At 39.0% G+C, this 60421-nt stretch overlaps 1 protein-coding gene and 1 pseudogene across 2 annotated transcripts; both read left to right on the forward strand.

The window, feature by feature from the left end:
• The first annotated feature begins 7810 nt into the window (after positions 1-7810).
• Positions 7811-50882, forward strand: ERAP2 (endoplasmic reticulum aminopeptidase 2). Of its 2 annotated transcripts, XM_076008202.1 has the most exons (19): positions 7811-8008; positions 10329-11026; positions 14569-14707; positions 18588-18722; positions 20426-20546; positions 23183-23337; positions 26212-26325; positions 27320-27451; positions 28081-28212; positions 31132-31200; positions 32784-32959; positions 35075-35154; positions 36178-36361; positions 41250-41406; positions 41897-42081; positions 44528-44689; positions 45214-45354; positions 47517-47598; positions 48669-50882. In XM_076008202.1, exons 2-19 carry the CDS (start codon positions 10470-10472, stop codon positions 48810-48812), a joined length of 2865 nt encoding a protein of 954 aa, XP_075864317.1. In that variant the 5' UTR covers positions 7811-8008; positions 10329-10469; the 3' UTR covers positions 48813-50882. The 2 variants fall into 2 exon arrangements, with proteins under 2 accessions (XP_075864317.1, XP_075864318.1); XM_076008203.1 differs by lacking the exon at positions 27320-27451 and having other exon boundaries at positions 7813-8008.
• LOC142874204 (uncharacterized) lies at positions 36423-36544 on the forward strand (annotated as a pseudogene).
• Positions 50883-60421: the final 9539 nt, after the last annotated feature.

Raw genomic sequence — 60421 nt, forward strand, 5'->3', positions numbered from 1 at the left:
GGAGTAAGGCCTTGTCTAAAACTTAGAGAAGACAGAAAGGAATGTTCAAGTTAAGATAAGGATATTATGTCGGAGTCAGTTTGCCATAATAAACTGGGTCAAAATGACCTGTTTAGCAAGATTGATGGCCTGCAGCTGTGACTTAACTCTTGCCTTGCATGGCCTTAGGTCCTGTTTATAATGTGGTATATTACTGCCATAAGCAGTCTGCTTTATCAATCTCATGATCTCTATTTTAACGTTAATGCTGGTCACTTGTTGTATCTAACTCCAAAAAGAGGGTGGCATAATGAGGTGTGTCCAACCTCCCATCCCATCATGACTCAGAACTTGGTTTTTAAGTTTTTCTCTGGGATCTTCTTGGCCAAGAGCAGGTGTACAGTCAGTGGAGGGGCTTAGGACTTTACTTTTAATTTACACACTGAAGACAACTATAAGCACTGACAAAAATATGAAAACATGTTTCAAACATCGAAGACAAAAAAGATAGTGAAGAATTACTGAGCTAATATTCTAGAGAATCTTAGATTCTAGAGATTCTAGAATCTTTAGATTCTAGAATCTTAAATTCTAGAAATTCTAGAGAATGAATATTGGAAGAGATGAGCAAGGGATTCCAGGATATCCCACGGGTGTTTGCAGATTTGAAAGAGGAAACTGAGAAGCTGCTTCAGATTTTGACAGACTTGCTGGAGCAGAGGTGCAAAAACTGAGCCCAAGACCAATGGAGAGTAATGAGAAAAGAAGTCCCTGACATCTAGGAGCTGACCTGGCACTCAGAGGCCAGCCTTGGTGTTCTCCTATTGAACATAAACAATTTCATGGAATATCAGCATCAGAAACAAAACCACTCAGTGATTCTGCTGGGTCAAGACAACACAAGCCCAAAGCATAATCATGTCTGAACACAGCAAATGTGAACACTGTCCAACCCACAAAAATGACCAAACGTATCCCTAGCCTGACTAATGTGAGTGATTGCTGTTCCTTTACTAAATCTGGCCTAAGCCTTAGTCTAGTCTTTCCTCCTTATTAAGACACCCAATCATAGAATTAACCCCACGGCTTGAGAACATCTAAAAGCACTGCTGCATCAAGCCCTCGACCAAACTCCCTAACACATCCTGTAATGATCCCTTTTTGACACTGTCTTGAGCTGCCCCCAGGGTTCTTCTTATATGTGCTCTCCCTTGCTTTGATGAGTAAGAAACTCAATTTATTCAAAAGTCAACCACCCACCTTTTTACTTAGTTGGGTGGTGGATTTTTTTTAATTATTATTATCAATATTCTTGAACATTGTGCTGGGACACAGTTAAGTTACTTGGGAACAGTTTGATCCATATGGATCTTGCTTTTAAAAAGATTTGATAGGCAGGTCAGAGCAGGGATTTATCTAGGACTAATTGCTCCCCACTAATTGCAAGACCTGTCAGTGTGCCCTACCCATCGGCCCATTCATCTTGAGGTTTTCCAGTTTGACAGGTGGGCACAAGTGCTATTTCTGTCTCTGCATGAGCACCAGGCATTGTTATTTCCAATCCTTTCCTGTGCTTCAGTCTCTGGGTCTGGAATTTTCTGCACATGGGTGTGTTGATCTTTGTGATCAGCTGAATACTCAAGGAGAATCCTTAGCAGTTTCCAAAACCACCTCCCTCTTTGGTGTTCATCCTATGAACTCTAGCTCCCCTGCTCTCCCAGCCTCTCAGCTCCATCTCCTCAACTCAAAGGTCTGCTGGGCTCTGTCTCAGTTCTCCCTTCAGAGCAGCCTGGAATCTCTTCGAAGACAGTAAGCTGGGAAAATTGCAAAGCTTGCCTTAGTAGTTTCTTTCTCTTCAGGGATCATTGTCTTTGGCTGCTTGATAGTCATTGTCTTGTAAACTGTCTTTTGTCCATTTTTTTTTTTTTTTTTTTTTGGCTGTTTTAGGCAAGAGGATAAATCAGATACCCTACTCTATTTTGGCCAGAAGTGGAAGTTCTTATAGATTTTGGTGGGTTTTTTTTGAGACTGAGTCTCACTCTGTTGCCCAGGCTAGAGTGCCATGGTGTCAGGTTAGCTCACAGCAACCTCAAACTTTTGGGCTCAAGCAATCTTCCTGCCTCAGCCTCCCAAGTAGCTGGGACTACAGGCATGTCCCACCATGCCCAGCTAATTTTTTCTATATATATTTTTAGTTGTCCGGTTAATTTCTTTCTATATACTTTTTTAGTAGAAACGGGGTCTCACTCTTGCTCAGGCTGGTCTCAAACTCCTGAGCTCAAATGATCTGTCTGCCTCGGCCTCACAGAGTGCTAGAATTACAGGTGTAAGCCACCATGCCCGGCCTCTTATAGATTTTTTTTTTTAGTTAAATCTTTAAATAGTAGGACATCAAAACAATACTGATTTCGTTTCATCAGTTGCTTTCTATCAGTTGGCTGGAAGCATAAAAATTTACTTTCAAAATAAAGTATTTAACAAGCTCAGAATCACTCTAGTATATTTTGCAACTGTATTTCCTGTTTGAAAACATGCCATCAGTAATTTAGGTAATCTTTAGTTGGAAAATGACAGAGACACCTGAATCTTTCATTTAGCTATTAAATAAAAGTTTTAATTGTGGTACAATTTCAGCTGTCTAATGTCAGATTTGTTTAATATTCTGTTCTACTTCAACAATGTAAGATTTTTATTGTAGCATTCTTCTGTTTTCGTTTCTAACAAATGCTTTGTGGAAGGCATGCTAAAGATAACAGTTTTAGAAAAATCATCTTTCTGTCAGTTACTGATTTAAAATTCTGAGAATATGCTGTTTTAATTTTCTACTGAAGCTTCATGCGCTTCTGTAGCTTTAACAGAAGCTACAGAATGCATTTGCAAGGCGAATTCTTCCTCCCATCCCTCATATTTCGCAGAGGGCCCTGAGTCTTTGTACTAGCATAAACTTTCATTTTTTTCTTTAAATAAAAATTTTAAAAAACCATATTATAGACTCTGCCTCTATTTTATTTGAAAATGAACAGGAGCATAGCAATAATTCTGTGAAATACTTTTAGAGATCCTTTTGGAAAGAAATGAAAGACAAAGAACAGGAAGCTGTTTCTAAAACTCTAAGTTGGCTTTCTTGAGAGTGAGGAGCATCTAGCATTGACCAAGGCCAAGGTGTGACTAGTCAAGGGGAGGAATTGGATAGCCACACTAGCAAGAATGGAGAAGGAGAGTTGGTGACATTTTATTTGTTAGGACATATTTGTCACTTCATTTATCTTGAAATGTGCCCACCTGCAACACAAGCAGCATTAGGAAATTATTTTTGAGGCATCTGAGTGCCTGAAAAAATGTCCAACTGGCTTCATTTGTGAATATTTCAGCTTTCAACACATTAGAAGAAAAAACTTTGAAACAAGTCTAGGGTGGAGATTGAGGATAGCTAAAGAGGATAGCTGGCAACAGAAGGCAAATAAAATTTTGATAATAATGGGGTGGCTGAAATAAACTTTCTAGGGTACCCACAAGGATTCAAAAAGACGTAGCAACTTGGAGTCATTTATTTATTACATCTCCTTTGCCTCAAGGATAGCACTTTATTACTATATAACACAATCACTGATTATTATTATTATAAAGGTAACTGACACAAGTCAACAACTTTAAAGTTTATAGAACATTTATAAACTAGTTTTCACGTATTATCTTGAATCGATTCTGAGATTGACAAGAATCCTCTGTAGGAAAGTTTCCTTGTGTCTAATTTGGAGATAAGAAGTGAATTATTTTATGAAGATGATTCAATTCTCCTGATTCTAGGTTCAGCTCATAATTTAAAAAAAAAAACTGAAGTCATTAAGATTTAGATCTGTGGGGAAACACTCTAAGGGGATGGAAACATTTGTAATATATTTTGAAAAGATTTTAATTAAAAATTAATAAAATCTTTAAAACATTTTGACAATTAAATTTCATCTCTTTGGAAAATTCACTTTAACTCATTCATTCTAACCTGTTTGGACAGTCTATAATGTACACAACACTCTGATAGGTGCTGGAAAGAGTTGGAGTCCTGGTGTTTGGCCCATAGGCTGAAGGAATTGATAATTTAAGGAGGAATAGGAAGCACAAAAATGTCAGCCTAGGGCAAGGGCCTGTAGAACTACTAAACAAATGCCTATAGTTAGGGACTGGAAAGGAAGCATGTCTCACTTCTAGGGTGGCTTCTTGGCGGGGACATTTACTTTGTGATAAAGGGACCCTGGGGTGTTAAATAGATACTCTATGTCACATGGAATGGCAACTTCAGTAAAAATGAGAAAACACTGGCTCATCCGGAAGTGGAAAGTACCCTGATGTGCAGGAAGCATGGGGCAGGTGCTGGGCAATCTAAATGCAGCCACCTATTCAGCTGATATTGATTGAGAGTCTCCTATATGCCAGGCTCTGCTCTATGCTCTGGACATTCAGCAGCGAGCAAGCAAAGTTGCTGCCTACAGAAAGCTATGTTCTAATGGGGACGTGGATAAAAAAAAAAATAAAGAGAGAGAGAAATAAGCAGGAATTGAGAGATGCTAAGAAAAACATGAAGCAGACCCTGGGTGGCGGTGGGATGGATTTAGGGAGGAGGCTACCGTGTTAGATAGAGCCAACAAGGAGGGTCTCTCAGAGTGACAGTTCAGAGAAAAAATGAGGCGTGAATTCCCTAAGCAACAAACATCCCAAAGCTTATCTTCTTATCAGGGAAAAGAAAAGTTAGGAATCCCTTTGGGTGAGCAACTGTTTCAATAAGCTGTGAAGTATTCAGATCTACTCAACTTTCTCTTCCAGGATTCTGTAGCTCAACCTGATTAGTTCCTCATTCTCAATCACCACTTCAGGGGAGAGCTCTGAGAACACGAGTACATGCACCCTTCATCCCCCACACATTCTCAACTGGGCTGGATCCTGTCACCAAGGAATGTCACAAAACTACCCCCAGTTTCCTATACCTCCCCTACCTCCCTCTACCCCGTGCAAAATTAGATTTCCATGAATAGGCCCCTGGGGGCTCTTCTCTTTCTCCCCTTTTCCTGTTCCCCTGGAAGCTCACCTGCTTCCAGCCATCCCCCCACACCCTGAGGTGCCCCTGTAACTACACGAAATGCCACTCTGAAGCACAAGGTGAATGCCACTCTCATTCAGCCTTGTGCCTCTGGCCCTAGTTGTAGGTTACTGCCTTGCTTTTGTCCCTTCTACTCGATCAAAGGGTTCATCTGTGTTGAAATAATAAAATATAGAAAGAGGGGGAAAAGTTAAGCTTGAGAGTCAACTAGGATCTAATCATGGCAACAAGTGGCGTTGGGCCAAAGCCCAGGTTGCAAACACAAGAGCACCACAGGACCAGGCATGTCATACAAGCGTGTGAAGAGAGTCTGTAAGACAGTAAGAGCCAAGCTCACTCTGTTTCACTCAGGAATAAAACTGAGCGGGCGTGTTGCCTTTTAACAGACTGTGATCTAAACAAACAAAACAACTGTGGGCTGGCACACAGCCTGCCAGTTGGCCGCCCGTGGTCTCTGCCCTGGGACCTGCCTCTCTGTGTAAACGGAAGAACCATGGAAGGGTCTGGAACAGTGGGAGGCATGGTCAAGCAGTAGTAGAAAGGATCAATCACAGATCACAGTGGAATAAAAGTAGAAATCAACCCTAACAGAAACTCACATTTCTACACAAAAACATGGAAATTAAACAACCTCCTACTAAATGATTACTTCATAAATGAAGAAATCAAGATGGAAATAAAAAAATTCTATACTCCTACACTGCTGGTGGGACTGCAAACTAGTTCAACCTCTGTGGAAAGCAATATGGAGATACCTTAAGTGATACAAGTGAATCTACCATTTGATCCAGCAATCCCATTGCTGGGCATCTACCCAAAAGATCCAATGACACTCTACAGAAAAGACACCTGCACTCGAATGTTTATAGCAGCACAATTCATAATTGCAAGGCTGTGGAAACAGCCCAAGTGCCCATCAATCCAAGAATGGATTAATAAAATGTGGTATATGTATAAAAAAAAAAAAGGTTATCATGAGAGAGCAACTGGTGGCTGTATAAGAAGAGGTAGATGGATCTGAACCCAGCACATTAGCACGCTTAGCCCCCTGGCCTGTGCTGCCTCGAGACTCTGTGGAGTCCCCACCACCAAGAAGGACCTCACCAGACACAGTCCCTAGACCTTGGGCCTCTCAGCCTCCATAACTGTAAGAAATAAATTCCTTTTCTTTATAAATGCCCAGTTTCAGGTATTCTGTTATAAGTAACAGAAAGTGGACTAAGATAGGGAGCAGCCAATAGGACATGGCATTGAAAAGATAAGAAAATGATCAGTCATGGAGAGGCCAAGTGCAACGTACTTTGCCGTGAGTAAGAAGAGAGGTCGTGACAACCTGATTGGGTAAGCAAACACTCCATGGACAACGTATTATAAATAGAACTTTTGCTCTGGAGGAGAGGTTGTATTTGTTTCCCAGGGCTGCCGTAACAATCACACACTGGCTTGAAGCAACAGAAATTTATTCTCTCACAGTTCTGGCTAGAGGTTTGAAATCAAGGTGTCAGCAGGGCCATTCTCCCTCTCAAGGATCTAGGGAAGAATCCTTCCTTGCCTCTTCCAAGCATCTGTTGGAATCCTGGGTTGCTGGCAGTCCTTGGCATTTCTTGATTTGTGACTGCTTCACTCCAGACTCTGCTCCACCTTCATGTGGCTGTCTTTCCTCTGGGGGTGTTCATTCCTACGCATAGCTTTCTTGTAAGGACTCCAGTCTGGATTTAGGGCACACCCTGATCCAGTGTGACCTCATCTTAACTAATTACTTCTGCAAAGTCCTTACTTTGCATAAGGACTGCACATAATGTCGCATTCTGAGGTTCTGGGTGGACATGAATTTGGGGGGACACTGTTCCACCCGGTACAGAGGTGAAATTAAAGTGTTGTGAAATATCCAAAGAAAAAAAAGAAAGGATCAATCAGGTGACACTATGCAAGCAGACTGCAGGGGACAGGGCTTAAGGAGTCCAGAAGACCTGCTCGCAAGCCATTGTGAGGAGTGATGAGGGCCTGGACTACTTTAATCGCTGTGGGATTCTTTTTTCTTTCCAAGTTGGCTAGAAAGAGACTGAAAAGGAAGAATCAATAGGACTTGCTAGCAAATCGGAGATGGGTAGAATCAAAATAACCACAGGGTCCAATCCCAGCTGGTGGAGGAAGGCTTAAAGCAGATGAGGTTAATGCAAAGGGCGCTGATCTGGGACAGATCAGCCGAAGGACAGATCAGAACAGGAGAAACGGGTGGTGGATGAGGAGAAATGCTAAACCTGTGTGGTGGAAAGGGTAAAGAGAGGGAAGAACCAAGGGAAGAGGTTTCACCTTTGCAGAAGGCCCATATTCAGGCGAGAGGGGAAGTAGAGGCCTTTCTGAACAAGGCAGATATAGACAGATCAAGGAGATGAGGGTGAGATGCAGTCCCCTTGGGCCCAAAGGCAAGAGGTTACAGACATGGAAAAGCCAAGGATACTCACCTTCGATAAAGGCCACAGGAGCTGACTAGGAGGCCACTGGTAACCTTGGAGTTACCTTTGGGCAATGGATGGACAAAAGTCAGCTTTCATAGTGCTAAGAACACAGCACAGTGAGAAAGTCAAGGTTGAGTCTTCCAATAACTTGGCAGGAAGAAACACGAACTGGGTTACACTGGGGATAAGAGGAAGGGAGAGAGAAAACAGCAGGACCCACAGCTGCTGGGGAGACTAGCGTCAGATCCTACCCTGCAGTGTGGTTTTTGGCTTCTACTCTGAAGCCACTTATTGGTACTTTCTACAGAAAGTTTTCTTGTGCTTTTTGGAATAAAGCTTTTTTCTTAAGCCCCATTTACACCTACATGGTAATGAACCAGCTAGCACTGTAATCAGGAAGTATGTAAAGTTCTAAATCTTAGAATAGAAAGCGAAAGCAAAAATAAACTCCTTAAAATCTGCAACAGCGTGGACTAAGGTAACAAATCAACCTCTCTCTTGGGTTTGTCTTAAAATCAGAGTTTTTCGGTGAGAATAATGGCCTAAACTGAAGTTATAGAACTGCCGTATTGAGGAGGTTTTGTAATCTTAGGCGAAGCTCTGAGAAAAGGGGGTGAATCTGTCACTGCTGTATAGGAAAGTGTGTGAGGCTGAGGATAGGACTTGATTTAAGACTCTTTCTGCTTAACTGACTCACTCCCTTTTGGAGATCTTTCCCAAATGTTTGTTACCATTCTTGCCTCTTCAATTCTGGGATATTTCTTTAAGGTGCAGGGTGGTATAATGGAAAGTCCCCTAGACTAAGGGCCAAAGCGCTGTGTATCAGTCCAGATTCCACTTTCCTGTGCTAATTTCCTGTGCTAATCTGGGAAAGTCGTTCACCTTCAGTTTCTTTATCTGAATACTAAGGACTTGTGCTAACTGGCCTTTAAAATCCTTACCAGTTTTAAAGCTAAGGACTATGCAAATAAAAATCAAAGCCTTTCTCTCTACTGTTATCAATAAAATACACCCTGGGAGTGTCTGCTATAAGTAGGGGCAGAACTACCTCTTCATTTAGGCCATAGAATGCGAGTTATGACCACCTTAATAATTTAATATCTAACATTCATTACATGCTTCCTATATGCTAATGGCTGTGCTGTGCCCACTTTTTTACATGAGATATTTCATTTAATCCTCCCAACACAAGGAAGGTACAATTATTATACTGTATTATAGGTGAGGAAAATGATGTTCAAAAAAATCAGAAACTTTGCCTAAGATCATACAGGTAAGTTTGGTGGAACTAGTGTTGGGATCTAGGCACTCTGATTCCAAAGCCCAAGAATTAATGAATTAATGAAATTAATTAATGAAATTAATGAATTAATGAATTAAATGAAATTAATGAAACCATTTTATTTTTTTAAACCCTCAGAAATTCCAGTTAATAAATCAATTATGACTTTACTTTTCAGAGGTTCTTGGAACACTAAGATTTGATAGCAGTAATTTAATGCTTGTTTTTAAAAGGAGGGAAAAATGTCATTATTTTAAAAATTATTGTATTTTTTTCTTTAACGATATCTGTTAATCTGCATTAATATTGCAAATTGGAAAATGAAATAATTATATAATTATTTCTGAAGAAATTTTTAATGATTAAAAAAAGAAAAGACAAAAGACAACCATTTGTGGGTTTTAGTTGGAGCAGGAAGGTGGCAGGGTGGGAGATCGAGTTAAATCACTTCAATTAACTACGTTGTTTGTCCTAATTTTATATGCTTTGTACTTTCCCTCTTCTAGTAGGAGGAAACTGCCCTAATTCTATTCAGGCAGCAAATTCAGTTTGATTTAATTGTGTTTTCAAAGGTAGTATGAAGTGAAGAGGACCAAAACAATTTTTTAAATATTTTAAGTTAGAATATTAAAAACTCAAATTTCATTTCCATGGCTTTTGATATATTGGAATTTTTTAAAAAAATTTGGACACAAAATGCATTCATTAAAGCTTGTTCATTATATTTATATTTCTAATATCTTTACCAGGAAGGGAAGCCACCTGGCCAACGCACTTACTCGTCTATTCCCAAATAGAATTATTTGCTCCAACGAAAAAGTTCTGCTTTCAGTGGAGCTAACAATAAATCAAAGCATTTGGGTTTTGTTCATGATTAGTATTGTTATTGTTATTTGCATAAACTTATGAAACACAAACGTAATTTTGTTCGATGCGTAGATTACATAGTGGTGAAGTCAGAGCTTTTAGGGTATCCATCACCCAACTACAGTACATTGTACTCAGTACATAGTTTCTCATCATCCACCTCCCCTCTGCCCCAGCTTTTTATATATTGGAAATAAACAGGGGATAAATACATACCTAGACCAGCATTCTTTACACCAGTAGCCATAGAATAAGGTGATGTTACTTATTCAGATGATGTTACTTATTGAACGAGGCAAAGTTCAATGCCATCAGTAACAATAATATCTGGCATCCAAAGAATATAAGATATTCTTTGGGGACTGATTAAGACAAAATAGAGACGTATTGCATAGTTTACTTTCAGGCATTCAGGCATGTTCTAAAATGATGTAACCAAATGTTAAAAACATTCAAGATGCAATGAATTTACACACTTGCCTTCTGTTCATTGCACAGGAATGCAGAGGAAATTCATTAAACGCAATTTTTAAAGTAGGATCCTTTTCTTCGAGCTCTAAAGAACTTATTTGTAATAACCAGATGATAGGTTTTCTTTGTGAATTAAAATCTTTTTTTCATGCTATGTTTTTTTTTTTTTTCCTTCTAGACTAAATCCATGTATTGAAACATATTGCTCAGATCCTGTGTGTCGTAACTGGAGCTGATGCAGTGCTGCAGGGAGCTATAGGAGTAGCCTGGATATTAACTTGTTTTCTAGAGAACAGAGTCAGTGTTACATTCTTCTGCAATGGTTAATTCACAGGGAAAACTACTATTTAATATTTACGTAGCATTTTACTGCTTAGCAGTCACCTTGCCCAAAATATGCATTTGTTCTCAATTCTCAATACCATCTAGTTATCAGTCCAATAAGGATCCTGGGGCTTTCCCAGTAGCCACCAACGGGGAACCATTTCCTTGGCCAGAGCTAAGGCTCCCCAACACGGTCACTCCCCTCCACTATGACCTTTTAATCCACCCCAATCTCACCTCTCTGGACTTTGTTGCATCTGAGAAGATTGAGGTCTTGGCCAGAGCCGCCACCCAATTTATCATCTTGCACAGCAAAGATCTTGAGATCAAGGATGCCACCCTTCAATCAGAGGAAGATTCGAGATACATGAAACCAGGGGAAAAGCTGCGTGTTTTGAGTTATCCTATTCATCAACAAATTGCACTGCTGGTTCCGGAGAAACTCATGCCTGGCCGGAAATACTACGTGGATATTGACTTCCAGGCCAAGCTAGCAGATGGCTTTCAAGGGTTTTATAAAAGCACGTACAGAACTCTCGGTGGTGAACAAAGGTAAGACCTTGCTCAGGTCATGGACCGTCTCCTGTGAAGCTTTCCTTATGAGTTACAGCTCTTTGCTGGGTGCTTCATCAACCATTCAGGAGAAATCCAATAAACCATGGAGAAGTTGGAAGAAGGGAAAGCCCTGCTATTTTAAGGAAATCACAGCAGAGATGGGAAGACAGGATATGGAGGCAAAAACAGGTGTAGGTAAAACAGCGAGGAGGAGGGGCCGGTATATGACCATGGTAAGACAGACATGCCTATGTGCTAGGGGAAGGGATGGTCGGTGCAGAGAGGGCTGAAATAGGGAAGGCTTCTCAAAAGGAATTGAGTCTTGATCTAGGGCCAGAAGGAAATGTAAGTGAGATTGGGGTTGGGAGAGAGGAAGTAAGGTGCACATTGCCCAGAGAACGGCATGGCTCGAATCCAGGAGGCAGGAACAAGGAACAAGTCTGTTTGGAGAATTGAGAAATGACGGTCTATTTGGTCAACTCACATTTGTTGAGCACGGGCTACGTGCTAGGCAGTGAATGTATAGTGGTAGGATACAATGGAAGAGACAACGAGGATGGGAAAATAAAGGACATGGGCAAGGTAAGTGATAAGTGCTGTGAAGGAAATAAAACAAGATGCTGTGATAGAAAGTGTAGTTGGGGGCTGAGATTGATTTAGATGAGTGAGCCACATAGTCTTTGCTAAGGAAGTATTTAAACTGAGACATGGTTTGTTGTTTTTTTTTTAAAGAGATAATCATGAGAACATCCTGCAGCAAGCGCAAAGGCTCTAAAGTGGGACTGATTGAGAAAAGAAGGCTAATGTGTGCTGAGGAGAGTGTACAAGGGGAAGAAAGGGGTCAGATCTTGTAGAGCCTTGGAGCCTCTTGTAAGGAGTTTATGCTTTTATTTGGGTGCAACAGAAAGTCACTGGGAGGTTCTGATCAGATTTATGCTTTGTAAAGATCAAGTCTACGTTGAGGGCATGTCATAGAGAGGAGAAAGTAGAAACAAAGTAATCCTGGTGGGGAGTGGTCATTGCAGTAGTTCAGGTGAGAAGTGATGGTGACTTGGGCCAGGCTAGTGGCTGTGCTTAGGAGCAAAGCAGTAGAACGTGGCAGTTATCTCATAGGGGAAAACCAAGGAGATTGCTGACATGCTGGTTATGTGATTGAAAGAAAGAGAAGAAGCAAGGATGCTTCACAGAGTGGATGGTTTGGTTCTTCAGGGCCAGGGTCCATCGGCGAGGCAAGAGGACCTGGCTCAGTGCTCTCTGTGCTCTCCCACCTTTTACCAGTTGTATTCAATTGCCAGCTAGAGAAACCCAAATACAGTGGCCTAGCCATGCAGAGGCATAGTTTTCTCATGCAACAAGAAGTGCAGAAATAGGGCAGCCCAGGTTTGCTGCTGTTCAATGTCATCCAGGCCCCAGACTCCTCTGTCTTTCTGCTCAGGCGTCTATGGCTTTTTCCTAATAATCACAAGATGACTGCTGCACCTCTAGACATCAAGTCCACATTCCAGGCAGGAAGAAGGGGGACATGGGGGAGAGAAAAAGGCAAAAAAGAAACCTTCCAAATGCATCTGACCTTCTTTACAAAGTGTTCAGCTCCCACCAACTTCAACTAGGCCAGAGCGAGTCATACGCCCCGCCAAGTTGCAGGGGAGCCTGAAGAAGCAACTCTTTTACCAGGACTTGTTGCCTTCCTGGGCAAATCACGATCCCACTGGAACTGACGAAGGGGAAGGGACATTGGGTATGCGACTAGCAGTACCCACTACGTACCTGCTCTTCCCTTCCCCACCTCGGTGCTCACTGCCCGCTGGGGCCTCAAGTGCCCACTCCCAGCCCCCAGTGGTCCACTTAGGACAGCTCTTCCCCAGGCCCATCTCTTTCTTGCTCCCCTTGGAGACGTTTCTCCTGGACGCAGCCTCCATTCTCAGGGGCCTGTCCTAGGCTCAGCACAGTATTGGATAGGAAACCCATCCACTCCTTCTCACTAAAGCACCGTGTGAACGGTGATGGCTTTTCTCATTTTTTAATGCAAATGCCCCATCTAAGGGACATATATTTTTGGGATACCATTTTGGGGGCTGGGAGAGATTAGAGGGGGAGATATTTGGAGTAAGAGCTGGAGAACTTTACAGCATGACTCCCATGATGGATTGCAGGTTATTTCTGACTCTTCTTATGGTTAATTAGTCCATTCTGTTCATACTCAGCCACCTCGTGGGTCTGACATGTAGGATAATGTGCTGCATCATGTCAATTGAATCTTATACATCTTTCTCTCTCTCGCTTGCTCTCACCCCTTCACCTAAAATACACAAATAATTCAGTTGACTTTTTTTGAGAAGCAGGATGTCACTACTTTGCATGCGGAGTTAAAATTAATATCGCGTGAGTAGCAAAGAAATGGTTCTACTTTTTGCTTTTTCGACGTAGACTTATTACAACCAAAATTTCACAATGGTGAAAATGATTCGAGGCAACTTGCAATTCCCTTACATTTGCAGTACCTGCTACCAAATCCAAATAAAACCCCAAGGCCCCAAAGGGAATCATTTAAATCCCTGGCTTCATGTTCCCAGTCTGCATCACAGAAATAAAGCGAGTTGAGGTAAAGTGTCCTGAGACCTCGTTTGTTTTTTTTTGACTCTTGGGTGCCTCATGATCCCATTTGAACTACTCTCTTCTCCATCTTCTCCAATCAAAATCTGTTCCCCAGATTCACTTATTTGAAACTTAAAGGCTAAAGAATAAATATGTAATTATACAATTCCAGGCATTATCAAGGGCTTGGAGAATGGGGATTTGTCAAAGTATTGACCTATCTGTCCTAGTCTGAAGACTGGCAAGCAGAGAGAACCAGTCGTGTCTGGGGGCTCAGGTGCCACATGGAGACCTGCAGCCAATGACGGTGCAGGGATATGAAAGCCCAGCTCTTTGCCTCCAGTGGGGGGACTCTGGAAGGAGTAGTTTACATCCCAGAGCTTCCTAGGGATTGGGTTGAAGCTGGGACTCTGCCTGATACTGCACCCTTGTCTGTCTCACCTGCCCTGCCTCCCTCATTCCCTTACCTGTTCCTCTTGGCAGCACGTTCTTTATAAATCGGGGTCTGCTTCCGGGCAACACAACCTAGGACATCACTCATATTCACAATTATTCACATGTCTGATGGAGGCCCCTTGGGTTGGAGACAATACTGAACATTAATTCCCTAGTCAATTTTGAAGTCAAGTTGACACCGTAAGTCCTATGTCAGCCATTTACCAGCTAGGGATCCTGGTAAGGTCACTCAAGTTCTCTGAGTCTCAATACCCTTGTGTGACGAAGTATGAAGGAAATAATGTAATTAGAGTTCCCAGCACAGGGCATTGCTCATGAGATTTTTTTCCTCATTTTCTTCAAAGAGGGAGTTGAAATACATAAAAATCGTAGCTTGAAAAATCAAATATATCACTTCCAGGTTTGATGCTCTGTTTGCTTGAAGTACAAATTCGTTTCTCTTCTTGGTTTGACTTGTGTATTCTGGCTGGGGGTGGGTCTTTTCACAGAATAATTGCTGTAACGGATTTTGAGCCGACCGAGGCACGTATGGCCTTCCCTTGCTTTGATGAACCGTTGTTCAAAGCCAACTTTTCAATCAAGATCAGAAGAGAGAGCAGACACATCGCGTTATCCAACATGCCAAAGGTATTTCCACTTTCAGAAACTTCGAAAAACTGTCCTTAAATTGAGCTTCAGTCTTTTTTTAAAAAAAATATTTCCTTTGTTTTCAGGATTTAAGCCATTAGTGTGTTTTTATTCACCTACATGTTAGATGATTATCCCAATCTTTCTAGACGTTAATATCTTCCTGTGTGGAGCATTGTTACGCAAGGAGCCTTTTGTTTTTTTGTTTCCCAAGCAAGGTGATTTATGTTTTATTTGTATTCATACAGAAACAGTGTTCTTTTAAATCAGTATTACTTGGCCAGAGATGAAACTCAGAGTGAACTACAGCAGTACTTCTTAAACTTTCATGTTCAGATGAATCGCCTGAGTATCTTGTTAAAATTCAGATTCTGATTCAGTAGGTCTTGGGGTGAAGCTTGAAATTCTGCTTTTCTAACAAGCTCCCGGTAATGCCACTGCTGCTGGTCCAGGGACATTTGCTGGTACAGTGACCTAGAGGACCCTTCCAAGCCCCACCCTACAAAATTCTGATGTAATAGTCTGTGATGGAACTTAGAAATCCCCCCTTTTCAATTTAAGTCCCACTAGTAGTTCTCAAAATTATTTAGAAAAATTATTTATTGTGCTTATACAACTTTTTAATTGGAAGAGACCTTGGATGCCCTTATCTGGCTTGTGTTAGTACACACAGTGCAGAACTCTGAAAAACACAGGAGACCCTCATTTGATATTTCCTCGCTAATGATGTGCTTGCCATTTGTGCTGTTGAATAAAATGTAAAATATTTCCCCTTCACTGCTTGGAAAGTGGGACAAAAATAGAGGCTGAACTGATGGTGCTTCAAAAAAGGCGAGTGCCACAGGAAGCAGCCTGTCACCAGCAGCCAGCAAGTGGCCCTCCTCCTATTTTCCTCTCTGCTCTACACAGGAATTGGCCTCTGCAGATGCAGGAGAGAGATGCATCCATAATCCAGACACTGCATTACCCCAGATTTCTGTTTAATTCTGGGAAAGACATTTGCTCTGAAATCCTGGCAGAGCAGACCAACAGAAAAAGTGGCAACCCTCTGCAGGACCTATAGCTCACAGTTTTTCCATAAGCAAACAGACAGCAACTTAATTAGCCTGCTCATTTTCATGTAACAATGATCTGCTACCTTATCTTCAAATCTTCTTTCCAAAAGCATTGATTTTGGGGCAGTTTATCATTTCAGTCCCTTTCCTGGAAGCATTTTATTAATATAATTTTTCATCTGAATAATCACGGAGGGTAAAGTAAAAATACAGTTAGTAAGTCCTTTTAATTAAAATATGATGCAAACATAAATTACCATTATCATTATCATATTAAAACTTTATATTTATATCTTTAGAAACCTCCAGTAACTTTTCATGTTTAAGAAAAATAAGCAAACACGCTGGGCGCGGTGTCTCACGCCTGTAATCCTAGCACTCTAGGAGGCCGAGGCAGGCGGATTGCTCAAGGTCAGGAGTTCAAAACCAGCCTGAGCAAGAGCGAGACCCCGTCTCTACTATAAATAGAAAGAAATTAATTGGCCAACTAATATATATACAAAAAATTAGCCGGGCATGGTGGCGCATGCCTGTAGTCCCAGCTACTTGGGAGGCTGAGGCAGAAGGATTGCTTGAGCCCAGGAGTTTGAGGTTGCTGTGAGCTAGGCTGATGCCACAGCACTCACTCTAGCCTGGGCAACAAAGCGAGACTCTGTCTCAAAAAAAATAAATAAATAAATAAGCAAACACTTTGAAAATATTTTCTCCAGTCTTTGAATCTCTGCGTTGCCTCAGTGGACTGGAGCAGCTCTCTGGATCATGCGCTTTTCAGCAACTACCAGTTTAACTTTCTGCTTCTTATGGACATGACCAACACAGACTTTCATGGTTATCCAAAAGAGGAGAACTGAAGTAATGATACACTGTTGGAATAATAATTGCAGCCTCTAAGATGGGTTATGGCCTAATGGGAAGAAGCGACATATACTAACTTCACAATTTTCTTAGTTGAGGATACAGGATTTAAGGGAAGGTGGGTACCACCCAAGTGTTAGTAGAGGCAGCATGTCTTTTGTGCATTTCTTTGTCTCCTGCATCTTTTATGGGAACACATACCTGCCAGAGACACTTGCTATGCAAGTAAAGTTCTGCTGGCATTGAGAAAACAGCTAAATCCTTGTCCAGCAATGAGTGTTTTATACTTAGAACTTACATCACCGTCCTGGAAGAACTTACACTAAATACCCCATACACTTCCATTTAAGGCAAGGTTAATCTACATCGAGTCAGTCCTGCTTCTTCAACAAAACTCAGCCTCCGTTTGGCAGGGCCAGTGGGGGATGGATCAGAGCAAATAACCATCTATCTCCTAACCATCTCTGCCACCTACTTTTCAGTGTGGCCCAGACTCTCATTTCCCTGTAGTCCTACAGCCTCTACCCTCACTCCTCCACACACTTGACTAAATGGCTTTGCTGCTGAGTTTGGCCAGAAGACCACAGTTATACCCTGACCCCAGACCCCCTACTACAAGACAGTTTCTTCTCTGCTGGGGGTGGCTATCCGCAGAACTCTGGTTGAATCAAATTCCTAACAAAAAGAGATTATTGTTGGGCAAAATTAATTTGCTCTATAGAGTTAAAAATGACAGCCCTACATATACTTCTCCCTTCCTTTGAATATTTGGTCAGTGTCTTCACCTTTGTTGAAATTTAGAAATGGATTTCAAATAGAATTTAGGAGAAATAAATTCTGTAGAATTTACTAGCACAAACATTTGCCATTGAAGTAAGCCAGGCAGTTTATGGCAATACATCAAGCTATTTACTCTTGCCAAAGCAAACTGTCATCCTACCCAATGCATCAAAGATGCTTAATAAGCCTTGGTCAGCATTGTCACAAGCCTGACTCCCTGAATGGGGGGAAGGGTGGGAGTGGGGGAGAGATAGTCTAAGGATTGTGACCAGTTTGAAGAAAGCGGTGTTTTCAGATTATTGGGTCTTTATCCATTCAGTATTTAGGAATGTTGTACCATGGTGGAGACCATCTCTAAGATAAGCTACTCAGACCAAATGAGGATAGAATTCAGTAATGACCCAGTGAGGCTGATGGATGCAGCTGACCAGACTATAGGCTAAAAACTTTCTGCTTCCTCAGGAGATGGGCAGAAGCTTAAATTACTAATGACCTTCTTGGCCCGACTGCTTTCATTGCTGAATCAATGAAGCAAAGATAAAATAAGACTATGACTCAAGTTGTCACACAGCAAGTGACAGGATGAGCAACGTCTTTGAAGTCACACGGTCACATCCACATCTCAGTCCTGCAGTGGAACTAGCCGTGTGATCTCTGGCGGTTCAGTTAATATTTCTGAGCCTCTGTTTCCTCACCTGTGAAACAACACCTACCTCACCCCAATAGAATAAGAGAGTTAAAAAATAACGTAAGACCGTTTTTTGCTTCCTGTTGCCTTCTGCCACAGAGGTTTATTTATCATACGACAGAGGGAAAGAGGCCATTCTCTGGTATTTTTACCTAGAAGCCCAGAACTTGAATTTAGGCCAATGCTGGAGATTATGGCATTTTAAGAAATTAGAAACATCTGAGATTTTTTTTTTTTTTTCCTCTCAAGCAACAAAATAAGTCTTGGCATTTCTGTGCTTCAGGGATCTCAAAAGCAGCATATTGTGCCTTCAGGAGAGTGCAAGGATAACATAAAGAGCTCAGAAAGACCACAGAATATTATAAGAGGCCATTGACCTCCCAGAAAGTCATCAAGTGTCCTTCAGAGTGGCAGGCTGCATTCTAACCCACTTGCCGTAAGCCACAGGCATGGTTGTGAAATACTTCAGTTTTCAAATACTCATTTCTTTCTCTTACTGTAGGTTAAGACAATTGAACTTGAAGGAGGCCTCTTGGAAGATCACTTTGAAACTACTGTAAAAATGAGTACATACCTTGTAGCCTACATAGTCTGTGATTTCAAGTCTGTGAGTGGCACAACCTCTTCAGGGGTCAAGGTGAGACTGAGTCCTAATTTCCTACACAGTGCAGAACAGTGTCCTCCTGAGAGCAGTGAGCTTTTCTTTATTTTCTTAAGCTTTCTTCCTCATTATCAAAGTATTATGCTCATTTTACAAAAATAGAAATAGGTAAAAAATTTAATTTAATTTAAAATTATCCATAATCTTGAGATATAACTACTGATAATATTAGTGTAAGCCTTCCAAATATTTTTATATGTGGGTGTACATAGTAACTGTATATAATGTATATATATTTTCAAAGTATATGTATACAATTTTTGCAAACTAGCATATTGACTGTTTTTAACCTAATTTTTATTATAATATGCCTTAAAAGTTGAATGCCATTAAATATTTTATATGATATTATTTTAATAATTTCATGGAGGTTCCATACGATTTTTTAATCAGCATTTTATTTTAGGATATTCATGCTGTTCCAGCTATTTTCTATAACTTTACTTTGTCAGTGAAACAAGGTCTTTAAGATTTTTAGAGTCTTCACAGTTTGCAAAAGCTTACAACAAAACCCAATGCTTATCTTGTAGCATTGCAAGATAAGTTAAGTTTCTGCAAACATCAGTGGAGACATTAAAGAATTAAAAAAGAACTCCTATGCTGAGGAACCAAACTATAGACATGAAAACATCTTCAAAGAATCATAAAATAATACTTATGAAAAAATGGGTATAAAATGGCTATTACAATTTACATATTTACATGCATTATAGATATGTAGATAGACATTATGAGTTGTGTGTCTACATACATATCATGACATCTGTGCACGTAGATATATATGTGCATAGACATAGATACATGTGTGGGAGGTGGGTGGCACTTTAATTCAGAGGACAGGTTCCTGTCAGCCTCCTTGGATTTACATCCCAGCTCTGCAACTTTCTACCTGGGAGATTTGGAGCACGTTACCTAATTTCCATGTGTTTTTGTTGCTTCATCTATAAAATGAAGATAATAGCACCTTCTCCATAGGGTGAGTATAAGTATTAAATTAGATTTTATATGTAAGCATTTAGCACGGTGGCTGGTAAACGGTCCAAAAAATGGTGGCCATTTACACATTCTCTACAGGAAAGTTCTGAGGAACTTCAGTTAATTCAGAGCATGAAAATGGGTCATGAAATTGAAAGTAGCCCTATGCTTGAAAGCCAAGAAAATTGGAATCTAATTCTATTTTCTTCTCCTTAATAGCTAGTTACTTTGGGGGAGTCATTGAACATATTTGAGCCTTTTGTAGTTTAAAGCAAACTCGATAGAGGGTGGATCCAATAAATTCTTCAGGGCTTTCCCACAAAGGTCTACAGACATATGTTTTATTTGAACTGTGCGTGTGCTCATCATTTTGGAAAGCTAGTTCTCAACTGCGAGAGTATACCGTAAAGATGAACTCAAGTGAGTCCTCATGATATGATGAGTTAATATAGCTTGAAAGTTCCAGATGAGCATCTAGGGAGTGGATTGTAACAGAAGATACAGAGTTGTTTGTAATTGTCAAGACTGACTTTTGCTTTGATACTTCGTGGAACCTCTTATCCCTATTGACAACATGCTTAATGGTATCTCAATACTTTCTTTAAAAATGCAGTCTGCCTTTCTATGTGTGAGGGTTGTCAAGAATGGAATTATGTCAAGGAGCTGTCATTCAAAGCCCACTTCTTCTTATCCACATTTCCCAGGTGTCCATCTATGCATCCCCAGACAAATGGAGTCAAACACATTATGCTTTGCAGGCAACACTGAAGCTACTTGATTTTTATGAAAAGTACTTTGATATCAACTATCCACTCTCCAAACTGGGTATGTTCAAATTCACATCATTGTCTTTATTTCTGCTCATAGAACTTGCTTTGATTCCTTACCTCTTTTTAGTTAATTTAAATGAGCATTGAAGATATTCAGTTAGCCCAGGAAGGAATAATTCATTCCTCAGAAATAGTCCTTGAGTGTAGGAAAAATTTATGAGAAGCTCAAGTAGTGTTGATCATTTCTCTATTCTTCTATCAGGTTTAATGTTAAAATATGTGCCTTGCACTCTTCCCCAGGCTGATCAGAAAGGAAACACACTGGGAGGCTGGGACAGAGGCCAGGTAGTGAGCCCTAGAGATAGATTGGGAGAGTGAGAGGAGGAAAACAAGGGCTGCTCTGTATTTGTCCCTGAAATCAGGGGGCTACATGCCCATGGGGATGGGTATATTCATACCTAATGAATGTGATGTGCACCGTCAGGAGGATGGACACACTTGAAGCTTTGACTCTGGTAGGGCAAAGGCAATATAGGCATATATGTAACCTAAACATTTGTACCCCACCCCCTGTAATATGCTGAAATAAAATACATATATATGTGTATGTGCATTGCGTATTAGAATTAGATGAATTTTCTGGAGCAATCTGTATACCATATTTGTACAAGACCAGCAATCTTTTATAAAAGTTGCCAAAAGTTTATGTAAACAGAGAATTAAAAACTGTCCCTCCATCTGTCATGTGTATTGGCCATTGAGATTGGAAAGTAAGACTGTGGCACAGATTAAAACAAGCACCACATGTGCTCACCATCTACTAATTGGTACTAATTTGTGCACATATGGAAGTAACATTCATCGAGTGTCGGACAGGTGGAAAAGGGGAAGAAGGAGATGAGTAAATTCACACCTAACGTGTGTGGTGCTTGCTGTCTAGGGACAGCTGTCTGGGATGGGCACACTTGCAGCTCTCACTTGGGCGATGAAAAGGCAATTTATGTAACCAAAGTGTTTGTAGCCCCATAATATTCTGAAATTAAAAAAAAAGATTTGGAGGAAATAGATCATTTGGATGAGGTAGTAGATCTTTACACGAGATAATATACTCTATCTTGGTTTTGATTTTGTATCTTAAAAAACTAAAAGATATAATTTTTAGAATGCTGCAGAGCATATAAAAACCATGATTTAAATTGCCTAGTTTACATAGATTTGCTCTTAGAGTTTCTGATGGTGACAAAACATTTTTTTTCCTTTGAGATACGAGGATATACTCCTCATCATGTTCTTCCTCTTCTCTCCCCCAACTCCCATGAATTTTGGAAAAGGTAAAAGGGACCATCAAAAGACATATTCAGGGACTTATTTCTGTAGTTCCTGAGTCTCACTATATTGTTAGAGTCCAAGTTCCCACATGCCCTTTTGTGCAGATATGCTAAATTCAGTTTACTCATCATCCACTGCTGTTCTCTAGGTCAAAAGTCAAGGAAAAATTGTAACAGCCATCAACAATCTTATGTTGCTCCTGAAAAATGCAACCTTGAGGATCATACATAACACCTTTTAAAACTGACTGAGAAGCATAGAGCTTAAGAAAAAATAGAGCAAATATAAGAATCTCTAACGGCTGTGGGAAATAATCCAAATGCTATAAAATCATCAATGCAATTTAGAAAAGAAGTCATTCCCACATTTGAAGTGCTAATGAATACTATCTTTATTAGCACTAATTTAGTTTTTGATTGTGTTACAAATACTTGTTTTTATCCACTAGGATTAACCAATATTAACTGCAGACAATGTAATTATAAGCCAAGTGACTTGGTTCATTTTGAACTTAAAAAAAAAAGTATCTTCCTTTTTAGCTAAAGAGAATTTCCAAAATGGCCTAGCCAGGAATTTTCTAACCTACACACAGCCATTGGCAAAGAATGGCAAAGGAAACATACACATATACATGTATATATATGTATATACACACACACATAATATGTTAATGTAAATTTTACCTGAGTTACTTAAAGATGATTATATTGCACTTCTCCCCCTCAAGATGTTCTAGGAGATAGAGGAAGTATCATTGTTGAAAAGGAAATTGAGGTCAGAAAGAATCAATGCCCAGAGCTTTTTTCCTCTGATACCTTAGAAGGACACTCGCTCATAACAGAGGCTGAATATGCTTGAAATATCAATTGAAATATTGACTATAGAGATTGCTCCCAAAGGTGTTCTCCCAAAATTAAAATCCTATATCTTTCTCTTTTTTCTAGAAATGAGTTCATTATATGTTTTGATGAATCTCAAACCTATTAATTATTTGAAATCCTTTTATTTTAAAGTTTTTTAGCATTATTGATATAAAATACAATATGAGTATTTTTAAATAAATTATTTTCTTGGCAGTAATGCACCCAAAATACTTTCAAAGTTCAGTACTTTCAGGGAAAAATAGTTAAATGTCAATATGTTGCGTCAGCTACAAAACTATAGTGGTAGAACTTATTCCACTTAATAATGGGTACTGAATATTTTCATTGCAACTGCAATCTACCATGTCAATGTTAAGATATTCTTGATGTTTTCAGAAAGTCTGCTTATGTGTATTGAAATAACATATTTGAGCAGGGAGCAATCCTACTTCTGATGTGGAAGCCATAATGATCAAGTATGCTTGTTCTTATTTCTTAGACTTAATTGCTGTTCCTGACTTTGGGTCTGGAGCCATGGAAAATTGGGGCCTTATTACATATAAAGAAACATCATTACTCTTTGATCCCAAGACTTCTTCTGCTTCTGACAAACTGTGGGTCACCGTGGTCATAGCCCATGAACTAGCACACCAGGTACTGGTACTCATGACATTTTCTCAGAATCGATTCAAAAGAACATTATGCAGAACACCACCAATCTTCCTGAGATAACATAAGATCATAACATTTTACTTCTAGAGGGGAGCTCAGGGATTATCAAACCCAACACAATATGTCGAGCAGCAGAGTACTTGGTCTCTAGACCTTAGGACTCTTATAGAAAGTTTATCACAAGAAGGGTAGCCACTAAATTTATCCTCCAAAACTCTTCAAAGCAAAGCCTTCAAATGTCCTTTGGGGAAAAAAGGATGGTAACTATGCACACACATAGAGCACAGAAATGGAAACCCTACAAATAAAGATTTCTACTAAAAATAGTTCTCCTTGTACCCCAGCATTCCAATCTAGGTCAAAATCAATCTCCTTTCCGTTGGAGCCTGTGATTATATGACAATAATAAAATACTTCCAGTCAAGTACACATGAGCTACTGACCCTGGGCACATTACCTAACTCTCTGAAGTTAAGTGTTGCCATCTATAAATGAAGCTAATAATAGTGGCTACATCATAAAGCTGTTGTGAGGATTACAGATAAGGAAAGTATCTGTGCCTGCTGTACAGTAAGCACTTGATAAGTGCTAGTTATTAATGATGACAACAGTGGCCACTACTACTACTGCTACTGCCGCCATTTCTTGCAGAATAAGATATCTAGAGACCATCTATCTATCAACCCTGTATTACATACAAATATGGAACTGTAAAACTGAGTCTATAGATATCAGAGTCTATTTCCACTCTATTTCATTTCTGAAAACTCTGAGTAATGCAGTGAATTATTAAAGGCGCCAAAAATTCTCTTTCACCATGTGGGCAAATATCATTTTAGAAGCTGGTAGAATCTCTTATTTAAAAAATTTTAATGTCATCCTTTATCATCACCATTATATAAGTTGTTGTTATTTTAAAGCAGTGAACTCAGTACCAGTTACATAGGGAGCCATGCTCAGCAGTGTACTTTGAGAACATAAGGGCTGCTTCCTCTGGTTCAGAATCTCCCCACTGGCCCATTTTAGGTGTTTTGATCATTAGTCACCAGGAGCTCGAAAGCACTTAACTGAGTCTGGGGATTTCTAATCTTCCTAGCCAATGTTTGCAGGGAAATGGTCTGAGAGCTCTACCTCTGAGGCTCCATGCTCCCTCTGGGCCTTCAGCTAATAGCTTCTCTTTCACGGAGATGCAGAGTCTGGGGCTAAAGCAACAGACAGCATTGGAACTGTTGCCTTGACTATTTTCTCTCCCCATTGATGTCCATATGACCTTGTGTCTCCTCTGCACATAACCTGGCAAGGATTCCCCAATGCCAACTTCATGAGTCAAGGGTCCTTAGTGTAGCATACTAGGCCCCCATGGCTCAGCTCCTCTTCGCCTCTCCAGCCTCTTCTCTGACCTACACCTTAAGTGTTGGCCATCTGAAACTACCTGCCCTTATCTGAGCATACCAGGTTGTACCACCCCTCTGTGCCTTTGCTCCTGCTACCTAATATCTCAGTGTACCTGAAAACCACTTGCAAAGTTCAGGAAATGAATCACTTCCTGACTGTTTTACACACTCTCCCAGAAAAATTGATTATTTCCCCCTAGAATCCCCTCTGCCCTTGGCAGAGAATTAACCTTAGTACCTATGATACTTTACTGCATGTTTAATATTTTCCTATTAGTTGGCCTCCCTCATTGGTATTGAGGCAGTGGCTATATTATTACATACACAACTTTGTATTTCTAACATATGGCATTGTGTCAGAAACATAGTAGATGCTCAATAGATGTTTATTGAACAAATGAATAGACTATTCTTACTAACTGGTAATAATACCAGAATCAGCTTAACCTGTATGTCTCATATTCACCAATTCTCAAATTGAGGAAACACCTCCTCTTCCATCCCATGGATGCTCTTAGGAAGATTGATGCCTGCTTGCAAAATAATCTGAGGGTTGTCAGAAAAGGAACAGAGCTTAAACTTTTCCCAGGAGCTATAGATCTAGAGTTTTCTGTTCTATAACTACAACAGGGATCTTCTGAAACTTAGTATCTTATTGTTTAAGTTTCTGGTCCTTCTGGCGATTGCAAACTTAAAATACCTAAACTAGATGCACAGTATTGGGCACATCAGGCTAAATAAATAAACAAAATATATGAATGAATAGTAATATTTAAAATCTGTGATACGGATCAAATATAGGTAAAAGGTAAATGTTTAGATTATCCGTGCACATCTTTTAAATTTTATTTATATATATTTTAAATCTGAGACCCTTATTCTTTTTAGTAGCCAAATTAATCCCTGGAAATAAATCAGGGGCAGAGGTTAACAATTAAATTTGCTCATCAGTAATATCATGTAATAATCCAAGATCTCTAAATGAATTCTTATGATTCTCCTAAGTACTTGCTACTTAATATAAAAAGTTGACTTTACCAAGGACATCCCTTGGCATATATTTTTTCTTAGACCATCATTATATATCAAGGACAAGAAAAGATTATTCTTATTGTGCAAGAAAGAAAAACTACCCCTATAAAATGTTTCATTTTCTTTTCTTAATATTAAATCTAATAGCTAGGAAATGTGGGGTGGATAGAGTGGGAATTGGAGAGTTAGAGGCATTAAGGACACACAAAAAAAGAAAAGAGAAACAAGAAAATATATGGTAGTGAGAATGAGAAGGCAAATAAATCAGTAGAAGGAAATTGTGCACAGAGAAAAGGGTAGCAAAGATGAAGGAGAGACCTTAATTAATCAAAAAAATAAAGCTAACAACCATTATATTTTTTACTATGGTTATAATAATAATTTCTTGTATTTGTTTAACTTCTAATAACATTGAGTTTTTACCTCCTAGTGGTTTGGCAACCTGGTTACAATGGAATGGTGGAATGATATTTGGCTTAATGAGGGTTTTGCAAATTACATGGAACTTGTCTCTGTTAACGCTACATATCCAGAGCTGCAATTTGTAAGTTCACAATTCTGTATGTCATACCATATGCCCTAAAGAATCGTCAATTTACTACTAAAAGTTTGAATGAATGTTAAAGGGAAAACTACATAATGTGTTTTTTGAACATATGGTGTTTTGTTTGATATACAAAACAGATCACAGAACTGGATGAGACATTGAAGGTTTTAGAAAACAATCAACATAAATCTCTCATCCAGAAGTTTGTGGACAGAGAGGGCAAACTAGCACAAATATACAGCTGTGTATGTGGGGTGAGAGGAAAGGATATCGCTGTCCATATACATTCACACAGCAATGCCCATGGCTACTGGGTAGAGTGCAGAGTTGTTGGCATGTAACCTGAATTAAACATGACTGGGAGCACACTGTTCTGAGATTTCCAAAGTGCCTAGTGGCTTCCCCAAAATGTATGAAGGGACTTCTTCAAGCTTGTCTTATTTTAATGGGTACGGTAGTCTGAACACTTCCCAAATCTGCATGTGGAGGTGGTTAGGAATGGTTAATTAGGTCTTTGGGGCATACATTTAATCCAGTACAGAGATGGATTCAAAGTCAGGGTCTTATTATTGTGTATGTGCTGAATCTGTGGTTTAATGCCAAAGCTTCATAAATTCTCATTTGTAAAATTCACATACTGCATCTCCTTTGTAGAGGTGTCGAAAGGCTTACAGATGATGGGTCATAGCACATAGCAAGTATTCTAAATGAAAACCAGTATTTTTTTATTTCTGTACTCAAGTCTTGATACATGTAAACATTTAGGCTATATCTGAAAAAATGTGGGATTAGTACCTTTTTAAAATATAGAAATGATGATAACATTTAAAAAAAAAAAGAAGTGGTGAAAGGTGAAAGGGAAAGAAACATCTTACAAGAAATACTGATTAATTCTTACCTCTAAGAACATCTCACTAAACCCAGCATATTTTCTATTCCTTTTAGAGTGTCAAATAGAAACTAAAAGTAAATATTTTTCTCCCCTGTTTAGGATGACTCTTTTTTGAATTTGTGTTTTGAAGTAATTGCAAGAGATTCACTGAATTCATCTCGCCCTATCTCCAAACCAGCAGAAACTCCTACTCAAATACAGGAAATGTTTGATGAAGTTTCCTATAACAAGGTAGCAAATGTGTGCAGATGGAAGCTCTGCTTTCAGTAGAAATATGACTGTCAAATCAGCCATTTAAGTCATTGGTGCCATGTTACTGCTACCTGTTTCACTTTTTATTAGTCATTTTCAGACATCACACATGTTCCATAAAATTTATTTATTTATTTATTTATTTATTTATTTATTTATTTATTTTGAGACAGAGTCTCACTTTGTTGCCCAGGCTAGAGTGAGTGCCGTGGCGTCAGCCTAGCTCACAGCAACCTCAAACTCCTGGGCTCAAGGGATCCTCCTGCCTCAGCCTCCCAAGTAGCTGGGACTACAGGCATGCGCCACCATGCCCGGCTAATTTTATATATATATATATATATATATATATATATATATATATATATATATATATAGTAGCTGGCCAATTAATTTCTTTCTATTTATAGTAGAGACAGGGTCTCGCTCTTGCTCAGGCTGGTTTCGAACTCCTAACCTCGAGCAATCTGCCCGCCTTGGCCTCCCAGAGTGCTAGGATTACAGGCATGAACCACCTTGCCCAGCCTCATAAAATTTAAGTTTCCTTTAAAAAATGCCTTTTTCTTTATCTCTTTGTCTTGTTTTTGTTCTTTTTCTTTTTCTTTTTTTAGGGAGCTTGTATTTTGAATATGCTCAAGGATTTTCTGAGTGAGGAGAAATTCCAGAAAGGAATAATTCGCTACTTAAAGAATTTCAGCTACAGAAATGCCAAGAACGATGACCTGTGGGATAGTCTATCAAATGTAAGTCATATGTTGGGTAACAGTGGATTGTTGTTAAGTCTAAAAATTATGAACGCTTATAATTATGAAAGTTTATTAATAGTTATATTGTCAGTCAATAATATTCTAAATGCTAGGTTGTCAGGGTCCATAGAAGGCTGTACCTCTCCTTTTCTTGTGACATTATACTAACTAGACTAGGATGTCACAGTGGGATGGCCACTTTTCTTTCTTTGTTTTTTCTTCTATGGCTAATCCTACACTTTTACCTTCCCTTGTTCCAAAATCTTTAATAACTTTGCAATTCCTACCATATAACACCTAATCTTCTTTGCCAAATTTTAAGGTTGAACTCTACCTACTAAACCTTATTCCCCAATACGTATTCTTTGTGGAGTGAAACTTATCTTCTCACTCATAGAAAGAAATCTTGCTGAATCCCAGTATTGTGGTACCTTTGTTTCTAGTGCCCTTGGTACCTGAAATGCCCTTTCTTCTTTCCAGCAATTCAAATACTATCCATCTTTCAAGATCCAGCAGGGGTTTCACCTCCTTGTTACAGACTGCTCCAGCCCACATGGGGTTGCCTCTCTGCTAAATGCCTGCAAGTGCACTGATGATCTGTTCTACATAATGATACTCTCTTTTCCTGGTTTTTATTGGTTCCGTAATAATAATAATTTGCTTAAGAACAAGAATCATAGCTCTTCTTTTTTTTTTAATGCTATGGCACCTAGCATACTGTTTGTCCCATAATATTGATTAATAAATAGTTAAGGATTTATTAAAGAACTAACTCATGGTCTCTTTGTCTTTGGGGTTTGTGTAGATAATAGGAGAAACCAAGCAGAAAACATTCAGTCAACTCAGATGATTCTAATAATTATTAAAATATTTAAAATTTTTCAACCGCAAAGAAAATAATCCTTTAGAGAACCACTGGACTAGGAGGACTCATGCCCACAGGTAGAAGAACCCTAAGCCATTGTAGACAGAAGAGGTCCTTCTTTTTCATAAGCACTATGTCCTACGAACAGTAATAATATCGCTCAATCTTTGTGTCGCACTTCACAGTTTTAAAACCACTTTCATGTGCATTATCTCATTTGATATTTTATTTTTTTTGGACTTTAAAAAATTTTTTTTTATTTCGGCGTATTATGGGGGTACAGATTTTAAGGTTTCAATAAATGCCCTTTACCCCCTTCCCCCCACAAGTCTGAGTTTCCAGCATGACCATCCCCCAGATGGTGCACATCTCACTCATTATGTATGTATATACCCGCCCCCCTCCCCCCTCCCCCCGCCCAATACCCTATTACTGTAGTACCTATGTGACCACTTAGGTGCTACTCAGTTAATACCAGTTTGCTGGTGAGTATATTTGGTGCTTGTTTTTCCATTCTTGGGATACTTCACTCCCTCATGATCCAATTTATATGTGATTTTGTGGTTAAAGAAACAAAATCCAGCAATCAAAAATTATTTTTCAGTAGCTCAAATTTTTTGCTACACTTCTTGATAGTCATGATATGGATTGAAAGACACGGTCCTTGTTAATAATTATAAAAATGCCCTTTACTATCCGTTTCCATCACCCCTGTCAGTGATCTAAATGCTCTTTCTCCAAGGTTTCTTTTAAACTTCTCAACACCAAGCCTCATGTTGCTTTTTTCTCCCATCTCTCTCTTTCTCCCTCTCCCTTGCTGTGCATGTGTGCACGTATGTGCGTGTGTACACATCAAGTTAGTCTCCCTCCAACAAGGAAGAATCTGTCATTCGGTGTGCATATTGGCAGTGGGGAGGATTAAAAAGAAAATTTGACCAGCAATGATGGGATTATTTTAGGCCAGAAATAAAGACTCCTGTGCTATTTTTTACTACATCATGTATGTATGTAACTGTATCCAAAGATGGAGAAGGCATCCTTACCCCATTTTTATTGATGGTAAAACTAATAGTAAGAGAGAGATTTGGCCAAGGTCACTGAGTCAGTGATGGAGTCAGTACTTAAAATTGGGTCTTCTGACTCTAAGTCCAATATTCATTCTTTCAATTATATCATATCTACTTCCTATTTATCAGAAAAATCCCCCCGTCAACCTGTCCCTACAGGTCCTAGATTCTAACTGATCCCCTTCTGATGCCAAAGGACACTATGGTATAAAAATAATAAATTCCTAAAAACATCTTGCTCACCATTGTGTCGCATAAAGTCAGTTCTAATATATGTCAATAGCAACTTAAGAATCAGAAGAATTCTTTGCTGTTATTGTTCATAAGATCATTTAAAAGCATTGGAGAGCCTCAGTGTGTATTTCATTTTTCTCATTTGCAGCTCCCATTAGAGCATTCACTACTGTTTATTCAAGGGTTGATTGCCAAATGAGTAGTTTTCTTTAGTCTGATTTCATTCCCATTTAGTTCAAAATTTACTGTGCGCCCACTACATGGTACTGCCACTGTAGTAATACCCAGGTAAGCATAGGTGTTTCCCCTACTGTCAAGGAACTTGCAATATGACAGGGGAAAGTTGATAGTACTAGACAGAGTTGCCTAAATGCTACATAGGGGCATGTGTAACATGCACAATGAATGAATAAAATAGGACCTTTCCCATGGGGAAGGGAAAAAAATCAATGGAAAATTCAACAAATTGATTCTTCCTTAAAATAGTTATTGACCTCGTTGAACTTCTTTAGGAAACTTTATATACATACACACACATATATATATAAATCACAAGAAATAATTTTTGTGTATTTTTATCCTAGGTCACTGCAAAGATGCCTTCTTTTTCTCATTTTCATTTTCATCATGTCTAGATGAATTATGTTTTCATTTAGCTGTGCTAGTAAGTGTCTGCATTCATGTGTAATATGCATATTCAGCCAACGATCAATGCCTAAATGGCAGTGCTCTTTTATTCTTGTTTTATAGAGTTGTTTAGAAGGTGATTTTATATCTGGTGGAGTTTGTTATTCTGATTCCAAGATGACAAGTAACACAGTAAGTATGAAGAGAGTTATAGAATAGAAGAGATATGACCTGGAGTGAATGTGACATATAGAATAGCCCACCTGTGCTTTTAAAAATCTGGAGAGAAAGACTTCACAATTATTTTTAAAAAATAAAACTGACTGAAGGGGAAATGCTCAGGCCATTTAGAGGGGTGATGCTGTTGCTATTATATTTTTGCTGTTACAATTCAGCGTTCCCACAACCCCACTGCTAGCTACAAATATCTCAGCTCAAAATTCTTTTGAGTGGTCACTACTGCATTGACATCCCTTAGGCTCTGACAAATGGCAGAACATGTATATTGTTAGGTTTAAAAATAGTGTGTGGCTTTCTTTTTCCTTACTTCTGGGAAGTTTTAGAAGCACTATAGGAGGGAGAAAAAGAAAGTCATCATGGGGAAAAAAGGCAAACATTTTTTGTTGTTGTTTTGAAATGGGGTCTCACTCTGTCATCCTGGGTAGAGTGCAGTGGAGTCATCACATCTCATAGCAACCTCACACTCCTGGGCTCAAGCGACTCACCTGCCTCAGCCTCCTGAGTAGTGGGGGCTATAGGGGCATGCTATTTTTCTATTTTTATTAGTGACGGGGTTTCACTCTTGCTCAGGCTGGTCTCAAACTCCTGAGCTCAAGCCATCCTCCCACCTTGGCTTCCCAGAACCAAGGCAAACTTCTTTTAAAGAGTCATGGTAATCTCCTAAATTATGCCTTCTAAAGGAAGATTTAGCATCATCCAGTGATTAGAAATCCACACTAAAAGCACAGATGCTAAAGGTGTGTTTTCCATTCAATATACTTATATTGATACACAATTTTTCTGTTGGAAAATTTAGTTTCCCTAGTCATGGACATTTCCCTCCTAAGCCACCCTTCCTGGATTCTACTGGTTTTTTTTTTGTTTTTTTGAGACAGAGTCTCACTCTGTTGCCCAGGCTAGAGTGCCATGGCGTCAGCCTAGCTCACAGCAACCTCAAACTCCTGGGCTCAAGCAATCCTCCTGCCCCAGCCTCGAGAGTAGCTGGGACTACAGGCATGTGCCACCATGCCCAGCTAATTTTCTCTATATGTTTTTAGTTGTCCAGCTAATTTCTTTCTATTTTTAGTAGAGACTGGGTCTCATTCTTGCTCAGGCTGGTATTGAACTCCTGACCTCCAGCGATCCTCCCGCCTCGGCCTCCCAGAGTGCTAGGATTACAGGCGTGAGCCACTGCTAGCTTGTCTGGCCTTCTACTGTTGTTATAATATTTTTTTGTTTGTTTTTTGTCTGTTTTGTTTCTTCTTTTTTTTTTTAAAGGGGGCAGAAGGGAGGCTCAATCCCCTTCCCCTTCCTCATTGGATTTTTCTGCCACAGGACAACCCTACAGAATCCCACATACATCCGTCATTCAGGTAATTTGCAGAGAGCAGCCCACCCAAACAAACCCAGTTTTCTAGACTGCCCTGCGCTGGGATACCAGCCTGTGTGCTCCGCTCCCCACGCCATGTCTCTGGCATCGAAGGAGATGGAAGTTTCTGATCTCTCTTTGGATTTTCTCATCTCTCTTGAATTATCAAGGTCACTTGTCATTTCAGCTCGCCTCTTTGCGGGGAAATGTGGAGGTCAAAGAGATGATGACCACGTGGACCCTCCAGAAAGGCATCCCCCTCGTGGTGGTTAGGCGAGACGGGCGTTCACTCAGACTGCAACAGGAGCGCTTCCTGAAGGGCATTTTCAAAGAGGATCCTGAATGGAAGCCCCTGCAGGAAAGGTGGTTGCTTTCCCCCTTTTGGTCTAGTTTACCTCATCTCAGGTCGTGCATTATTTCGCTAGCTTTCTCTGGGATCCTCTGGCAACTTGTGTACGATGCTATTTCCATTTAGGAATCAAAGGCCTAAACTAACCTTCATAGCAGATTTAAAGAGCTTCAGGTGGCCCACACAGCTTTGCTCAGCAGCCCCACTCTTAGTTAATTCCATGCAGCCTTCAGAACCTTGGCTCTGATGCAGAGGGTGGTGGATTTTATTTCTATCGTAATACACTTTGACTTCTGGGTCCTACACCTAGAGAGTATTATGACAACTATGCGTCTTGTAGTCAGAGAAAAGACAGTCCTTATGCGATAAATTAGATGCTAAGAGCTCCTGTTGGCTTTCATTTTTCAGAAATAGACTATAAATGTAACGTTTTAAAACATGTGATGTTCTTGATAATAATGAAAGCAAATCCAATTAAACACACTGTCATCTTGATCACCAGCCTATCCTTAGAAAACTTGTTAAAGACATTCCTGAAATCAAGAAACAACAGTGTCCACATTTCTCTGATCTATCAGCCCTGTTAATAAGATGAATGAGGTTAATCTAAAATGAAATCATCCAAGTGAACCTCTGCTGACTCTTATGATGATACTTTCTTTTCTTTAAGGTCTTCGCTGTCTAACAATCAATTATAAAATTTTTCTGAGAACCAGAAGCATATTCGAGGTCATTAACACATAGAATATACTGTTTTCTCTTTTTATCAGTTGCATATTTCCAATCCAATGGCAACTTTTATGCCACTTCTTGTGTACACATCCTTCCATTTTTCTGTGTGTTCTTCTAAAATCTGAACCTCAGTTTACATGACTTATAGCATGGCAAAACAGTCTAAAAATTTTAATGTCTGATTTATTGTCTGAAAAGCAAGACTCACAATTTTGTAACTTACCAAAATGTCATGAGAAAGTCCAAAACTGTGGATGGCCCAGAATAATAAATATCTTCTACAATAATCTGTATTTTTCCTCTCTCTGGGGCAGTATTTAGAAAACTCATAAAATGATTATCCTCTGATTCATGGCTATCCAAACTCATGAAGTGCTATTATCCCCTTCTCCACCCCCTAGATATATTTATCTGAAAAAAATTCCTTCTCTTTTATAGCCAAGATTCATCCTCAAATACCAACCCATTAAGTCTTGGCGGTATCTATGTGTCCATCTTTTACCTTTTTGTATAAAGAGTCTAAGTTTACTGGTTAATTACTCTGTGTATTAGCAAGTAGATTATTTTTTCTGGCCCTTTACTAGACTAGATGGAGTCAGTGTATGTTGTTTCCTTTATTTTTTTATATTTTTCTAAGGACTGGTGGGTACTTCCTCAGTTACTCTTCTTTTTGTTTTACACCTGTTAGTATTATCAAGCACATGATTTTACATGTGTAGGATTACTATAGCTAACATGGCTTGATTTAATAGAGGAAATGAATTCTAGAGGCTGCTAGAAAAATTATTTAGAAAAAAACGCCAATTTCTATTATTACTACAGTAGGGCCATTGAAAAGTAACTGAGGCCTTTTCCTCCAAGTCATTCTGCTTTTCTGCTCTCTGGACTTAAGCCCTGCTGCAGATCTATAGCATTATTGACCACTTTTTTGCAGTCAGATAGCAATTGGGAAGTTGGATGTGAATAGTTCTGTTGAACAAAAGGATAAATAAATATCATACTAGAGCAAGTTCTTTACCTCTTAAGGTTTTCTGTACAGCTTTGCTTTAGTCATTTGAATCAACATCAGGCTGTCAGGGTTTTTGAAAACATGAAAGGAATATTGGGCTTTTTTTTCTTTTACAAATAGCAAAATTTGTTATGGTATCAAATTTGGACAGCATATTACACTGGTATTTGAGGCAGAGTTCAACTAGGTATATATTGCTGTCCCTGCATAATCATCATGGAAGACATTTTTGCATATTTAAGAATATGGTACTTTTAGCCTATAAAATTTAGAAGCCACTGGTACTGTGACAGATAGGTGCTTAGGTGCCTTTTACCATCTGAGTCTGACATGACGAAAATTGAAGCAGTCATTCATTGCCTGTAACTCTCGATATTTTCTGACATAGGTATCTGTGGCACATCCCACTGACCTACTCCACGAATTCCTCTAATGCAATTCACAGACATATTCTAAAATCAAAGACAGGTAACGAACTAATTAGCTAAATGGGTGTTGAAATGCTAAAATTCATGTTTTGAGCTAGTTGGATGAAAGATACTAAGATAAGTAAATCTAATAATAAAAGATTTATGTTTTGGGGATGTTCTCACTTATCCATATATTCCTTACTAAAAGAACCCTTACTAAAAGAAAGTCTGAGTTTTTCATTCAGTGTGAAGTTCTCTTGTGCTTTTAACATTTAGAGATGGGTTTATATTTATATCAAGAAATTATGGAATCCTATCTTATGTCCTTTAATACGTACTAATCCGTTTTTATGGATTATGCATGAGGCAAAAATGTTTAGTAGAAAAAAGCATACCTTTTGGAATTAGTTAGTCTTGGACTGAAACCTCACTCTGTCATCTATAAGATGTGTGACCTTAAGAAAATTTCTTAAATCCTCCTAAGATTCAAGTTTCTCATCTTATTTTGAATAAGAACTAGGCCTCACAGAGTTGTTGAGGGAATATCATAATGTAATTTGACCACCTAGTATAATGCATGCCATATTAAAAATACGTAACATAATTTTAAGTTTCCTCTAAACACTTCACTAAAATTTGAGAGGTTTTTCCATCATAAAGTAATGTTCAACCTAGAGTTTTTATTTCACTCAAATGGACAAATGGATCACCTGTTTATTTATATATATTTCAATGACTAGTAATTAAACCTGAGACAAGATACCAATAAATTAAACCAAATTCCAGTTATTCTTGTCATATGGCTCACTGGGCCCTTGTATGCCTCTTAGACCTGAATAGAGTATTTTTAAGAACAAATTCAGCAGTCCTATTCCTATGAATTAATTTATTTATTAATTTGGTAAGACCATCTTCCCCGAAAGAAATCATCCAATGGACTATGTAAATGAAGATCATCATGATTCTTCTGAAACTTTGTCTTCCCATTGATTTATTGGTAATAGGGTTAAAAGTAAGTTTTGAAGATGTTCCTGATGTGTGTGTTGATAATGAAATGCCTATGCCAATTTCCTCCTCTTAGATACCCTGGATTTACCTGAAGAGACCAGCTGGGTGAAATTTAATGTGGACTCCAATGGCTACTACATTGTTCACTACGAGGGGAATGGATGGGACCAACTCATTGAGCAGCTGAATCAGAACCATATGCTTCTCAGACCTAAGGACAGAATAGGTCTGATTCACGATGTGTTTCAGCTGGTCAGGTAATGCAAAATTTCATCTGACTTCACAGGCAATAACTGATCTGTAACCAGATATGTTCGATTTCAAAATCAAATGTTCCCTCGTAGGGGCCCGGTGTGCAATGGCTGCAAACAGCAGCCTCCTTGGTAGTGTATGCAACCTGTTGCTTGTATAGGTTGCTCTAAGGGACCTTGGATACAGTCCCTTCTGATATATGTTCATGTGTGAGACCAAAATATAAATTTTTTAAAAAAAAAAAAAAAACAAAATCAAATGTTCAGTGTTCATTATTCTTAAGATATGAATCTCAATGGAGGTCAAACACTGCCCACTAGGTCAAAGCCTACCCACTGATAAGGTATTTTGACCCACACAGTGTTTACAAATTTAATCCAACATTTTAAAATGTAGAGAGTTTTATATAAAAATTTTGACTTCTGGAATCTCTTAAAAAATGAAAGTTGGGCCGGGCACGGTGGCTCACGCCTGCCTGTAATCCTAGCACTCTGGGAGGCCGAGGCAGGAGGATGGCTCAAGGCCAGAGCAAGAGTGAGACCCTGTCTCTACTAAAAATAGAAAGAAATTAATTGGCCAACTAAAAATATATAGAAAAAATTAGCCGGGCATGGAGGCACATGCCTGTAATACCAGCTACCCATGAGGCTGAAGCAGGAGGATTGCTTGAGCTCAGGAGATTGAAGTTGCTGTGAGCTAGGCTGACACCATGGCACTCATTCTAGCCTGGGCAACAAAGCAAGACTCTGCCTCAAAATAAAAAAAGCCACACACATACATACACAAAAATGAAACTTGGTAAATGTGGACCTCATTCCCACAAGACAGCCATTGAGGAGGACACAGTGGGCCATTCCCCTTTGGGCCAGGCTGCAGTCTCTCATGCACCAAATGTGTGTCCCAAATGACACACAGTTGCCTGCTTCACTCATTTAGTGTGGACCCTTCTAGGCATTTGAGCTTTTGGCCCCAGATTTAAAATGTGTTTATGCTAGTAGCTGTTATAACAAACACCTTTGCAATCTCTTAAACAGAAAGTATAAATATAGTCTTAACCTTTACAATTTTAAATGAGTTCTTAGCCTACAGCACAATCCATTCATTACTTACATCAGAGAAATCAATATGAAATTGGTAGGGAAATGAAGTAAGAATTGGCTGTTTATTCCTCTGTAGACTTTTCCTGGAAGAACAAACAATTTTTTTTTTCCTTTTCTGATTATCAACAGAATAGTAAGTAGAATAAATCAGGTCATAAGGTCACCAACAGGGGAAAAGAATGAGGATCAGGTGAAGTATTGTGCATTGTAAGCTTTTCCTGTTCTGAGAATTACTATAATGTACTTTATTCAATATGACATATTATTTCCTTTCAGATGCTTATTTAGGTAAAATTGAGTGAAAGTGACTGGCAAGACATCTCTCAGGCAAAGCTTCTCGGTACAACAGAATCCTCTAATTAGAAAGAGGAGAGGAAGGACTGGGGCTGAACCCTCAGCCCCATGGGTCTTGGGACCATCATGTGGCACAACTCACCAGAGGCCAAGATTAGGAAAAACCCCATCCTACATGTGAGCGATTGCATGAAAGGACAGCTAGGAAGCAGCCATCATTAGTTGAAGGAGGTTTGCTCAAAAAAGAAACTCTGAGCAGATTGCAGAGGAAGTAGATTAAAGATTTAAGGCTAGGAAAAATGAAGATTATTGACAACTCAGCAAATGGAATCCAATCTTTTAAGTAGTTTTAAAATATTTTTTGCTGTTTCCAGCCTATAAATTTGTGGGTAGTCTAAATTTAGCAGGAGAAACCCTATAGTTACTGATGCATCAATGGAAAAACAATAATCTTTTCTTCATTAGGTAGACAGATTAATGAAGTTAAGAATACAAGTTTTGGATTAAAACAGAAGCGTTCAAGTACTACCTCTTCACTTATTAATTGTTGGAGCTTGGGCAAATTTTTTTTAACCTTTCTAAGCCTAAATTTTCCAGTCTTTAAAACTTCAGTAATAATAATGTCTAATACACAGAATTGTTTTGATTGCATAAGATAATGCAGATAAGACACTAAGCACAGTACCTGCTCAATAAATGTTAGCTGCTAACATTATTAGTATTCTCTAATACAAATTGTTTAAAACATCATGAGTTGAATAGGAAAAGGAGGTGACAACACAGAAAAGTATATTTCAAATAATATGAAGTTGGGAAAAAAGCAGAATATATTAATGTTTATTATTATGTTTTCAACTACATAGAAAAAAATAAGTGAAAAAGAGAAACAAAACCTTAAATGTATTTCAAAATGCTATAGTAAATGGGTAGGGTAGTGAAATTATGAGTCATTTCTCCCCTCTTCTCTAATTTCCAGTTGTTTTGTAATTTGTTTGTGTTACTTTTATATAAAAGTAATTGTACAAGGAAACAATTTAAAACTTTGCTAATAGGCCTTAAATATTTTTGCTTGCTATTCTCTTTTAACAATATAAACCCCTTTCCTCCCTGCTTTATGAAACATCTATTTTAAGAGTTAAAAGGAGGCAGGATGCAGTGGCTCATGCCTGTAATCCCAGCACTCTGGGGGGCTGAGGCAGGAGGATTGCTTGAGCCCAGGAGTTCAAGACCAGCCTGAGCAAAAGCAAGACCCCATCTTTACAGAAAATTAAAAAATTAGCCAGGTGTGGTGAAGTGCACCTATAGTCCCAGCTACTTCAGAGGCTGAGGCAGGAGAATCACTTGAGTCCAAGAGTTTGAGGTTGCAGTGAGCTATGATGATGCCAATGTACTCTAGCCTGGGAGACAGAGCAAGACTCTGTGTCAAAGCAAAACAAAAGTTAAAAGGAAATAATAGTGAACACATTTAATTTGAAAACAGAATTTGACCCAGAAATGGATATTTATTTTAATTAGGCTTTCATACTTTTAAAATGTGATTTAAAGACTTGGGCCTTGTATGAACTGAGTGAAATTAAAATGACAACTTTAATTTTCTTAGAGAAAAAACTGTATCTGTTTCTTTTAATCCCACACCTTAAAAAGAAATCCCCAAAGAAATCACAAATCCCAAATAGGAACATGATTTTATTTCTTAAAGGTACAATCTAGCGCAATTGTTTACAAGTAAGCAGATATAGATTTTTGCTGTTGGGCTGAAGTATATGCTTATATATGTGTTTATGTTTTAAGCTAAACATATATGTAGATAACATTCTATACATTGATTGAAGCCTAGGGCAGGTGGTAAGAACTTGAATGTTGTTAAACAATTTAGTAACTATATAAAAAGAAAAGAGGTCCCTTATGAATAAATATTAAGATTAAAATAAAGTAGGCAAATGTAAAAGTAAAGTTTTCTAATAATGGCATTGATTTTAGTAAGAAATCAATCCAGGGGTCCTCAAACTTTTTAAACAGGGGGCCAGTTCACTGTCCCTCAGACCTTTGGAGGGCCGCACTGTAGTTTAAAAAAAAACTATGAACAAATTCCTATGCACACTGCACATATCTTATTTTGAAGTAAAAAAAAAAAAAAAATGGGCAAAAACACCCGCATGTGGCCCGAGGGCCATAGTTTGTGGACGCCTGGGCTAAGCTGAAAAGAGAAACAGTTTTCATACAAAGTAAGGGTTTTCTCTCTCTCTTTTTTTTTAACCTAGTCAAGTGAAGTAGTGGGAGTGAAGAAGGAGCACATAAAGTAGTTTTTAATGTGTCAAACATTCTTTTTTAAATTGTGACCCTACAATACTGTTTCCTTCAGCTGCTGATGCTAAGATATCCACTGCTCCATGTATTATGATACTCACGCGTGTGGAAAGGAGTAGTGACATTTTGTGGATTTGTTTCCTAAAAAATAGAGCAGAGCACAGAATCACAGCGCATATGGTCCAGCCCTCTGTCTTCAGATGGAAGTTTTGAAAAAATTTCCATAAGTCTGTTTTCAAGTAGTATGTCACCGTGATCGAGAAGAGTACGGGCACAACAAAAGTTAGTTCTTTTTCTTTTCATTTTCTTCTAGTTTCAGTTCCCTCTTCTGAGAGACAAATTTGAAAATTTAAATCCCCAAAGGAGGTAGGACATTATGTTAATGATAAATTAACATAATGTGTTAATTTGTGCCGGAATCGGGTTTCCATAACACACGACCGTGCCAGTAGGAGGTGGATCCTCCCAAGAACGGCTTACAGACCCTGTGTGGACACACAGCCTTCCAGAAACACATGTGAGAACCACTTTGCAAAAAACGAGACTGTAATGGTTTATCTCCTCTACAGAAGATACTCTCGCATTTTGGTATTCAGAATAATAATTCTGTTGTTTGTTCTCCTCACTGAAACAAAATGTAGAGAAGGCATGTAACTTTAGAATCTAAATAAGATGAACATACTTGTTTTGTCCAGTTTACAATGATCATTGGTCCTCTGGTAGGATTAAAGACAAACATAAAGAAAAACAAGACATGGTACCCGTCCTCAAATTTACTAGGGCAAACCCACACATGAAGCAATTAGAAAATGATACAATATGTAAAAACTTTGATATTATTTGGTACTATTAAATGTTAACATTAGCTAATATTTATTTCATTTATTAACCTCTTACTATGTGGTAGGCATTATTCTAAGTGCTTTTTAAAAATATTAGCTCATCCTCAAAACAAGCCTATGGGGAAGATACTGTTACTGCCCCCTTATATAAGGGGGCAACTAAAGTCCAGAGAGGTTAAGTGATTTGTCCAGTATCACACAGTTAGTGGCAAAGCTAGCATTTAAACCAAATGGTCTGGTTATAACAAACTACTTCTGTTACTGGGTTCTATTTCATATTTGTTTTAATATTAAGAATATTAAAAACTATAAGATAAGCACGAACCACTGACATTTGTTTCATATCTCAGTGCAGGGAGATTGACCCTGGACAAAGCCCTGGACATGACCCGCTATCTCCAACATGAAACAAGCAGCCCTGTACTTCTCAAAGGGCTGAGCTACTTAGAGTTGTTTTACCACATGATGGACTTAAGGAATATTTCAGATGTCTCAGAAAACCTCAAGGTTTGTGTTACTTTCAGGAAATATATTAAGTAAATTTACAGTGTCGGGAGGATCAGTGAGTCTCAGTCTGTTTTATGTGTAGTCCTTGGAGTTAAGTAGAGGAGGAGAAGCTAAGGGGACTGGCTGATGGCACAGCCAATACCACAGCACCTAGTGGTCAATGTCCCTTGTTCTTTGTCACTGCCAATTCTAAGAGCTAAATCATGAGCAAAGCATCTCTACTAAAGGTGACTGTCATCTTACATCAATTGATTCCCCTCTTAGATAGGAAACTAAATCATATTTTAATGCAAAAACTCTTGTTTCTTAAGTGTGATAGGTGGGAGCCAGAAAAAAGAGAAGGGGAATATGAAAATAAGTGGTACAATGTTTTGGGAAAGATTCATGATTCATGCAGAAAGTTTAGAGTTGAGCCCTTTACATGGGTGAGTAAGAGCTGTGTTAAGAACTAAATTTAGCCTCTCTGCAAACCATTTCATATTTTCTGCAGCATTACCTTCTCCAGTATTTTAAGCCAGTGATTGACAGGCAAAGCTGGAGTGACGAGGGCTCAGTCTGGGACAGGATGCTTCGCTCTGCTGTCTTGAAGCTTGCCTGTGACCTGAACCATGCTCCTTGCATCCGGAAGGCAGCTGAACTCTTCTCTCAGTGGATGGAATCCAATGGAAAATTAAAGTAGATCTACACTTCTGTCCTATTCTTTGTTGTTTTTGCTTTGATGTAAAAGTCTTTGATCAAGCAAGACATTAGGTCTAAAACATTTTAGTGAAGACAGAAAAAAAAAATGCTGGGAATTATATACCCTGTTTCATGCTCCTACATTATAAGTGCTTGATAGATTTTGTGGGAAGCAAGGTTTCGGTCTCTATAGGGGACAGCTAATAAACATTGGCATGGTAACAGAAAGATAGCCAGGAAGTAGAAGCAGGGGAGCCTAGTCTCCAAAAGCGATGCCTTTTAAAGATAAAAATATGTTAGAAGAAGCAATGTGAAATACATGTACAATTAAAATAACAGTGATCATTTGATGAAACTCATTAAAAAAGGGTGGGTTTTAAAAAAAAATGTGTTTGCTCCCTCATCAACCAATATTAAATGCCAAACCTTGTCCCCAAGTTTCATCTTTGATGGGAAACTGATGATTTTGGCCATCCAAAGTATATGATGGCAAAGTTGAGTAGGAGGAAGCCCAGTGATCAAACGGATACATTGCTCTTCAGTTTACTAGTTGCAACCCATAGATACTAACAGACCCCACAATCTTTTCAATAGAAGCCTTGATTTTTGTCCAACACATGATTTTAAGTTGTTATTTTTAAAACTATGACTCTAGAGTTGTATGATTTGGGAAATCAAATTTATATGTGAATTAAGAAAAAATAGAAGAAAAAATTTACAATTTTGGTACCATGTAATATATTGGTGTCAATTTTTCATGTGCCAAATTCCTATAATATGCTATCATAACTTCTCTCCCCAAACCCAAATCTCAGTGAACTTTTTGGAATCTTTTCTTGAATTCTTCTCTTTCAAAAAAAGTAATTAGTAATTCCAATTTTCTTCTTTTTGGATTTTTCTGCCTGTTTTGAGGCCTGAAATCAGTTGTAGAAAAAATATCTTTTGATCTATTATTCTCTTTTTATTCCTGTATGAATGAGTCATATGAGTGAAACTGAAATATAAACATCCTGTTGCCCTATCACAAAGTAGAATATTATAATATTCTGTCTTTAGTTACAAGAGAGATGATCTTAATCTGCAGTAACTTATCTATAGTAGATATAAGTGTTCAACATGTTGACTATACCTATGAAAATATTCTGGATAAAGTTCACTTATGCTTATAATCAAGAATACATAATTAAATATCATAGGGTTTTCCCCAAAACTACAAGACTGCTAGTATGAATCTTAAGGAAAAATTTCCTTACATATATTATTTTCTTCATTCATTTGTGAATTCAAAATACAATTATTGCTTGTCTCTGTCAGCCAGGCACTGATATCGGAGCTGAGAATAATATAGTGAACAAAGCAACTATGTGATCTATCTTCAAAAACTTATAATGTATTTATTAACAATTTTTATAAATTTGTACAGCAAAATATACCAAAATGGAAACAATATGGATTATAATTTAATTACATAATCTTTATTTCATGATTAAAATGGCACTTGAGATATTTAAGTACATATAGTACAGCTCAAATAGCACAAATATTACAATCATCAGTGTAAATCTCATCCCCAAAATGGCTAGTTAGGGCACCTTGTGCAAGTTACTTAACCTTTCCAATATTTACTTCCACTTTTTAAAAATTATGATAACTATCTCACTGGGTAGCTTTGACAGTTAAATAAGATGTTCAGAGACTAGTACAATCCCTACACCACATGGTTGCTTCATGACAAATGCAAATTTCCTGCTCCCTCCCTACTACTCTGTGTTGTGGTTTTCTGAGCCGTCAATATAAATATCAGTTTTTATTGATCTATCAATATTTGCGATTAAAGTTTACATACCAGTTTAGAATAAAAACTGGTTAATGTCTTAGAAGACAATAAAAACCAAAATCATGGTGTATTCTTTAGAAGGACAGAAAACAATGTCATTGCATCTTATCAGTTTTATAAAATTGTAAAATGACAGGGCCCTAATCAATTGTGCCAAATTACAATTCTCGAGACCTCGAGAGTCACATGATCCTCAGACAGGCCTCAGAAAATGCTCCTAAAGTGCCATTAAAGCATCAAGTAATCATTTTTTAACAAAATCTTAGAGCACCAATAGAAGCTATTTGATGATACAATGTGTATAAAACAGTAGTTTCAGAAATCTCTTTTATCAATTGATCCCATTAACTTTCTATTTTCACCAGAGTAGATTAAAATTTTTGCTTTTTCTGCTTACTAACATTTTATTTGAGATAAAACACAATTTGCAAAGTAAAATTACATAAAATATTTTTATGAAAGTTTGGCGAAAGAAAAGGTTTAATAGACTGAGTCCTGGAAATAATTCAGGGATGATTCTGTCGTGGCACCTTAAAATTGTAATAAGAAAGAAAGAGTTTTTCTTTCATAAAACCTTTTTCTTCACTTTTGTCCTCAATATTATAGTATTCCGACAGATGTTTTAAAGATTGTGCATTCTGTGGGTGCTCGGACAACAGAAGGATGGAATTACCTTTTGGAGCAATATGAACTGTCAATGTCAGGTGCCGAAAAAAACAAAATTCTGTATGCGTTGTCAACGAGCAAGCATCAAGAAAAGTTGATGAAGTAAGTTCATTAATTTAACTAAATTGTTAAAAGTAAACTGGCACAAATTCAGTGAAGTCATTAATATTTCAGCCACCAATTTTAAAGGCAGAAAATAATTGAATCAGAATTTGTATGATTTTAACTTTACTTCAAAAATATATATTGACAAAATACAAATAGTGAAAATAGATATTCCCTAGTTATTAGCCATGTGATTGATACTAGACAAATGGCTATGTTTTATTTTCAGAACCTTGAAGGAAAATTATTATTGTAAAAATACATAGTTGTATATAAGATGTGTGTAAATAAGATGCTAACCAAAGTTCTTTGAAATAATTAATAAAATTACTAATAGAAAAAAGTAAAAGTTTAACTGGAACATTAAAAATATTAACCACTAGAAAATTTATCATTGTTTTTGGTAAATTATAGTTTTATCCTGGCTCTTTCTATTCTATTCTTTTAATACATTAGTAGTCTGAGTTCATTACCATGTGTATAATATGGACGGTGAAGAAACATGGTTTTTGTTTCCTCAGGTTAATTGAACTGGGAATGGAAGGAAAGGTTATCAAGACACAGGACTTGGCAGTTCTCCTTCACGCAATTGCCAGAAATCCAAAGGGGCAGCAATTAGCCTGGAATTTTGTAAGAGAAAATTGGACCCATCTCCTTCAAAAGTTAGTATTCCTTTATGTCCAATGTGTGTTCCTTCACGCAGTTGTCTCAGTTGCCTCAAGCCATGTGGAATCAAATGTCCCTCAAAGCACATAAAAGATACCATTTTTACCCAAATAGTTCAATGAAGTCTATCAGCTTCAAAACGCACTAGCCCAAATTATCCTGTCTAGGTACAAGGGAGAGAAATGAGAAAGAGGGAATGGGAAACAGATTTTAATGCAGCCCGGGCAAAAACATCACTGGAAGCAAGTAAAAGTTGCGTTAAATCCAGTCATCAGCTCCATCCCACCATCCACCCTTGGCTCTCTCTTCAGCCCAAAGGAATCCCATGAAGCCTTAAATAGCACATCAAACATATTTGGCCTGCCTGCTTTGTTAATGCAGTTTTTGTTCTGGGGGAAAACCTGAGGAATTTTGATGAGAGCTAATCCCCACCCCCAGTTTCCCTGTAGAAGTGGCACAATGGAGACCTGGTCAGAGCTGAAGGTAAACCCAGTCAGGAGTGTTTTGGGAGGCTCCTGTGAAATTGTATTGGTTCTGAGTCTTTTCTTGGTTTTCACCTTTTCGGAGAAACAAAGCTCACCCTACTATATTCCTGGAGCTAAAATGTCCCCCAGAAAGTAGCAATAACATTTAGATTTTGTTGGAATGTACAGCATACCACTGCTTTCTCTCTCCAAAAAAGGAAAGAAAGAAAGAAGGAAGGAAGGAAGGAAGGAAGGAAGGAAGGAAGGAAGGAAGGAAGGAAGGAAGGAAGGAAGGAAGGAAGGAAGGAAGGAAGGAAGGAAGGGAGAGAGAGAGAGAGAGAGAGAGAGAAAGAAAGAAAGAAAGAAAGAAAGAAAGAAAGAAAGAAAGAAAGAAAGAAAGAAAGAAAGAAAGAAAGAAAGAAAGAAAGAAAGAAAGAAAGAAAGAAAGAAAGAAAGAAAGAAAGAAAGAGAAAGAAAGAAAGAAAGAAAGAAACTCACTCTACTAGGGCACTCACCCATTCCTCATCCAAATCCAAAATAGCGCTTAGGACCTAAATGGAAATATCCTGAATCAGAGAGCTGTGTGATTTGCTGTGTTTATCTTAGGGTCAACTTGGCATCTCTGATGTCATTCATGCCCAGCTCCTCTTCTCTCTCCTTTTATAGTCAGGGAGGATTTGGGGGTCCTCACAGATGGGTTTGTGTAAGCAAAAAGCACATTTCCACTTCTCTCCCAGACCTTCGAGGAATTGATGTATCCACAGAAGATCAAATAGAAACTACTTTCTATTAGAAAAAAAAAAAATGTCTCAAAGACCCTACTGGGTCACCATTAGTTTGGCTGTTTGCATAATTGTCAGTTTCCTCCTGAGATGGTCAGACTTTTTCTGCAATACCGAGGACTTTTTTGGTAACTGGAAATTATGCTCCTGACAAACCATAGACTTGGAACCATTCTCAGAGCTGTATCTGTGCGCTGCTTTCTCAGCATGAATCGTTTTGACCTGTGGTATAAGTTTCTATTTATAGAACATTGGGGTGAAGGATGCAGACTGTGGATGCAGTCAACAGGTAACATTGCCACAATAAAAACAATGTTTAAACACAATAGTGTCCAAAATGGGATGGAGAAATGTACAAAACAGTGCATTAGAATGCAAAAAGAAAATCTTACTGTATGTTATTTCTTAATTTTTAAAATTTTATACTATTTATTACAAATTTACAAACATAAATAAAATACAAAAATTAAATAAATTTTCTTATTATCTCTTATACTTTTAATTTTTTTTACCATACCGTAATACATACATATAATTCATAAATAAATATGTACATTTTGAAGTTCTTGCTCAAAAAATCTTTACTGATAAGGGCCCATAATAAAAAAAAAATGTAGAGAACACTGCTTTAAACATAAACATAAATTTAAACATAAACATTGCTGAATAACCTAACCATATTTCCCAAAGAAGTTTCATCAGCATTTTCATTCTATATTAAAATGCAATACATTTCAAAGCTTCAGGATTGTACTGGAAGAATATGAGTTATGATGGTGATTAATAATATCTATTGTAATGCATAAGGTTATCACATAGTAATTAATATATTTAAAATATAGTACATGATATAATAAACATAAGGCCAGTATTTCTATTACTTAAATCTATGAGATTCCTTTTTATTTTCAGATTTGACTTGAGCTCATTTGCCATGAGAATGATCATCTCTGGTACCACATCCCACTTTTCTTCCAAGGATGAATTGGAAGAGGTTTGTGACTGTCTATTGCTAACAATTTCAAAATAAATGTTCAAATTGTAGAATTGAAAGTAAACTTAGATGTAATCTAGTTTGAAGTTCTCATTTTATTTTTTAAAAAGTTGTTTGTGGAATGTCACATAGCAAGTACACAGGGGAGAGGATTAAAACATGCAATGTGTTCATAGCATTCAAAATGAAAATATAGGCCGGGTGCGGTGGCTCACGCCTGTAATCCTAGCTCTCTGGGAGGCAAGGCGGGCGGATTGCTCGAGGTCAGGAGTTCGAAACCAGCCTGAGCAAGAGCGAGACCCCGTCTCTACTATAAATAGAAAGAAATTAATTGGCCAACTAATATATATAGAAAAAATTAGCTGGGCATGGTGGTGCATGCCTGTAGTCCCAGCTACTCAGGAGGCTGAGGCAGCAGGATTGCTGGAGCCCAGGAGTTTGAGGTTGCTGTGAGCTAGGCTAACGCCACGGCACTCACTGTAGCCTGGGCAACAAAGCGAGACTCTGTCTCAAAAAAAAAAAATGAAAATATACTTGAGAGATGAGCCCTTTTGTATTATTTCATTCATATTATATCATGACACAAGATTACATTAAAATTCTGAAGTGTAGTTAATCGCCTTTTCAACAAAACTATCGGTAATTCTAGTTGTCTTTTTTGTAAAAAAAGCTTTCTATTGTTTTACACCATCTATTCACACTGTGGTGTTTTGTATCTTCTTTTCACAATAAAGCTTGAATTTATTACCCCTCGTTTAGCAAATTCAGAATTCCAAAACTTAAATCCTGGCTCACCATTTACTCTATGACTTGGGTAAATCAGTTAACTTCTTTACCCCAGTGTGTTTACTACTAGTAAGATGAAGATTTATAATCTGCCTTCATATATCGTTTAAAGATAAAGTGAAATAATAGTTATGCAAAAAAGAAGAAGAAAATAACCTTTTAGAGGTTGGCAGAGAAATGCCTGCACCTGCGTGTGTATAATTTGCAAGCTGTTTTGAAATGTTTTTGGACGACAAAGTGTTTTATGAACCATGTCAGTAATTTTTTTCTTACATATTTTTCAGGTGAAACTATTTTTTGAATCTCTTAAGGCCCAAGGATCACATCTGGATATTTTTCAAATTGTTCTAGAAACCATAACCAAAAATATTAAATGGCTGGAGAAGAATCTTCCCACTCTGAGGAGTTGGCTACTGGTTCACATTTAAATGGTCAACAGAAAGAGTACATCAAACACAGGCTATGTCTGTATGAAGTCAAACAGAGTAGCATCAGCAAGGCTCGTCTGAGTTGTGGATATTTTGTCTAACCAGTAAGAAGCCTCAAGAAATCAGCCATGCAGCTGCCTGCTCTCAGCTATCATCTCCACCTGACAGTTAAACAATGCTGGGGTAGGAAAAGGCCAGTTCAGTAGCCTTCTGAAAAGTAAACTCCCTGAATAATAGATATATGTGGAGATAAAGACAGAGAGATATAGATAACGCTATAATCACTTAGCCTCAGTATGACCTTCTCCATTGCCTCAACTATGCCACTATTTTGTTGCTTTATTTTTTTTTTTTTTAACCTTGCTTAGTGTCCTGAAGTTTGCTCAACCAGTTTTACCTCCAAGGAAAATTAGCCAGTTCATAAACAAAAATTATCATTCATTTGCATTCTTCCATCTCCTTACTCTCCCTCACCTGCAACTCAGCCTGAACTAAATAGTTTAATTTTACCATTCATGTGAAGGATAAGGATCAGGGACTTTGTCAACCAGAGACTTTGTCACCAAACCTCAGATTATTAGAAACTAGATGTCAGTGTTTATCAAGGAAGTCCGGAGGGCATTTTGGCTTAAGCCTCACATCCAAGAAGAACCTCTCGGTACACTTTTGATGTCATTTCAAATGAATTTGCAGTCACAGAGGTACAGGAAAGAAGAAACTCACAAGACCACTGTAATCCATGCACTAGTGCCTTTTATTTTTTTAAACAAAGTCTCACTCTGTCACCCTGGCTAGAGTGCAGTGGCATCATCATAGCTCACTACAACTTCAAACTCCCGGGCTGAAGGGATCCTCTTCTGCCTCAGCCTCCTGAGTACCTGGGACTACAGGTTTGTGCCACGATACCTGGCTAATTTTTCTATTTTTTGTAAAGATGGGGTCTTGCTCTTGCTCAGACTGGTCCTGACTCCTGAACTCAAGCGATCCTCCTGCCTCGGCCTCTCAGAGTACTAAGATTTCAGGCGTGAGCCACCACACCTGGCCACACTATTACATTGTTAATAAATCTTTTGAAAGTTGCAGAATTAGATTATTGTATACACATTGTATACTGGCTGTTAAATTGTGGTTTAATGTAAATATTTAAATATAGCACCATATTCTGCAACCCAACTTTTAGCATTTCTTCATTTTTTAAGGAACTCCTGTTTTTTGTTTTTTGGTTTTTTTTTAAGGGAACCTCTGGATCTCTGAAAGGCCCTGCTAGATGCTTCTCTTAATTGTTTGAATAAGATAGTTTGGAATAAATAAAGAAAAGACCACTCTACAGACAGTTATTAATAGTAAACTAATTCATGGGCCCACATATGAATCAGTATGAAAATATAAATAAGTAGAAAGACTTGAATCAATACATAATACATAAATACATACATAAATACATAAATGACTGATATATTTGAATTATTAAAGGAAGCTGGAAGTGTTGGGGCAGACGTTGTTATCCAATCTACTTTGAAGTGATATCATGAAGGTCAATTATGTAATAGCTTCCATAGATCTTTCTTTGGTGCCCCAGTCAGAGACAGGATACAGTTTGGAAGGGCCATTGGTGTGTCTCAATACACATTAAATTTTTCAAATTATTTCTTGGAATCTTTGAAGCATCTTTGACTCTAGATTTGACCTGGTCATGGACCTCCCTTGGTTTTTATAACACCCAAGTGATGTCCCTCTAGAATTATAATGTATTTTAGTATAAGGAAATGAGAGAGTAAAAAATTCTAATTTTTCACCAAGATAATATGTAAATTAAACAGTGAAATGTGTATGAGTTTCAGTAGAACTGTGCTATCAGCGATGTTTCCATAAGTATGCAAAGTTTTTTCTTTTGTATAGTAATTTATCTTCCATAAATTTGTAATTTTTAATTCTCTTTTAGTTCTTGTTTAAATGCAATATTGAATGCATTTGCAATTTCTAGAATTCTTAAGAGTTGAGTACAGATTTGCAATTTTATTATTTGATGAGAATGTGGGAATTACTGTGTCAATAATGTTTTGATGAATAAATAGTTTTTTAAAAAATAAATGTATCATATTAATACTTATTAGTTTGGTATTTTAAAAGCTTTATGGTGGATGCTAGGCCAACAATACCAACTCAGATGTCGCTAAAGTTAATCTTACTTCCTTTTACCCTGAATGAAAAAATAAGGTGTGAGAAAGTGATATACAAGATCATGAATATAGGATGAGATGAGCAGATACACCTTCTCCAGGCTTCCCTCATGCTCCACAAGGCCCAGTGAGAATTTTATGCTTTCAGCAGGTCACTCAGAATGAGAAATCTTTCAGATTATGGAAGTCCAGATCCAATGATTTGCTCCCTTTTCTGACTTCCTGCCAGGTAGAGTGAACACATTATCCCTAAAGAGTCCGACTCACTGCCATGATAAGGAACTTCTGCATTTCATTCCTTGCTGAGCATTGGAGGTCCAGAGAAGCAGACCTGGCCAGAAACTACTACAAGGGATCCTGATTTTCTGAGACAAGTTCCTGGGATTTTTGTTGTTGTTCTTTTGTGTTTATTCCACCCCGGACTATAAGGGGAACCTCCACGTAGTCATGGGAGCTAGTGTTCCACCTGAACACTGATGTCAACTAAACACAAGCCTGTTTAAAATGGCCACACTTTTGCTCTGCAACTTTTCCTTCATTTGTCTTATATCCTTTATTGACCTTTTTTTCTTCCATTTAACCATGTATCACTATTTTTCATTTCAACATATTAATATAATGATTTACAACTTTTACATTTGCAAACTTTAAATCAATCTTGTATTAGGTTATCAGCTTCCTGATACCTTAATCTCATCAAAATTACATCTTCAAATCACAAGAAAGGGTGAAAAGGATTGTGAAAGGAAGTAGCTTTATTAGGTTGAAGCATATTTATATTTTACGTGATCTTATATTTTAATAGACTGTGCTGGATAATTTTCCTGAAATGAGTGTCAATTCACTTTCTTCTTATTCCTACATTCTGTGTTTGTCAGTACCAGATGTTAATCTCTTATCTCTAGTAATACTTAAAGTACCATTTCCCCTGATATTTACATTGGCTGTGCCACTAGTTTTTTAAAATCTTTTTATGTTCTTTAGTTTTAACTCAGTCTTTTGTAAACAGACTATATCTGAATTTTGTTTTCTCTTATGATCCCAAACTTGGGCAGGTCCTAGGCTTTGTCATCTATCCCCAGCACTGTCAATGTCACAAAAACTGAAGTTTCAGATAAACCTCAAAATGAAACTTGGCCTCAGCCTTCTGTTTACCCCTCTGGGTTTTTGTCTTCACTGAGTTTTTGATCCAGGAGTATTCCTTACCAACTTTCTAAGTCATTGATGTATTAAAACAATTTTAAAATAACTTTATTTTATATATTTGGTTAGTTTTAGCAGGGAAAGGTAAGTTAGATACCTAGTCTAGCATATTCCCAGGAACCATAATTTATTTTCCAATATGCAAAAGCCTAAGAGTGCATCCTACTTAGGAAGTTGGCAGTATAAACACATCATTTGTTCAAGATTTAAATCAGGAAATTTTCTAATATTCATAGGGAGAAATGGTTAGAAAGTCTGATAAATGTATACTTAATTAACAAGATAGAAAAACATTTCTGTTCCCACTCCTGTAAATTTTACTTCCCATTCATACATTTATGATCGTCTGCTAATTTATTCTTCTTTCCCTTAAAAGTCCTCATTTCCTACTATGCTGGCAGATAAAGTCGGGAATCTGGTTTTCTGTTCTCAGAATATGACTCAGTAATTTTCATCTTTAGGTATTTACACACATCATTTCCCACATTTCTAAGCTCATGCCTTCCTATGTTAAATTATGCCATATTTCTTTCTTTCAATACAATATTTTAAGTTCATTCTTCTGTAAATAATTCCCATAGTAATACCACCTGGGATGTCCCTCTAGTCATCTAAACAATCCCACAGTTAAAATTACAAACTTCATTTTAAAGTAGGCAGGATAAATTGCCTATGAAAAGACTTAAAAGATACAAAAGATATTATTTCTCAGTTTTAAAACTGTATTCCCCTTTAAAAACTGTTTTCTAGTAAACTGAATTGGGAAATTCTAACTCATCTTCAATATTTTGAATTGGAGTTGGGAAAAGTATACATAGAACACTCTTTTAAAACTCAAAAATGGAAAAAGTCCAAGATGAGGTTGAGGGAACTTTTTCTAAATGATTGTCTCCATGGCATAAGGCTGCTGGTATATAATTTTATCTTCTTTCTATTCATACCTCCGGACATAGAGCCTAAGACTAAAATCTGAAACCACAGAAGGGCAAATAGGGCTTTTTAACTGGTTAGCGGGTAAATAGGTAGAGAGACTTGAGCTGTCAGGAATCAAAGAAAAGGTGTGGTCTGAAACAACTGTGTACAATCTATGTGACCCAGAAAGAGCCCACAGTGGTCAGACATATGGACTGGGTGAGTTAATTCAACTCACACTCACAATCTGAGTTAGGATTACTTAAGCAACAATAAATAAGTTGTTAGTTAATGAAACAGATCAGATAGCATTTAAAGATTTGAATTTGTTTATTCTTGTTCTAAGAGTAAACAAATATGAATAGTTTTAACACTACTTATCAGAGCACAGTTTTCAGAATAATGTTCTATCCTACAAAAAAGCCATTATCAGGTAGGAAAAGCATATTACTGGCCAGATGCGGTGGCTCACACCTGTAATCCTGGCACTCTGGGAGGCCGAGGCGGGAGTATCGCTCGAGGTCAGGTGTTCAAGACCAGCCTGAGACTCCGTTTCTACTAAAAAATAGAAAGAAATTAGCTGGACAACTAAAAATACATATAGAAAAAATTAGCCGGGTTTGGTGGCGCATGCCTGTAGTCCCAACTACTTGGGAGGCTGAGGCAGAAGGAGCCCAGGAGGTTGCTGTGAGCTAGGCAGACGCCATGGCACTCTAGCCAAGGCAACAAAGTGAGACTCTGTCTCAAAAAAAAAAAAAAAAAAAAGCATATTATTTTCCTAGTTTCAGATAACTGTGCCTCTGGGAAGCCTAGTTGTCTGAATTTCAAGGCCAAGGGGAATATACCAACTGTTGGCTCTTCAGTCTGAGGACCTAGAAAGAAATAACACCAGCAGCTTTGGCCTTGCAAATCCAAACCTAAAAAGTGCTGTCTAAAAAAGGAAACAGCATAGACTTGTTAAAATACATCTTTCTTTATCCAGTTGCATTTTCTTTTATAATCTCACCATTACAGATTCATTCTTTTGGGCTAATTAAAAGTTAAAATATTAAATTGCAATCCATTAGTCATGCTTTAGTGTGACTTTTTTATAGTTAATACTTATTTCTTTACAGCTAGTTGAGAAAAGAGCCCTAAGGAGAGAGAGAGGACCCTGCAGTTGGGGGAGGGGATTGGGGAGTGGATTCTAGAATGTGGATTCTAGAAGCAGAAAGTACTGCTTGGGTAGGAAGGTCTTGAGGACAGTATCTGTCACTTACTCAAGGGTGTTACATGCAGGTGTCATTTGATAAATATTTGTTGGCTGTAAAGCAGCACCTGGAAGTGAGAAAGAAAAATGGAACCTAGGAGAACTCAGAGACAAGCCTGTTTGGCAATTTGGCCTCAGGCTGATCCTGCTAATACATGATCCTACATGTGTGTTGTCATGAATTATGCATTATGTATATACCCTGTGTGTTTGTTCCGATTGGCCCAATGGATTGTTAAGTGCCTTAAAAGCAAAGCTTTAGCTCCTGTTTTGTTTGTAGTTCTCTTTGGTGCTCTGCACACTAGGAGCCCTCCGTAAATGTTGCTGCCTGATTGACAGCCTGTGCTGGCAGCCGTCAGCCAGAGGAAGGGAAAAAGCACCTGAGTCAGCTGAGAGTCAGCCAAGAATCACAGTCAAATGTAATTTTCTGCATAAATATTACAGGACCTTCTCATGCTAAAAAACAAACATAAAGCTGAAGGACACATTCTGTGAGAGTAAACCTTAGACAGGCTCTACTCCAGCATAGCTGTAAGAAATTAAGGAAAAGGAAAACTAAATCAGAATCTTCAGGAGTATAAACATCTCTCTAGAAAGAGCAAGTCAATAAAACAATTCCAGTTAATAGATAATTTCTAAAACTGTCTTCTGACTTTTATAGAAGAAGGCCTATGATTGGTTTCCATGGCTGTAGCCAGGCCCACCATCCCTGCTACTTCCTGGCCTAGCTAGGCCCCATCTGATGTAGGGGCTCAGAAAACAACTCAACACTGAAAACTCAGTTTTCTCAGGATGTCATTATTTTAAATCATCAGGTTGGGATATGTCAGCATTATAGAAATTGGTTTCCTATTACACTCTATTTTGTGAGTCTAAACTTTTTTGCATGCAATCTACATGGTATTTAAATTTCATAATTCATAGTTAATAGTAGTAGCAGGCACATATTTAGTGTTTACTTTGTGCAAGGCTCTGTCCCAAGCATACTTTAGGTTTGTTAATTCATCTCATCCTCACACTTAACTCATGGGTGGGGGGGGGGGGTACTCAATTTACAAAGGAGAAAGAAAGCAAAGCCCAGGGAGGTTAGGCAGCTTGGGCCAGTCATACAGTAGGAGTAGCAGAGGAAGAATTTGAGCCCTATGAGTCTGTTACCTTCAGAGTTTGATGCCTATCATCTTAGTCCTGGTGCTGCTCCTCATTTACTCCAGGATTCCTACAGCGCAGGGTTATCTAAGGACCACCTACACCACAATCACTTGATAAAAATGCAGATTCTGAGCAATACCAATCTCCGAAAGAGATTCTGGTTTGGCCATCACTTCCAGAGTGAAGATTTCTGTTTAAGCATTTCTAATAGGCTTAGGGTACCCATCTGAAAAAGATAGAAAATGTCCCGACCTGCGGGACCTTCTGTTACTCGTGGGGTCAAGGGGGACCGTGCCTGAAAGAGATGGGCGAGAGAAAGGAATGAGACCAAGCAAAGGGTTGTCAAGGTCTGCTTTACTTGGATTCTTTGTAGGTTTTATAAGCATACAAAAACAAGAAAGTAGAAACAGAAAAATAGAGTGGGGCGACGATGAGGCTTGGGTCTGGGTTAATCAGCCCCAATCAGCGTCTTATCGGTATCGAAGCTGTTTGTGATGGATTACTCAACCCCAACCTGGCAGGTGGTCGGGAACAATTGCAGTTAGCACACCCTGGAGCATTCCGTGGTCAGCATGTCATGGAATGCATTCTTCTCGGAGCTATAGCTGGAATTTTCCAGGGCGAAGCCCATGCGTAGGACGAGTCATAGGGGAGTTGAGTGTCTTTGAGGGTACTTGCCTCTAACATCTCCCCCTCTCTTTATTAATATGAGGGAGATTTATATAGGTGGGTGGAGAGCCTGTCTTAGGCTACGCGATGGGCTTCTGCGACCAACACCCCAAATATAAGATTGGGCGATTAACGTGAAGGTGAGGCCTCTGTCTTAGGCTATGTAGGTGGCATCCAGCTCCGGCACTTCTGATTATGAAGTGTGCCCCCGGGCATGGACCTACAATATTCCCGTCATGGAGTCACCTCACCGTCGGCGGGGTGTGCATCTGGTACACAGCATCACGATAATCTCGTCATGGGTGTCTCTACAGCCTTTGGAACCAACTGCGTTCCATGTCTGAGGCAAGGTTTGAGAAATTTAGACCCTCAGTGGGTGTATTGGGAGACTCTCCACAGAGGTCTTCTCTGGAGCCTCTTTGTTCTAGCCGTTGATAAAACACGGAGACCGATTTTTGTGTGGCTGCGTCTACCTGTGACTTGACAAAATCAGTTAGTTTCTTGAATGCCCAAGGCCCAAAGGTGAGGAGCAACAGAAAACCTACAAGCGGCCCTAAGATACTGGGAAGCAATGTGGATAGCCAGGGGGATGTGGAAAACCAATTTTGATACCACGCTTCACTCTGTTCTCTCTGTTTTTTTCTATCTTCTAGGCTCTGTCTAACCCTTTCAATGCTATCTTCTACCAGACCTGTTTTGTCTGCGTAGAAGCAACATTCTTCTTTAAGTGCTGTGCACAAACCTCTCTCTTGGAGGAACACTAAGTCTAGGCCTCTTCTATTTTGCAACACTACCTCAGAAAGCGAAGCGAGGGATTCTTTGAGATATTTTAGGCCCTGCTGTACCTCTCGGAGATCGTTATCGATGGCAGCAGAGAGCTGCAGGTATTGCTGGTTGGAGGTGACTAGAGAGGCTATGCCTGTTCTAGCCCCTGTGGCACCAAGGCCTAGAACAACTGCGAGTGTTATGGCCGTGATGGGTTCTCTCTTTTCTCGGGGCATTGCGGTGCCGTGCTCCCAAAATTTGAGCAATTCGTCAGCAGGACGTATAGTGAGTCTGGGGAAGAGCATGACTAACACACAATAATCTCTATGCTCAAGAAACGTTGCAGTGACTACATACGGGGTAAGGCTGGAAGAACAAGCAAAATAAGAGGTGTTAGATGCTTGAATATACTGAAAGGTGGAGTCGACAGTAATTGACTGATTGCATATTTTCTTTAAGGGTGCGGGGGGAAGCATCCTTGGGCCAAGAAGGCAAAGGCCTAGGCCTGTGACTTGGCTGAGTGTCAGGCCATCATGGGTCTCTAGGCTCTATCTGAATTTGCTGGTGTCTGATAGAGGAACTGAATTAGTTTATCAGGGGGGTAATGATTATCTAGTTTGCCCTGAAAAGATGTGCAGTTAACCGCCCAGTCATCATTATTTTGTATTAGCCACTGAATTTGAGAAGCATTGTAAGGGAGTATTATGATATCCGGATCCTTTCCAAAGAGCTTAAGGGAGTTTTCTTGCCCCAAGCGAATAATCTTAGCTACTAAGTAAGGGTAGGTGGGAAGGATTTTAGGGGGGGAAGCCGATAGATGAACTCAAAAAAGGGGCTTCCCCTGCCAGAAGAGTCCCGTGGGCGAAAAGGGGGTAGGGAGGACAATGAAGTACAAGGGGGAGTCGGGGGAGAAGTAGCCAATGGCCTGGGCATTTATGGCCTGCTCGACCAAATTAAGCGCTTGCTGCCCTTCTTTAGTTAGGGAGCGTGGAGAGGTTAGATCAGCATCTCCCTGCAGGATGTCAAATAGGGGTTTTAACTGTTCTGTGGTGAGTCTTAAATATGGGCGAAGCCAATTAATGTCGCCTAGAAGGTGCTGAAAATCATTAAGGCATTGAAGGGAGTCTTTTCTGATTTGCACCTTTTGGGAGAGGACCTTATTGGGGAACAATTCAAAGCCTAGGAACAGGTGAGGGGGGCAGACCTGAATTTTTTCAGGGGACAAGCGGAGGCCTCGAGCTTGTAAGGCCGAGACAACCTGCATGGTAACTTGATGTAAGGTTGCCTCATTGGCTCCGGCGAGAAGAATGTCATCTATATAATGAATTATATATAGCTGAGGATGTTGAATTCTAAAAGAATCAATTGTCTGAGCTACATATTTGTGGCAAAGGGTAGGGCTGTTGGCCATGCCTTGAGGCAATACTCGCCATTGGAAACACGGGGAGGGTCCTATACAGTTTACTACCGGGAGACTGAAAGCAAAGCCTTTGCAGTCATCTGGGTGCAATGGTATGGAGAAGAAGCAGTCTTTTAGGTCAATGACTATCTTATAGTAGCCTTTGGGGATAGCTACGGGTGAAGGCAAACCAGGCTGGAGTGCCCCCATGGGAACCATTGTTTGGTTAACAGCCCATAAGTCTTGTAGCAGCCGCCACTTGCCAGTCTTTTTTTGAATGACGAAAATGGGGGTGTTTCATGGTGAAGTAGAGGGCTCTATGTGTCCGGCAGCTAACTGTTCCTGCACCAACGCTGTAGCTGCGGCTAGCTTGTTAGACGGGAGGGGCCACTGATTGATCCAGACAGGGGAGTGACTTTTCCAAGTGATTTTGTCTGCCTGAAATGCAGGGGGATCAATGGCCCTTACGAAAAATGCTCTTTGAACCCTAGTCCTGATCTGTCTGACTTAGGGAGGGTGGTTAAGGGTGCTCTTAGTCTCTGACCCTTTTTGCCTAAACCCTGTCCTGGGAGGAATCCCTGTTTAAGCATTTGGCTGGCTACAACTTCATTGGGGCTGCACATAATGACATTCATTTGTGCAAGGATATCACGCCCCCATAAGTTAACAGGTAGGCTCGGGACTACAAAGGGTTGAGTGGTACCTCTATTTCCCTCAGGGTCTTCCCATGTCAAAATTTTTGAGCTCTGGAGAGTCTCTTTAGACTGTCCTATACCTTGTAAGTGCGTAAGGGAGGGCTGCAGTGGCCATGAATTGGGCCAGGCGTCTTGGGCAATAACCGTGGAATCGGCGCCTAAATCAAGAAGGCCTTCAAAAAGTTTACCATCTAATTTTAGCCACAGGGTGGGCCGTTCTTTGGTGATAGCTCGGACCCAATAGAGATCAGAAGAGCCAGGGTAAGAAGCACCTTGGTTAGAGGCGATGGCTGGGAAGGATGTATTAAGGGGCAAGGGTAATGCCTGAGCTAAGCGCTGTCCCTTAGAGACATACACAAGGCCGGTAAGCGCACTGGCTAAGATGTTAATTTCCCTGGTAAAGTCACTATCTACTATGGAGGGGTGGACTATGAGCCCTGCAAGAGTGGAGGAGGCTGGGCCCAGAATAAAAAAGAACATATTAGCTGGGGGGGGGGGTTCCTAAAGGAGCCAGTGGGCAAAATTTGAAAACCATCCTCAGGTCTTAATATTGTGTCGGAGGAGGCACACAAGTCCACTCCTGCGCTCCCTGTGGTTGCTCAGAGGAATCTAAAGTTTGGGGGCTCTCTTGTCGGCTGTTCCCCGAGGCCACTGAAATTGAATAGGACGGGGGGCCCGGGGCTGGCCCCTCAGGCCGTTTCCCGAAAGGGGGGACAAGGGGTTTCCAAAGACATCAGTCTTGGAGCGGCATTGATTGGCCCAATGCTTTCCCCTCTTACAGCGAGGACAGAGGGAGGAGGGCTGGGCTGGCCTGCCTGGCGGCTCACTGAGGTTAGGGGTAGCAGAGGAGACAGCTAGGGGGCACTGCCTCGCAAAGTGTCCTGGTTGACCGCATTTAAAGCAGTCCCTCTGTGCCGTGGTCCCTTGGATGGCGGCCCCAACTGCAAGCTGCACGGCCTGCAATACTTTATGGGCGAAGGGGTCAACATCATTACACATTCTAATCATGTCATTAAGGTCTTTATTTTTGAGTTTACCCCTGAGGATGGCCCTGCAAGTGCTGTTGGCATTTTCATAGGCCAATTGTTTAATAAGCCTATTATTTTCATCTTCGTGTCCGAGGGTTCGTTCAGCAGACTCTAAAAGCCTGCCCACAAATTCACTAAAACCCTCTTGAGCTCCCTGGGTGATTTTTGTCAGGGGAGTAAGAACAGATTCCGTAGAGGGAAGTGTTCGCCAAGCACCGAAGGCGGCTGCGGCGGTCTGGGACAAAAGTCCAATTGGGAGTCTCCTTTGGCGCTGTTTAATGGCAAATTTCCCTTGTCTGCTAAGCTTTTCAAGGGTCCAAGATGCAGAATTGGGGTTTTTTAAATTATTAGCAGCCATGG

This window comes from Microcebus murinus, chromosome 11, assembly GCF_040939455.1.
Source record: "Microcebus murinus isolate Inina chromosome 11, M.murinus_Inina_mat1.0, whole genome shotgun sequence".
Taxonomy (NCBI): domain Eukaryota; kingdom Metazoa; phylum Chordata; class Mammalia; order Primates; family Cheirogaleidae; genus Microcebus; species Microcebus murinus.

What these genes read in the sequence shown, in the direction of transcription:
- ERAP2 (XM_076008202.1), top strand. Translation starts at nt 10,470, where the DNA reads ATGGTTAATTCACAGGGAAAACTACTATTTAATATTTACGTAGCATTT. An exon ending in ATGAAGTTTCCTATAACAAG is followed by an intron (nt 27,452 to 28,080) that starts GTAGCAAATGTG and finishes TTCTTTTTTTAG; the next exon opens with GGAGCTTGTATTTTGAATAT. An exon ending in TGGAAGCCCCTGCAGGAAAG is followed by an intron (nt 32,960 to 35,074) that starts GTGGTTGCTTTC and finishes TTTCTGACATAG; the next exon opens with GTATCTGTGGCACATCCCAC.